This window comes from Pleurodeles waltl, chromosome 2_1, assembly GCF_031143425.1.
Source record: "Pleurodeles waltl isolate 20211129_DDA chromosome 2_1, aPleWal1.hap1.20221129, whole genome shotgun sequence".
Lineage (NCBI taxonomy): Eukaryota > Metazoa > Chordata > Amphibia > Caudata > Salamandridae > Pleurodeles > Pleurodeles waltl.
Genome location: NC_090438.1, coordinates 233,154,039 through 233,226,127, shown reverse-complemented (window position 1 = coordinate 233,226,127; position 72,089 = coordinate 233,154,039).

Here is a 72,089-nt window from a genome sequence, read left to right as displayed (position 1 = left end):
GGACACCATGAAGATGATGGGTGTTGCACTCTCTTACTCTTCCCCATATCATCCTGAGTGTGATTCTGCTGTGAAGAGGAGGAATTGTAACCCAAAGCAGTCCTTAACAACTAGAGTGTAAGGTTTAGGCTGCAGTTGGTGTTATCACTTATATGGGGTCCAGAGAGCACTGAATAATATGCCAAGAGAGTCCTGGGGAGGACGCAATCCTTATGAGGTCCTCTTTGGATACCTATGTATGTCCCAGATCTAGAAGGCCCCTTGTATGGTGGCAGCAGGCACACCTTTCGACATAAATGAATGTCTCACTGTTTTACAGGAACTTCAATAATGTAGGTAGCCTTTCCCGAACCATGTATCGGAAAAAAGACCTACCACCCTGCCCCTGTGATTCTAAGTCAAAGCAGAGCACTTATGCTGCTCCTAGAAAGACTTTAATCTTACCCATTTTATGTTATCTTAGACCTATCCATTATAAGGAAGCTTTATTATATTTTCAGAGACTGTCAGATATTCAAACCTGTTACCATGTACTAAATTTTGTTACAGCTTCTTTAAGTATTAGGAAAAGGTCTATTTCATTTTAATCTTTATATGTTTGTGAGAGATTTGTATTTTGAGACAATATCTGTAAACTTGTGTTTTGCGATCTTTAATCATGCTTTAGTATATTTATTTGTTACATGCCAAGGGGATATAGACCGGATGCTTACACGGTGCTTTTAGAATTTGTTTTACAGTTTTTATTGTGTTTTATAATATTTATAGATTCGTAATATGTGTCTTTTGTATGCACTTTTATGGCAATTGCTCAATAAAGTTCTCTGACTGACTGACTGACAATAATTTAGTGATGATTATTCATCTGCCAGTGCTGCCACCTTATGAATTAGGGATTTATCAACATCTTCTACAAGATGGATTCCTAAAGTGGGGGATCTAGCTTCTGAGAAGATTACTGTGAAGAAGGAATTTCGCCCATCTTACAGAGCACCGGTTCCAGTCCTGGGAACACAAGGCACCAGAACTGTCACTCTTCCTCTGCTGCCGGGTTCTAAAGGGAACAGATTTGTCTCCATCGACAACATCAAATTGCATCATGTGGCTGATCCTGCACAGTAGACCAAGAGGTACCTTGGGTAGTCCTCAGCCCCTTCTCACTACCCAACATGATATACCTCTTCAAAGAAGAAACAACAACACTTCTGACTACACCCTCATGTATAACAATGCTACACATGCCTCTCAAGCACAGGGAGGGCGGAGAATGAGCTTCTGCTGCTTTCTGTTACCACTTCATGGACAAGAACTGTCCAAGATGTGGCTGTTGTCTACTTCATTGCAACATAAAGTGACAATACTGTCTACCATGAACCTCCACATGAAGTGGATCCACCCACCAGTAATGCATTTGCCCCTGTGTATGTGTAGCGGCTGCTTCTTGTTATTTCCTTGACCTTGATTACTTTTCTTCGACTTCATCTGCAACTGGAACTGTTTGAAAAACACATAAGCTGTATATGTGGCTTGAAAATACCTATTTGCTTTATCCGTGGTATTGTCTTTGGATATTTCTGACATTGTGTGCCTTTCTGTTACAGATTGGTTTTGTGTTTGTTTTTTTTCTCTTCATAAATGCTTATTAGTTTCCTGAGCACTCTTCTGTTGAGCCAGTGGATAAAGTTCTAACACTCTATCTATCCTCACATGACGGCCGAAGAGACTTGTTTATTGTAAACATTTCAGCTGTACCAATTCCAGATGGGATTGTTTGGGATAAAGTTTGATTTGATATATATGGGCCTACTGAGGTTAATCAAATTCCATATGTATTCAAAATTTCAATGATCCGCAAACTTGCCATGCTTTCTGAAGTGTACTCTCGTCCCTTTGATTCATTCAGCATTTCAAATACTTTGGAAAGGAAGTTATGTGGTCCTGGGTGATCAGAACTTCTGCAGAATGAGACCAGGAATTGCCTATGCAATTTCAGTCTCTCAGATTGCAACTTGCTGTGGACATGTTCTATTCCCCCACACACACAAGATACGAGTCGCAGAAATGTGTCCTCACATTGATACTGCTAATGTTAACTATAACAAGCTGAGCAGACTAAAGGTGAACTGTCCAAAAAACAAGTGGCTTTGACATTGTCCAGAGAGACACACGCTCTCCAGATATTGAGATCATCAGCAGAAATACAATCCCTATTAAATACCAATTTCCCCAAGAACTTTGGATAGCTGGTCTTCAGAATTTTCAGCGCCTCGAGCACTGATGGGAATTGTATATATATCACGGCTGTTAGGTCTGGATCCATTTCCATCTTCCAGACTGTCTTTGGAGTAATTCCATCATTACCCATTCATTTTTTTCAAGTGTGTCAGGCAGTTTTCTTGTGACTTTGGCACTGATTGGCGGGATACTGCTGTTGCTAAAACACAGTGGTGTGCCTTCTCAGCTAAGAGGAGTGATGGAGCTACTACCACCAGTCCAGCTGTGCTGTGATCACATGGTACAGTTCTTTGGTGCTCCAGTGCTGGAGGAATTGGAACATGATTGGTCGTTGTCATTCTGACCAGTCTTGTGTTGCATGCAACCTGTCTTTCATTGCACCTGGTGCCTCTTCGAATGTCTACGATCCGTGTCTTGCTGTTCGGTCAGTGCCTCCTGTGGACAAGGAAATGATGTTCCCAATGAGGGTTCCTTCATGGTGATGCCCCATGAGACTGAGGTTGAGTCGAAAGGCCACTTATGAGCCACCGCTGTTTAACTGTTTGGCTCTATCGACATCAGGCTTTATGGATGGTGCTGCCTATGTGGGTGATCCTGTGTTTGAGGCCTCTACACACTTCTGTTTGTGGATCTTCTGCCATGCTGTAATTGATCTGACATCTGATGATGTAGAGTCATTCCTGAAAGCTCTTGCATTCAATGACTTCGGAGACATTCTTCAAGGTCACGATTATTGTTAAATTGTTTGACCAATGGCCTTACTATAAATTTTAAAATGTAATGCCAAATTGGCTCATTAATTTGAATGGCATTTCGCCTGCTGTGCTTTTTATGGTCGACATTTATTTGTTTTAACCTACTTAGTTTGCTCTTTTTTAGTCCATTTCTTTTATTATTTCTTTAAGATGTCTGCCGTTGTTTGTATTTTATAAAGATGTTTTGATTTAAATTATCAGTGCCTGTCTGTGAAGGCATCACTATCAGCGTCATAATCAAGTGATGTACGCAGGTATTCACATTATGTCCCTTTCTCACTTACATGTAACAGGAACATAATGAACACTTGTTGGGGATTGGCTACATAATTGCCACCACAAGTCTATCTCCTTATCAATTGTTTGGGAACATATCGTTGTCAGGGGTCCTGCATGATCTGTATGAAATACATTTCACACCGACAAGGTCATCAGAGGGATTCCTTCAAGGTGCCACTTAGACCGCACGTCACCTTGCTGAAGAAATCAGCCTTTGTGTCACCACGGAATGTGACCTAGAGACCTCAATCCACAGTAACGTGGGTTGGGGGGCCCTTCTCAAGGATATTTTACTGTCAGATTAGGTTTATCATATCTAGCTCTCATTAGGTTAGAGATTAGGTTCTCTTTGTTAGGAATTTTACATTTCTTTTTTTATCACAAAATGGTGTAATCATAACTCTCATATTCAAAATTATGCTTCTTTTATTGTTCATTGTCCTAATCATTGAAGCTCATGCATTTTACTGTAGATTGCAATCCTTTCAATAAATATATTGAAAAGTTTCCTGCATCTCTTTCATTGTCTGTGTGTGACTGAGACTTCTTGCTAACAAGACTCCCCTGAGATGTTTTTTAACTCTTCAAACTCAGGGAGCAGGCCACTGCAACAGCAATCAATATGAAATACTGCTTATACTTTTGCAAACTACCTAGCTCATTTGAAAACCCAAACAGCACCAACATCGGGGTTGGAAAAATCTCAATCTGGACACTACACCTGATTGCATTAAACATTTTCTGCCAAAATTGCTGAAGGCTATAGCAATAAATAAAAATTGATCCATCCCCCATGATCTGTGCCCAACCTCACTGAGAAACTCCCATTCCTGACTATTAAATCTGCATTATATTCCCTGAAAGATTTTCTGCAGTAGTTCAGGAAGTAATTTCTGATTAACATGGTGGTGTAGCAGATGGTACCAGTTCTCAACACCTATCAATTTGGTAACATTTTTACGATATGCTATCAGCCTTGCACACTCATTCATTGCTATGTAATTGTTCTTTAGAAAGCTGCTAACTTGATTAAAATTTTAAAAAATTGCCACACAATGTCATGTTATCAAGTTTTCCCCATTACAGAAATCAGCCAGTGTCCTGAATCCAAGTACCTCCCAATCTTTTAAAATACGGTTAGATAATAGCAAGCCCCAAACCTCACCGTCTTGTAATAACATAAAGACATGACAAGACGGAATGCCCCTTGATCTAAAAAAAGCCAATGTACATAATGACAAAGCTGATACTGTCTTATACCTTGTCTTCTTGGGGAGTTTTGCAGAATGTAAAAAGGCTGGTAGCTTAGTTTGGATTCCAGTGATCATTAAATTCAGAGGGAAATCATCGTAAATTGGGTAATGTGATGCCGATCGGAACATATAATCGATGAACGTAGTCTGATAATATGTCATGAGGTGGAGTACCACTAAACCTTCCTGAGCTACATTCTATAGTAACAAAGAAATTTTAACCCTCAGCTGCTTGCTTCACCATATGAAGGTTCTAATGACACTGTCCATTTAATTAAAATATGAACTTTAAATTCTAAGGGGGATATTAGAAAATACAAATAGAGAGAGGATAGGCATCTTTATTAGTGCTACCCTACCAATCAGAGACAGAGGTAGAAGAGTCCACCTCTGCAACAGGTTTTTAACTTTCAACAGCATGGCACATAAGTTAGCTGAAATAATTGCATTTATAGGTACCTCATTGGGCAAATTGGAATCAACTGCAAGAACAAAAGCAGCAGGGACAAGGGACACCCTTTTGAGTGCCATACTTTCTCCTTACCGCAACTGCTACTTTAGTATTGTTGATAATGTTGACCTCTGCTCCATTATAAAGTCCTTTAAGGATGGTGATCATTGGAAGTGGGAATACAAACAGACTTCTTGGTTTATGCCATATATAATTTCCTTTAGCTGAATTACTTCCCTATTATGTTAAATAGAATAGGCAGTGTATTGATCAACTGAGCAATAGAACAGTGTTTATTTATTCGTTCTGTCTGTTTCTGCAACCTAGCAACAAAATATGTAATGTGAAAACAAAATAAAATATAATCATGGCACTAATTACCCACTTCCTCTTTTCGGGTTCATCATATGTATGTGTTCACTGAGAAAGTATTGGCTAGAGCAGTGGTGACCATCATGTGGTCCAGGGACTCCTGGGGCTCCATGAAGCCCTTAGGGGATCTGCGACTGCTTAGAAACTTTAATAATATTAACCAATTAGGTCCCCAGCTTTCACTAATGACTCAGTGGGGGGGTCCCCGGATTCCAAAAATGATTCAGTGGGGGTTCCCAAGTTTCAGTAATGATAAAGTGGGGGTCCACAGAAGTCAAAAGGTTGGAAACCACTAGGCTAGAGACATTTGTGAAAATGATAGATGAGTCCCGATGTCATAGAAGCAGTAATTATCATTGCTTTCAATGAATTATGATTATTATGTTGTTTAATGAGGAACAATTTGAACTTAAACCAACATCAAGATATCTTGAAAATCCACAACCACAGTTTACATCTTTTATATAATAAGGGGCTGAGAGAGGGGATGGAGGTGAAGTAAGGTCCAAGACAAATGTTGCACGGCAGTGTTCAACTATCAAGATTATGGCCCTCATTACAACATTGGCGGTAAATGCCGCTTACCGCCGTGCTGACGGCCGCCAACATATTGTGGCGGTATACCGCAATGGGTATTATGACCTACACAGAGAAATCCGTCGCTAAACAGACACCCACACAAGTCCGCCAGCCCAAAGGTCAGTGATAAACTGGCGGTACGACAACCCACACTGATGGTACCAAAACCCACACCGTTATGCCAAGAGAAATACACCCACAGCATCATGACGCACAAATCACTGTGGCGGACATTCAACATTCAACCATTGGCGGTACATACCGCCGTGCTCAAAATACACACACACATACAAAACTACACCACATGGGACAATTCAAACTACAAACACCTGACACACATACACACACCACACCCACACACCCAATCCAATATAAAACACACACCCACAATACCCACAACCCCTTACAATGAAAAAATATTGCCAAGTGAGAGATAGACAAGCCAGGAGCACCCACTGATTCTGAGTCACATAACACCATCACCCATACACCATCCACGCACCTCACAGCACACACCCTCCCACACACCACTCACACTACACCCATGGCATCACAAAGACACCCCAGGTTCTCAGAGGAGGAGCTAAGGGTCATGGTGGAGGAAATCATCAGGGTAGAGCCACAGCTATTCGGATCACAGGTGCAGCAGACATCTATTGCAAGGAATATGGAGCTATGGCAGAGAGTCGGGGACAGGGTCAACACCGTGGGACAGCACCCAAGAACAAGGGATGACATCAGAAAGAGATAAAATGACCTATGGGGAAGGTATGTTCCGTGGTTGCAAGACACCAGATAGCTGTACAGAGGACTGGCGGTGGACTCCCACCTCCTCCCCCACAACTAACAACATGGGAGAAGCAAGTCTTGGCGATCTTGCATCCTGAGTAGCAGGAGGACAGGAATCTGGTAAGTCAAATCTTTACTGCTTTACCCCCCACCCTACCTGCATTCCATCACAAACAACAACCCCTACCCTTACCCCATCACTCCACCACCTCACATATACCCCACCATCACAACCCCCCGATCCCAATACCAAGCCCTGCATGCAACACAAATGCATGGACCCCCATCACACACCTGCATGGACACCCATCAGCACAGCATGCACACTAGTGACAATCATTTAGCCAAACCAAGCACAACTCACACAAGCCAAAGCTGCCTTGCTAAGAATAACCATAGAGGGAAACATATCCATGCACAAGATGGCACACGCAGATACAATAACACAGCATTTATATCCCCACATGACGCCCACTCAACGTCACCGGAGAGGATGTGCCAGCCAGTCCATGTCCAGTCCCCCCACAGAAGATACCCACAGTGATGACCGCAGCTCTGCACGCCTGGATCACGATGACCAACCAGGCCCATCAGGGACCTCTGGACAGTGGGTGACCCAGCCACAGTTTCAAATCACAACAGAGCCTCCCCCCTCAGGAAACACCAGCACAGCACCCACCCAGCGGGCCCATACCTCTGTCCCCAGGACACGTCAATCAGCAGTGTGTCCACCACTACAGGGACCCCAGGCAACCTCACAAACACAGGACGATCAGGGACCTGGGGTCAATGACAGAGGGCACAAGGTTCAGGGGACATAAGCACAGGACAACAGGGAAGCTGGAAGGACTGCTGTGCGACAGGGGGACAGACTCTCCACGAGCCACTTGCAGAGATCCTGAGAGCATACCACCATTCCCAGGAGACAACGGGCCAGATACTGTACAAGTTGCAGGAGACCCAGCGGCTGCAGGAGAGACAGTTCTTGGTGATCAGGGAGGACCTGAAAGACATCAACACCACCATGGTCACCATTACAGGGGTGCTGGCAGACATGGCCAACACCATGAGGGAGGCAGTGGCACACCAACGGGCCCCTGACACTAGCCACACTGATGAACAGCCCTCCACCTCCGCCGGCGCTAGTGGACAGAAGGTCCTGGCACAGGACCAACAGGCCACCAGCACCCCACCCCCTGCAGAAGGAGAACCACCCCGCAAATTGTCCCTGCGATCCAGGCAGAAGCCAGAGTACATTGCCAAGACCCCCACCAGGAAATAAGACTCTCCTGATTGTCACCCTTCTGTTCCACTCTGTCACCCTGTCCACCTTGAACTGCCATTGCTCCCCTTCCTATGCATCTTTGAACAATGGATCTGTGATACAAAGAGACTGGACTCTACCCTGGACTTTCCTCCATCAGCAACCCATCCCATTGCAACACCTCCCTCCAATTATTAGCACCTAAATAAACACCCTTTGAACACATTCAAGTATGGAGTATGTGGATTATATGACAAATGTACTAGTTTCACAACCTGTAAACATTGCAATTCTAATCTACTGTAATATTAACATAGGTATGACCTGTAGTGGGCAGCAGTAAATACACCAGGAGCCAGAGTGGGGTACAGAGATCTGAAAATAGAGATGCCAAACGGTACAGTAAGTGGCCACAGAAATAGGAAAATCAGGCTGCCATGTTCAATGTCAAACACAATACTGCAATGGAAGGTCAATTTACAGTGTCTTACCTGTGTGTCACTGGAAGTACTGTTAAATGACTGTACTTCTGTTGTCCACATCTTCTTCCTCTGCCTCCTCTTCTTCACTGTCCACAGACTCCACCGCTGCCACACGACCATCTCCAGGCTCATCCTCCTGCAGAAAAGGCACCTGGCGTCTCAAGGCCAGGTTGTGCAACATGCAACGATGATCTGGCACACCTTCTTGGAGGAGTAGTACGGGGATCCACCTGTCAGATGGAGGCACCGGAATCTGGCCTTCAGGAGACCAAAGGTTCTCTTATTGATCCTCCTTGTTTGCCCATGTGTCTCATTGTAACTTTCCTCTGCCCTTGTCCTGGCATTCATCACTGGGATCAGCAGCCATGAGAGGATGGAATAACCAGAGTCACCTGTAAATATCGAGGGATACCTGTTAGCCACACACGCACACCCTTAGGGCAAAACCCACACCAATATACCTACATCAGCTGGGTGGGGACCATGGGCTCTCCTATTAGCCACATCCGGTGCCTCTGGAGTTGAGGCATTACATATGGAATTCTGCTATTCCTCATCATGCACAGAGCTAGGATACTTGGCATTGACATGGGATATGTGCTGGTCCGCCAAACACACCAAATGCACATTGAGAGAGTGAAAGCTTTTTCTATTCCTGAACACTTGTACATTTTTCTGAGGGGAGACAAATGCAATAAGTGTACCATCAATGGCACCAATGGTGTTGGGGATATGTCCCAGGGCATAAAAGTCAGCCTTCACTGTAGCCAAATCATCCACCTGGGGGAAGAAGATGTAGCTGCGCTTGTGTTTCAGCAGGGCAGACAACACTCTGGTCAACACGTTTGAGAACATTGGCTGAGACATCCCTGATGCCATGGCCACTGTCGCTTGGAAGGAACCACTTGCCAGGAAATGGAGCACTGACAGGACCTGCACTGGAAGGGGGGTACCTGTGGGGTGGCGGATAGCTGAAATCAGGTCTGGCTGCAATTGGGCACACAGTTCTTGGATTGTGGCCCTATCAAGTCTGCAGGTCAGGATAATGTGCGTGTCCTCCATTGTCGGCAGGTCCACCATGGGTCTGTACACGGGTGGATGTCTCCATCTCCTATTCATCCTCAGAGGTTGAACTCTAGGGTGAAAAACGGTGAGCAGAGGGTCATATTCACACATATGTGAAAATAAATATACATTTCTTCCTTTACAGAAACAGTATCTGAACTCGAGAGTCAGCTCATGTGCCAATGTCTGCTGTGACGCAGTTAGATGCCATGGCCTGTGCCCCCCTGAAATGGTGGCTGCCTGACCTGTGAGGAGAGACAAATGGAAATGAGGTAATTCTGCTGCCATTTTGCACCGTTGCGGTCGGCGGGCAACTTCACATTTTTTATCATTGGGCCCTATGGGTTCCATGAGACAATGGTGATTTTCTATCTGTTCACTCACTTGCTACCTGACCTTCAACAGGAGAGGACCTACACTGCAAGTGCTAATGTGACCTGTGTCCAGAAGCGACAATGTTTCAAGTGTCTGGGGAAAGGCCCCCGCCTTCACTTCAGAGGAGTTGGAGAAACTGGTGGATGGGGTCCTACCCCAGTACACTTTACTCTATGGTCCTCCAGACAAACAGGTGAGTACACTGTGAGCATAATGCATGGGCCATGAAGGTATGGATTGCTGTGTGTGAAAGCCTGGTGTATGTGGGTGGTTCTGAGGGGTCCTGGTCAGAGTGCTGCATGTCTGGTGGTTAATGTCAGTGCGTAAGGGTACGGGAGGTATATGGTGGGCCATTAGTGTAACAGGCCGGACGGTATGACTCATACCTATTTCTATACATATTTTTCTGCAGGTCAGCGCTTATCAGAAAAAGGGTATTTGGCGTGCCATCGCCAAGGAGGTGTGGACCCTGGGGGTCTTTGACAGGCGGAGCACCCACTGCTGCAAATGGTGGAAGGACCTGCTCCGCTGGCAAGGAAGACGGCAGAGGCCCAGCTGGGGCTGGCCTCCCAACGAGGAAGGGGTACCCATCGTACCCTGAACCCCCTGATGTTCCGCATCCTGGCGGTGGCCTATCCGGAGATGGATGGGCGCTTGGAGGCATCACAACAGCCACAAGAGGGTGAGTACAGATTCAGAATCTTGACATTGCATGTGTTAAGGTGTTACCTGGGTGGGGGATGTGGGTGCCCCTAGGCCAGGGCGAACATGGCAGGTTATGGCCCATATTGGGCAGGCTCTGAAGAACTCCAACCTCAATAGTGTTAGTGGGCATCTACAACTTGGCAGGGTCCTGTGGGTTTCAGGTGTCCATCTAATGGCGTTAAACATTGTAACCCATGGGCTGGTGACTAGCATTGTAACTGGTACTGCATGGCCTAGTGCTTAGTGCTGTTCCCTGTGTGTTTGTACGCCAACAGTAGTGTTGTTGCAGGCATTGCCCAAGTGTATCCTCTGTCTCTCCCCCCACTTTTTGTTTTGTCACCCTGTCCTTGTGTGCATTAGCATCATCTGGCGGAAGAGCAGAGGCACCGGCGATGGAGGGAGCTGCATCCCACATGGGCCTGGAGGCTGAACCCACAGATGGTGAGGGCAACAGTGGGAGGAGGGTAAGGGGAGCACCACGACGGAAACAGGAGGGGACACAGCCGACAGCGAATCCTCCTCCAATGGAAGATCCCTGGCAGTGGCGGACACCTCTGTGTCCACCCCAACAACAAGTACTACTGCCACCCTCGTACCAGCACTGCCCTCCCAGCAGTGCCTCAACATGTTTCCCGTGCCCGCTCACCCAGGAGGGTGGGCATCTCCTTTGCCCAGGAACTGCAGGCCCTGCCCCAGTCAGCCCTGCTGCCCTCAGTGAGGAGGCTATTAACCTCCTGAGATCCCTCTCTTTTGGACAGTCAACCATTCTGAATGCCATCCAGGGTGTAGCAGGGCATTTGCAACAAGCAAATGCATACCTGGATGGCATTCACTCTGGTGTGGCGGCTCAACAGAGAGCATTCCAGGCTCCGGCCTATGCACTGATGGCAGCCATTGTCCCCGTCTCCAGCATCCCCTCTCCAACTTCCTCTACCCAGTCCCAATCCCCTCAACCCCAGCATATCCCAAGCACACCTTTATACCAGCAATCACCCAAATCAACACACAGAAGTGGCTCAGGCAAACATAAGCACCACACTTCATCTCACAAGCACTCACACAAGCACCATCCCCATGCAGACACACCAACATCCACTGCCTCCACTGTGTCACCCTCCTCCTTGTCGTCCACCCCCCTCCCAGTAGTGTCCACTCACACATGCATGCACTACATCCTCATCCACTACCTCCATCACCAGCACGCCTATCACTACACGCCCCTCACTGGCAGTCACCACCCCCACATCCATGCACACGTCCCCTGTATCCTCTCCCACTGTGTCGGTAAACCCTCCTCCCAAAGTACACAAACGCAAGTACACACACACCCAACAGCCATCCACCTCACAACAGCATCCAGCCCATGTACTTGCACCCAAACACAGCAGACTGACACCTCCTACAACCACTCTCTCTTCCTATACTTCCAAACCTTCACCCTCTTCCTGCCCCAGTGTCCCTAAGAAGCTTTTCCTCGTCAACATTGACCTATTCCCTACCCCTCCCCCGTCCTTCACCTCGAGCCAGGGTGGCCAGAACCCAGCCCAGCACCTTAGCCATCCAGCCCACGGCCACTGTGTTTTCTGCAGCTGTGAGAGGCTCCAAGGAGGCACCCATCAGCCCAGCCAGTGTGCCAGCAACACCTGCCAAGGCCAAGATGGGTCCTCCACCTGGCAAGGGCAAGAAGGGGACAGCAGCCAACAAGGGGAAGGAAGTAGAACCAGCCAGCAAGGGCAAGTCAAAGACTCCAGCTGGCAGAAACAGGGAGGCACCACCATCTGCCAAGGGCAGAAAGGGGTACAGAACATCAGTCATGGTACTTCAGCCCTCCGATGCTGCAGGTGAGGCCTGGAGGCTCCCACCACCACTGCCTGCACCGCCACATGCACCGTGGCCAGCACTGCCAACTGCACCACCACAAGCACCGCCTCCTGCACCACTGCCAGCAGCACCACTGTGGCAGCAGCCCCAGTGGGCAGCCGTCCGAAGCTGCAGGTGAAGGCCTGGAGGCTCCCACCACCACTGACTGCACCGCCACCTACACTGTTGCCAGCAGCAACACTGCCAGCAGCAGCTGCCCCAGTGGGCAGCCATCCGAGGCTGCAGGTAAAGGCCTGGAAGGTCCTACCAACACTGCCTGCACTGCCACCTGCAACGCAAATGGCATACACTGACCAGCTGTCACCTCCAGAGAGCAGTGTGTAGTGGTGACCACATGGGCTGCAGTGTGTCCTGGCCCCTGCAACATCTGTTGGTGTGACACCCAGGTGACAGACTGTGACCTTGTCCCATCCAGGATGAAGCACACTGGGCACAAAGCCCCCTCCAGAACCAGTGGAAGAAGGCATCTACTCAGCCATTCCTTGGCAGGGTAAAACACACTGGGCACAAAGCCCCCTCCAGAACCACTGGAAGAAGGCATCCACTCAGCCCCTCCATGGCAGGATGAAGCATACTGGGCACAAAGCCCCCTCCAGAAACACTGGATAAGGCATCCACTCAGCCCCTCCTTGGCAGGATGAAGCACACTGGGCACAAAGCCCCCTCCAGAACCACTGGAAGAAGACATCAACTCAGCCCCTCCTTCGCAGGATGAAGCACACTGGGCACAAAGCCCCCTCCAGAACCACTGGAAGAAGGCATCCACTAGAGAGACTGCGGCTTTGCACTCCCCAGGACCAAGCAGTGGGCAAACCACCCACTAGAGAGTCTGTGGCTTTGCACTCCCCAGTACTAAGCAGTGGATAACCCACCCACTAGAGAGACTGTGACTTTGCACTTCCCAGGACCAAGCGATGGGCAAACCACCCACTAGAGAGACTGTGTCTGTGCACTTCCCAGGACCAAGCAGTGGGCAAACCACCTACTAGAGAGACTGTGGCTTTGTACTCCCAGGACCAAGCAGTGGGCAACCACCTACTAGAGAGACTGTGGCTTTGCACTTCTGAGGACCAAGCATTGGGCATGGTGCCCTCTCCAAGCCAGTGGCGTTATACCATCTTCCGGCTGAGGTGGCCCCCCGTTCCCCTTCCCCCTGAGGTGCCCGGGTATTTTCAACCTGATGCCCCTCCAGTGTTCTCTCCGTATTGAGGCAGGAGTCAAGTGTGGCCTTGGCCTATGTGTTATGAGCCTGTGGGCCACTGGCATTTTGGAGTGGGCATTGTCCCTCCTTCTGTATATATTGTATATATTGTACATACTGTTTATTTCTTTCTGAACGTATTTCTAGTAATTACTTATATTACACTCATTTTACTCCATTTTTTTTGTCCTTGCGTTCTTCCTGAGGGTTACGGGGTGTGTATGAAATGTTGTTGAATGTGTTTGTGTGTATGGTGCTGAGGGTAGGGGTGGGGGTGCTGCGTGTGTGTGTGTCACTCTCTTTTTCCTCCCCTCCTCCCCTGTGTGCTAGGTGCAGTACTCACTGTGGTCGTCTTCTCTGGCGTACATGTTCCTGGTGTATGAGAAAGTACACCAGCATGGGGAAGATCTGCAGTTCGGGCTCCATGGCGTCGTGGTTCCTCCTTGAGTGTCGAGAGGTGAGTCGTTTCCCTTCAGTGTTCTGTTTCTGCCATGCTTTTGATGACGTTGGTACCACCCGGAAAAGCTGCTGGATAGGCGTGTTGAAATGCTGTGGGCGGTACATTGTCTTCCGCCTGGCTGTTGGTGGTTACTGCTGCGGTGCTTGTTGCTACCATCGTGGCGGTTGAAGTGCTAAAGTGGCTGTCTGTGTTGGTGGTTTCTGCTGTGGTCAAAATTCCATTTTTTTTACCGCTGGCCAGTTGGCAGTATTACTGCCACTTTATCACTGAACGCCAGGGTTGTAATGAGGGCCTATATGCCTTATTTGGGTGTAGGTGTAGGTAGGTCGCTACCTCTTAGTGAGAGCTGCCAATACAATTACTAGATGATGTTTGTCAAAGATCTTACTATGCAGGTGAAAGTCAGAGACTTACTTACATGTACTGGTGTAATCTCTGAACTACCACGGATTGAATAAGACACAGTAGAATAAATAAATAAATGAGAATTTGCAGAAAAAACTTGACTAATGGAAGTTGAAGGTACCAACAAGGAACTAGCACGTGAATAGGTACAGCAAATAACTGAAAGAATCCAGCCAAACAGCAATGAGGACTGCCAGACCAAAAGGGAAGAGTCTCCACTATTAACTCCTTCAAGTTAATAGTCGAGCAGTGTTATCCCTGCTGGAAATGGAGATAAACTGAATGCTCAATTAATATTGACAGATCTGTGTTAATTTTGACTGCTGGCAGCATTGAAAAAACAGGTTTTTAAGACTGAGGAGATGTAATTCATGTTCTAGAAATAGAGAACGGTCCAGACACTTGTCATGTCAATGTTCTGTCTCCCCCGACTTCAAGAGCAAATTTCTGGTACCCACCTGTATGAGTTAAATGCTGCTGTGCTACACAGACATGACTGACACCACAAAATCTTCCCTACAAATAGCAAATCTATGGTGACACAAATCATCTAGGAGGAAAACCTCCCATTGCACAGGAGCAAATTATAAGTACAGTGAATCTACTTTTACTTGTAGGGAAAACATTGTACCTCTGCCATACTCGTGGAAGGGATGTCCATCTCCTTTAAAATTGAATGAGGACCTAAGCATCATTCACATCTGTGACAGAAGTTCTAGATTTTTATGGCATTGTGGAGGTATTTATTAGGTCAGATTTCAATAGAGTGTTGACATTAAAGAAATAGGTGCTGTAAAATAAATACTGCTAATTCATTTAATGCCCTCTGAAATTGAAAAAGGCCCCATTAGCCTCATTATGGGAGACAATACATGATAAGGCCACTTGTGCAAAAAGCTTTGCCAAACCTACATATCCACTTGATGATGAAATGAGTTGGATCATGGGCAAATTAAATGGAATGTTAAGAAGAGATCATTAGAGGTACAATGAATACTGCTCAGTTAGCGTGAATGGACCATAGGTTTGACCCAATGATTTATGTCTGATCCATTCAAGAATTTGCAATGTGTTGTCAAACCAGGTGGAATTGGAGGCCGTTGATGAAGTGATCGAGATTTACCAGACACTGATTTAAAACATGTGATGTTATTTTGATGTAATAATGATCGTGCGGTCTGACTATACTACTTTTTTTATTTTCATTTACCAATTTGTATGCCTCTTCATCAGACAATTGGAACACCACCAGCATATGGGAGCCCCAGTGGAATGTAATAGAAGAATGGCATTTTGAATTTGTGTTGCTGGAGGTTATCTAGATCCTTTTAAAGAACATACTGGGGTTCATGGTTGAGAGATAACATGAACATTATCAATGGTGGTACCATTATCTACTCCCAGTTTAATTAGTGTCTGGGTCAAAAATGTAACTGGACGTCTGTACAAACAGAGCAAGAGTGCATCTATATGATCTAAAAAGGGTAAGATCAACAAGATCTAGAGAACATTACATCTGAGGGATGTGTTTTTTTTAATTGGGAATAGAAAACAACTGTCCCTGTCTACTTAAAACTCTAGTGGCTGATAGTTAATATTGTTGAATAATCCCTGCAATATCTCAAGGACATTGAGCTCCCCTACCATCTGTCAACCATGAAACATCAATAAAAGCTTATGTCACTATAGATTCTGGGACTTATTTACAAGGATCCTGCGCTGCCTTTGTGTCATTTGTTTCAATACATCGGTTGCACATTCTCTGCTCCATATTGCCCCATATTTACTAAAAGATGCATCAGGCCCAATGCGTCAGTTTCTGAAGATCTGCATCAAAAATTATCTGCACTGGAACCGGCTGTGCCACACAGTTTATAATGTATGTGGGGTAGGCATTCTCTTGTATAAACCCAACGAAGACTGACACAGTGATATTTACAAGTTTTCAAAGTTTGACGCATCTTTGAGATACGTCTTCCTACGCCTGGAAAGCGTCCAAATTCCTATATATCTTCAACCCAGGCGTAGGAAATGACACAGTGGCTTTCTAAAAGGAATCTGCCCAGCTGAAGTCATTTAACACACTGTAATAAGTAAATAAATCATGTTCCCTCGATGTGTATTAAGCCTACACATGTAACAATGATGTTATAGGATCCCTTGACCTGCCTGGACCATGGCACGTGAGATATTAACATCCCTGCAGCAATCTAATAGGATGCTATACTCCATGGAAGGACATGCCAAGATTGTCACATCTCCATATGGGAATTCGTCCCCAAACCCAGCCACACATACTCCACAAAAACACCTGGTAAGTACACATATAAGGGAGTAACACATGATTTCCCACTATAAATTACAACATATAATTGTGGTCACTCACATTACACTGTAACTCACTATGCCACACATACTCAGGTCTCTACATACACACATGTAGACTATGGCCACTGTAATGTGACATATAGCCATACTGCATACATTACATCAAGGACCAATGAAAGAGTGTACATGGTGCTATTCCACCACTTTACAGTTTTATTAATTGGTCCCCACACCAAAGGCTTCTTGCATCAGTCAGAACTGATGCATCACCTCTGATTTCTGATACATTGCTGAAGTTGCATTGGTTGTAGGCCAAATTCAGCAATGTGCCTTTTTTGAGGCTGATGCGTGGTGTCAAGAGTTCCCACTCCTGCATCAGAATTTCTGATGCATTCTTGGGTTCTTATGCCATGGTGCCTCATAAACTGTATTGATGCAGCACAAGACATTTTGACGCATCACTGCCGCAACACAGCGATACATCAATCCTTGTAAAAGATGCCCTCTGTCCCAGAGTCAATTCAAAGGCCAGACTCTTATCAGTGTGATCTTTACTCATTCCTGGGAAATGCCTGAACCTGCAACTATAGCTACTTTAGGGGTGTACAGAAGCCGAAAGATGGTCGATTAATTACTTGGCATACAAGGATAGCTTATTAAACAGATCTAACTACAGACTTCTTAAACAATGTTTAGAGAAATATCAGACCTCTGGTGCTCATTCAGGGCATTCAAACATTGGGCCAAATTTATGGGGAATTGGTGCAGAGCAGCTCTGCATGTCTTCTTGCAGCGCTGCCCTACAGCGTTGCCCCATGCATTGACTCACAATTGGCTGCCTAATGCCAATACAGGCACCCTTGTTCCATGGTGCAAGGGTACCTGCATTGCATGCAGGATTGTTTTTTTTGCAGGGCCACCTTCCTGTACAAAAACATTCCAGAGCAGCATTGCACACATTGAAAGAGAAAAAAAACCAAGGAGAAATGAAAATATTTCTCCTCATTACGCCTGCACTGTGAAGTTATAGGATTTGGTTCTCAACCTAGGTTTTTGTGCTTAAGTAAATCTAGGGCGGAGTCACAATCCATGGGTGTTGCAGGGAAAAACCCACAGCAACTCCCATTAAATGCCTTCTTGGCACAGAGCGAGGCAACACAGTGACTTGTGCTGCTTTGTCTCACTCTGTATCTATGAGGCTATGCAAATCCATGCATAGTGGATTTGCATTGCCTCATAGATACGGTTAAGAGGTTTGTGCCGCTGGAGCATAAAAAAAGTGATGCTCCGGTGGTGCAAGCCTCTCATAAATATGCTCCTTAGGAACTAAATGCTGGGCAAACAGTACTCTATGAGAAAGAGGGTGGACTCTTTTTGACTAATTTGTCTAACTCTTTTCATCTGCAGATGCAATGACGGGACAGTACAAATAGTGATGATAATTTGAAAATTTCTGGTGGAACAATGCTGCTTTTTTCAGAAGGGGTATAAGACAGCAGGCCACAGTACTTGTCTATGTAGAAGATGGGGCAGACTTTATGTACTTTGGAGATATGATTTATGGATGCTATAGTATAGGGATGTCAGTTATTTCTGTAACAGTACATTTTTATTGTCAACTACTAGAGCATTAATTGAGGTGAATGTGTCAATGTGTTAGAATTTTGTTAGGGCATTTTTATTTTATTAAGTGCCCTGTTACCTTTTCTAAATGAGAAATCAACAGTATCACATATTTTATTTGTGCACCTTCTTGCACAAAAGCAATCCTGAGAGACATTTTCCTCTTTCTATGTATGCAGCACTCATAGAAAGAGGAAAAATGAGGAGAAAAAAATATGTTTCTCCTCATTATCTTTTTGCTGCATTTGGCACACACGCTCTTGTAAATCTTGGAATATGGCAACAACCATGGGAGTTGTGGTGGAACACCCATGCAATGCCCATGGAATCCATTCCTTTGCAAAGACTAATGCAACATAGTGATTCATTAGCACTGCCTTGCATTACTCCATATTTTTGGAGTCATTCAAAGCCACTCAAAGTGGCTTTGTGTGGCTTCAAAAATATGACTTAGAGGTTTGCATCTTGCATGTACCATGTTGCATGATGCAAGCATAGTGCAACGCTCTTGTAAATATGCCCCTAGGCATAAAGATACATAGGTGGTCATTACAACCTTGGCGGTCTGTGTTAAAGCGGCGGTAAGACCGCCAACAGGCCGGGCGGTAAAAATATTGCAATTACGACCGTGGCGGAAACCGCCAACATAGACAGCCACTTTAATACTCCGACCGCCACGGCGGTACAGGCCAATCCGCCACCTTTTCCGGGGCGGATTCACCGCGGATAAAGACACGGCGGAAACAGGATTCTGAAGGGAAAACGCTCACCTCTACACACCCCACGAGGAACTATGACACCATGGAGCCGGAACCCCAAATTCTCCCTGCGATAGTCTTCCTGCTCCTCTACCAGGAGCACGAACGCCGGCGGCGAAGACCACGGTGAGTACTGCACCTACGGCACAGTGGAGGGGGAAGGGAAAAAACAGGGAAACACACAGGCAAAACACCCCCACCCACCACAACACACACACTAATCCATATTGATACATCACAGTTACACCCCCAACCCCCCCTGGAAGAATGCAAAGACAAAAGAAAATGAGTGTAACCATTGTAATCAATTAAAATCAAGTAGGCAAAAATATATATATAAACACCATTAACAAAATATACACCAAGCATAGTAGTCCAGGTAGTGCTCAAATTAAGTCAGTGGAACACTGGGCCTACACGGTATGGGCGAGGCCCACACAAGATCCCCGACCATGACGGAGAGAACACTGCAGGGGCATCAGATAGCAAGAAAACAGGCACCTCAGGGGGAGGGAAAGGGGGGGCACCTCAGCCGGTTGAGTGCACAACACCAAATCCACGAAGGGGCCACATGCCCTCTGTTCAATCATGGGGAGTGCAAAGCCACAGTCTCTCAAGTCTCTACAGTGGGTGGGTTGCCCACTGTTCAATCCTGGGGAGTGAAAAGCCACAGTCTCTCAATTCTCTACAGTGGGTGGGTTGCCCACTGTTCCATCCTGGGGAGTGCAAAGCCACAGTCTCTCAAGTCTCTACAGTGGGTGAGTTGCCCACTGTTCAATCCTGGGGAGTGAAAAGCCACAGTCTCTCAAGTCTCTACAGTGGGTGGGTTGCCCACTGTTCCATCCTGGGGAGTGCAAAGCCACAGTCTCTCAAGTCTCTACAGTGGGTGGGTTGCCCACTGTTCCATCCTGGGGAGTGCAAAGCCACAGTCTCTCAAGTCTCTACAGTGGGTGGGTTGCCCACTGTTCAATCCTGGGGAGTGCAAAGCCACAGTCTCTCAAGTCTATACAGTGGGTGGGTTGCCCACTGTTCCATCCTGGGGACTGCAAAGCCACAGTCTCTCAAGTCTATACAGTGGGTGGTTTGCCCACTGTTCAATCCTGGGAAGTGCAAAGCCACAGTCTCTCAAGTCTCTACAGTGGGTGGTTTGCCCACTGCTATATCCTGGGGAGTGCAAAGCCACAGTCTCTCAAGTGGATGACAGTCTCCACTGGTTCTGGAGGGGGCATGGTGCCCAGTGTGCTTCATCCTGCTAAGGACAGAGGTAGTGGATGACAGTCTCCACTGCTTCTGGAGGTGGCATGGTGCCCAAAGTGCTTCATCCTGCTAAGGGCAGAGGTAGTGGATGACAGTCTCCACTGGTTCTGGAGGTGGCATGGTGCCCAGAGTGCTTCATCCTGCCAAGGACAGAGGTAGTGGATGACAGTCTCCACTGGCTCTGGAGGGGGCATGGTGCCCAGAGTGCTTCATCCTGCTAAGGACAGAGGTAGTGGATGGATCTCTCCACTGGTTCTGGAGGGGGTATGGTGCCCAGAGTGCTTCATCCTGCTAGGGGCATGGTGCCCAGAGTGCTTCATCCTGCTAAGGACAGAGGTAGTGGATTGATCTCTCCACTGGTTCTGGAGGGGGCATGGTGCCCAGAGTGCTTCATCCTGCTAAGGACAGAGGTGGTGGATGACAGTCTCCACTGGTTCTGGAGGGGGCATGGTGCCCAGAGTGCTTCATCCTGCTAAGGACAGAGGTAGTGGAAGGTTCTCTCCACTGGTTCTGAGGGGGCATGGCGCCCAGAGTGCTTCATCCTGCTAAGGACAGAGGTAGTGGATGGATCTCTCCACTGGTTCTGGAGGGGGCATGGTGCCCAGAGTGCTTCATTCTGCCTGTGACGGACTCAGTAGCGTCAGTGCCCTTGGCGCTCATGGCCCAGCGTTGCTTGAGATGGCGTTGCCCTGATTAGCGGTGCTTGAGATGGCGGTGCCCTGTTCAGCGGTGCTTGAGACGGCGATGCCCTGTTCAGCTGTGCTTGAGACGGCGGTGCCCTGTTCAGCGGTGCTTGAGATGGCGGTGCCCTGTTCAGCAGTGCTTGAGACGGCGGTCTCCTTTGCAGTGACTCAGCGGTCCATCATAGCCCAGCGGGGCTTGTGCTGGTGGTCCTCTCTAGCCCAGCGGGGCTTGTGCTGGCGGTCCTTCATGGCCCAGCAGGCCTTGTGCTGGCGGTCCTCTCTAGCCCAGCGGGGTTTGTGCTGGCGGTCCTCTCTGTCCCAGCGGGGATGACAGCTGTGGCATCCTGGGCAGCAGGGCTGGTGCTGGCCTCCTGGGCAGCTGGGCTGGTGCTGGCGGTGGCCTCCTGGGCAATTGGGCTGGTGCAGGCGGTGGCCTCCTGGGCAGCTGGGGTGCTGATGGTGGCCTCCTGGGCAGCAGGGCTGGTGGCGGTGGCCTCCTGGGCAGTGGGGATGATGGCGGTCTTCTCCGCCGTGCTGCTCTTCCCAGACTTGCTGAGTTTCTTGTGCCCCTTCCCCACCTTGGAAGGTGTTGCAGCTGACTCGACACGCCCTCCGGGACCCCTGGGAGCGGCTTTGGTGGCTGGAGTCTTCCCCCTCTCCCGCCGGGGACTGGCCAACTTCTGATGCTTCACAGGTGGGGGACTGTCTGTGCTGTGGCTCCGTGCCACACTGGCTTCCCTGGTGGCCGGTGCACTCCAGATTCCGGTGACTACAGGCACCGCTGGTCCCGGAGGTGTTGTGACTGAGGTGCTAGTTCGGGACCTAGGAGACGGACGGGGTGGGGGAGGTGTGGGAAAGAGGTCAAGGTTGGACAGGAAAAGTTTCTTGGAGACACTGGGACGGGTAGCTGGAGGGGGTTTGGGAGTAGAGGAAGAGGTGGTGGTTCTAGGAGGTGTTCGTTTGCTGACTTTGGGTGAAGGTGCATGCGCTGGAGGCTGTTGTGAGGCGGATGGCTGTTGGGTGGGTGTGTGCCTGCGTTTGTGTATCTTGGGAGGAGGCGTCACAGACACACTGGGAGAGGACACAGGGGACATGAGAATGGTAGTGGGGGTGGTGACTGCACGTGAGTGGGGTGTGGTGGTGGGTATGCTGGTGATGGTAGTAGTGGCTGTAGAGGTAGTGCATGCTGGTGTGAGTGTAGACAAGACTAGGAGGGAGGAGGGAGACGAGGAGGAGGGGGACACAGTGGAGGCAGTGGATGTTGGTGTGTCTGCATGTGTGTGACGCTTGCGTGAGTGCCTGTTGGATGTATGGTGCTTATGTTTGCCTGAGCTTCCCTTGTGTGTTGACGTGTGTGCATGCTGGTCTTGAGGTGTGCTTGGGATAGGCTGGGGTACAGGGGATTGGGTCTGGGTGGAGGAAGTTGAAGGGGGGAGGATAGAGACAGGGACAATGGCTGCCATCAGTGCTGAGGCCAGAGTCTGAAAAGCTTGCTGAAGGGACGCCTGACCAGAATGAATGCCCTCCAGGAATGCATTTGTTTGTTGCAACTGCCTTTCTACACCCTGGATGGCATTCAAAATGGTAGACTGCCTAACAGTGAGGGACCTGAGGAGGTCAATGGCCTCCTCACTGAGGGCAGCAGGGGTGACTGGGGCAGGGCCTGAGGTGCCTGGGGCGAAGGTGATGCCCCCCCTCCCAGGTGAGCGGGCACGGGGCAAAGGCTGAAGGGCTGCTGGGAGGGCGGTGCTGGAAGTGGGTGTGACGGCTGTACCTGTAGAAGGGGGGGCACAGATGTTGCCACAAGGGAGCTTCCATCAGAGGACGAGTCCGTGTCACTGGTCTCAGCCCCTCTCCCCGCCGTGGAGCTCTCCTCGCCCTCCGTCCCACTGGTGAAGTCCGATTCCGTAGTGTGGCCCTCCATGGCCATGTGGGATGCAGCCCCCTCGTGCTCCGGTGCCACTGCTCCTCCGCCTGATGATGCTAATGCACACAAGAACAGGGAGACCACAAAAAGGGGGGGACGACAGACGAAAGACATGTTGAGTGCATGCATTACCGCTACCGTTGGTGGACACGACAGACACAGAAGCCCCCTGCACTATGCCGTGCTCTTGTGCTCCACTGTTCAATTCCTGGGAAATGGCCTACTAAGCTATGGACGACATCTGCACACATGGATGACACAGAGGCATGACTAGGTGTAGTTGGCACTGTACAGAGGTGCAGTGGGGTGCCACGTGGCCTGCCTTACGGAGGGACCTTGCCTACAGAACTCGCCCTGGCCTAGGGAAACCCACAGCCCACCTCCCCCACCCAGACCCCTCCACTGCATGCAAAATCAGCAGAATGAGAGTGTACTTACCCCTTTGTGGCTGCTGTGATGCCCTCAAGCGCCCATCCAACTCCAGGTATGCCACCGCCAGGATCCTGAACATCAGGGGGGTCATGGTGCGACGGGCACCCCTCCCACGTTGGGAGGCCATCCCCAGCTGAGCCTCCTCCGTCTTCTTGCTCCAGCGGCGAATGTCCTCCCATCTTTTCTGGCAGTGGGTGCTCTGTCTGTGGTAGACCCCCAGGGTCCGGATGTCCTTGGGGATGGCATGCCAAATATATTTTTTCCGGTGGGGGCTGACCTACATGATTTGTACAGGGGGAAGAGAAACTTATTACCAACTGCACCGTCAAAGTCATTGGCCCCCATCCCTACCCTTGGCATGTGGCACATGCACTCACCGTCGTTTCATGCATGCCGCAGTCTCCCCCCGTCCTTCTTACATCCAGCCCTCTCCACACAGGCATAGCCCATACAGCATGCTCCCAGTGTACTTACCTGTTTGTCTGGAGGACCGTAGAGTAGCGTGTACTGTGGGAGGACCCCATCCACGAGTTTCTCCAACTCCTCCGATGTGAAGGCAGGGTCCCTTTCCCCAGACACTCAAGCCATTGTCTCTTCCAGACCGAGGTCACAGCAGCACTTGCAGTGTAGGTCCTCTCCTGTCGAAGATCACGTATCGAGTGATTGAACAGATAGAAAAGGGCGGTCACGTCCGTGGCGGTACGTACCGTCACCGCCGACGTACATCATCATTGGCTCCTAGGACCCAAAGGGTCCAATGTTAATCAATGCAGCATTGCGCCGCGGTCTTCGACCGCCTACCACGACGGTATACAATGCCAGCGCAGTTACCTCACATCCCATTGTCCCACTTTACAGGTCAGGCAGCCGCCATTTCAGGGGCCTACATGGCTTCATTTTCAACTGCGTCACACATACCTAGGCCTAGACTCAACACACATACAGGCCACTTTTTAGATTTTGATTGGTGTTATGTGTAAGCTGGGGGCACGTACCTCTGAGTAGTTTGACTCTGTGCTTGCTGTTGTCCTTCATAGGCACCGTCCGCTGGGACATATGAGGAGATGGCATTTTCCTCCGGTGTACCGACCATTGGTGGACCTGTCGACAATGGAGGAAAGACATGTTATCATCACATACAGGCTTGACCGTGCCACAATCCAGGAACTGTGTACCCAGTTGGAGCCAGACCTGATGTCAGCTATCCGCCATCCCACAGGAATCCCCCCTCAAGTGCAGGTGCTGTCAGTGCTCCATTTCCTTGCAAGTGGGTCATTTCAAACAACAGTGGCCATAGCATCAGGGATGTCCCAGCCTATGTTTTCCAACGTGTTGTCCAGAGTGTTGTCTGCCCTGCTGAAACACATGCGGAGCTACATCGTTTTCCCTCAGGTGGAGGATTTGTCTACAGTGAAAGGTGATTTCTATGCCCTGGGATATATCCCCAACATCATAGGTGCCATTGATGGGACACATGTGGCTTTGGTCCCCCCCCCCACAGGAGTGAACAGGTGTACAGAAACCGGAAGAGTTATCATTCGATGAATGTACAGATGGTATGTTTTGCCGACCAGTACATCTCCCATGTGAATGCCAAGTTCCCTGGCTCAGTGCATGATGCCTACATCCTGCGGAATAGCAGCATCCCTTATGTGATGGGTCAACTCCAGAGGCACTGTGTGTGGCTATTAGGTGAGCACCTCGAAGCTAGTCAGTGGGAAGGGTTGTCTGGGTCTGGGAATATCCCTCCAGGTTAGAGTGTGTTTAACAGTTGTCCCTCGCCATTTGCAGGTGATTCTGGTTACCTCAACCTGTCATGGCTACTGACCCCAGTGAGGAATCCCAGGACAAGGGCAGAGGAACTCCACAATGAGGACATGGGTGAACAAGGAGGGTGCTCAAGCGGATCTTCGGCCTCCTGAAGGCCAGGTTCAGGTGCCTCCATATGACAGGTGGATCCGTATTCTACTCAGCAAAGAAGGTGTGCCAGATCATCGTGGCCTTCTGTATGCTGCACAACTTGGCTTTGCGATGACAGGTGCCTTTTCTGCAGAGGATGGTCCAGATGGCGGTGTTGTTGCAGCTGTGGAGTCTGTGGACACTGAAGACGAGGAAGCAGAAGAAGAAAACATGGACAACAGGGACTCAGTGATCCAGCAATATTTCTAGTGAAACACAGGTAAGAATACTAACCGGCCTACTACAAGTACTTAAACACAACTACCTCTCTACTGTCTGTCGTTTTCACCCAGTGTATGGTCACTGAGTTGTCACTTTCCCTTACGATTTCACATATGCGGGTCCCACTGTGTGACATCTGCTTTGATTTCTCATGGACTAGACCTGTGTGACATAGGTATGTTGACATTACAAATGAAAGAGATTTTTGCCACAGTAATTGCTAATACAGTATTCCAAAATCACAGACTGACTCCAGATTGTTTTGTGCTTTAAGGGTGTTTATTTTAGTGCTCAAAATTGGAGGGGGTAGCAAAATGGTGAGGGGTGATGGTGGAGGAATGTCCATGGCAGAGTCCAATCTCACAGGTGCATTGCCCAAATGGGCATAGGAAGTGGAGCTGGGGCAGTTTAAGGATGGACAGGGTGACAAAGTGGGACAGTAGGATCACGATCAGGGTGGTCTCATTTCTTGGCGGGGGTCTTGGCATAGTTCTCTGTCTTTGTCATGGATCTCAGGGACCGCTTGCGGGGTGGTTCTCACTCTGCAGGGGGTGGGGTGCTGGTGTGGTGGTCCTGTGGCAGTGCCTCCTGTCCACTAGCGCCGGCGGAGGTGGTGGGCAGTTCATCGTCCAGGCTAGTGTCAGGGGCCCCTTGTAGTGCCACAGTGTCCCTCCTGGTGTTGAGTACTTCCTTCAGTACCCCTGAATCTTGGCCAGTACTGTTGCCATCGTCTCCTGGGAGTGGTGGTATGCTCCCATGATGATGAAGAGGGCCTCGTGGAGAGTGGGTTCCCTGGACCTGTCCGCCCCCTGTCGCACAGCAGTCCTCCCAGTTCCCCTGTGTTCCTGGCCCTCCGTCCCCTGGACCTTGTGCCCACTACCACTGCCCCCAGGTCCCTGTTGTTGTTGAGGTGGTGGGTTCGCCTGGGTTCCCTGCAGTGGTGGACACACAGCTGATTGATGTGTCCTGGGGACGGAGGTATGTGCCCACTGGGTGGGTGCTGTGCTGGTGTTTCCAGAGGGGGGAAGTTCTGTGGTGGCCTATGACTGGGTGAGGGGAACCGACTGCCCCAAGGTCCCCGATGGGCTGGGCTGGTCATCTAGATCCAGTTGGACAGAGGTGCTGTCATCACTGTGGGCCTCTTCTGTTGGTGGTGTGGAGATGTGTGGACCCTCCTGTCAGGTGACGTTGGGTAGGGGTCCTGCAGGGGTATAAAAGGATGTTTATTACATCTGTGTGTGGCATGGTGTGCAATGGGTGGGTAACCGTTTATCCTAGTGCTTGCATTCCTGTGTGGCACATTGTGTGATGATGGTTTAGGGGGGTGTATGGGTATGTGCAGTGGCCATGCTTTAGTGATGGGTGTCCATGCTTTGTTGTTGCATGCAGGGCTTGGGGTTAGGATATGTGGTTTGTGATATTGGGACATTTGTGAGGAGTTAGAGTGATGGGGTGGGGGTATGTGCTGACATGCAGGTAGGGTGGGGGATGTGATAGTTAAGATTTGACTCACCAGAGTCCATTCCTCCACCTACTTCTGCGAGGCCCTCAGGATGCAGAATCGCCAAGAGCTGCTCCTCCCATGTTGTTAGTTGTGGGGGAGGAGGTGGGGGTCCGCCGCCAGTCCTCTGAACCGCAAGGTAGTGTGTTGAGACCACGGAATGCACCTTCCTCCTTAGGTTGTTCCACCTCTTCCTGATGTCATCCCAATTTTTTGGGTGCTGTCCCACTGCGTTGACCCTGTCCACTATCCTTCGCCATAGCTCCATCTTCCTTGCAATTGAGGTGTGCTGCACCTGTGATCCAAATAGCTGTGGCTCTACTCAGAAGATTTCCTCCACCATGACCCTGAGCTCCTCCCCCGAGAACCTGGGGTGTCTTTGCCGTGCCATGGGGTGGTGTAGGTGATGTGTGGGGTGGTGTGTGGGGTGATAAGTGTGCTGATATGTAGTGGTGTGTAGTGTGAGGTGCGTGGAAGTTATGTGGGTGATGGTGTTGTGTGCCTGTGGATGCTGGTATTGTTGATGGGGGTGTCTCTCTCTGTTCTTCGTTCGTGATTTTGGGTCGTAGGGGTTTGTGGGTGATGTGGGTCTGTGTTTTATATTGTATTGGGTGTGTTGGAGTGGTGTGTGTATGTGTATCAGGTGTGTGTATTTCGAATTGTCCAATGTGGTAGTGTTTTGTATATGTGTGTGTATTTTGAGCGCAGCGGTGTGTACCGCCAAAGGAATACCGCGGTTGAAAGACCGTCGCTTGGATTCGTGTTTCGCGATAGTGTGGGCATATTTCTGTTGGTGTGACGGTGGAGGCTTTGTTTTCGCCAGTTTATCACTGACCTTTGGTGTGGCGGACTTGTGTGGGTGTCTGAATTTTGTCAGATTCCGTGCTGTGGGTCATAATAGCTGTGGCGGTTTTCCGCTGCGGTGTGTTGGCGGTCTTCTGCACGGCGGTATGCGCCTTTTACCACCAATGTTGTAATGACCGCCATAATATTGAAACTGGGTGTGGGATAGATAAAATTAGGCGTGGACAAAATTGAAGCTGATTTGTATAATATCAACACATTTCTTAGACTCAATTATACGTATTATACAAAAGGTGTTTGGCTCAAATCTTACTTGAACATTTGAACATAGGGGCATGCTTAACACTCAGACGTGGAACAAGATGCAGAGCTGTAACTGTTCAGCTGTCACCTCACTGAAAATTAGGCAAACTTGCACTAGCCTGAACAGTGGAATGAACAATGTCAAATTCATATCATGCACATTTTCCTCACAAAATAAAAAATGCTCAAAACTAAATTAAAATAGGAAATACCTCGCAACAATCAGTTCTGCTCCCAGCAGTAATAGGTATTACATAATGGCAGTCAAAAAGAGAAAACAACAACAAAAAGCCAAATGCTTTTCTCACCAAGATAAATCTAGAGGCAGGTCTGTGTGAATTCCAAGATGAACTGAAAACGGAATTCATGTCACAACTGGATGGATTGAATATTAAGCTGTAAGAAGTAATTCCTTTCCTGAGAAAGGGCGTTGGACATTGGACTTGAACAGAGTTAGACCTGTCATCCATGGCGTAGTCTACCCTGTCTTTTTGCTTCTGCTTCCATTGTTTTGACTGTGTGCTGGACCATGATTGGCACATTTGATTTACTAGTAAGTCCCTACTAAAGTGTGTTAGAGGTGCCCAGGGCCCGTAGTGAAATGCTACTATTGGGACTGCAGCACTGATTGTGCCACCCACATGAGTAGCCCTGTTGACATGGCTCAGATCGGCCTCTGCAGTGTATGTGTGTGCAGTTTTAAACTGCCAAATTGACCTGGCAAGTCTACTTACTTGCTAGGCTCAAACCTTCCCTTTTTATACATATACAGCACCCCTAAGGAAGGCCCTAGGTAGCCCCATAGGCAGGGTGGAGTGTATTTAAAAGATATGACCTGTACTGAGGTGTTGTACATGTCCTAACAGTAAAACACTGCCAAATTTGTTTTTCAATGTTGCAAGGCCTATCTCTCTTATTGGTTAAAATGGGAGTTCCCTGTGGGAGTAGATGGAGATATGGAGTTTGGAGTCTCTGAACTCATAATATAAAAATACATCTTTTGGTAAAGTTGTTTTTTAACTTGTTTGTTTGAAAATGCCACTTTTAGGAGGTGGGCATTTTCTTGCCTAAACCATTCAGTGACTCTGCCTACTTGTGTATTTCCTGTCCGGGTCCGACTGACAGTTGGGCTGTTTGTGAATCCTTCTAGACAGTAACACAAAGGGAGCTGAGTTGTAGCCTGCATATCCTGATGAGACATCTGGGCTAGACTGGATGGGGGAGTGGTCACTTACACCTGAATGGGCTGTGCCTGCCCTCACACAATGCAATCTCCAAATCCCTGGTGTATTTCTGGGGCCAGGTCTGGGCAAGGCAGGATCTTGCGAACAACAGAGACTTTCCTTTGAATTTTGCCTACTTCAAAGGCAGAAGGGGCTATAAGAAGGGGGCCCAAGAGCCCAGATTTTTAGATTTACTTCTGGAACCAAGAGGAACCTCTGCCAAGGAGAATAGCTGAGCAGAAGTGCTGCCCCTGCCTGTGACTGTGATTTGTTGGGCTATCTTGCAGTTGTTGCTTGTGCCTGAGGAAGGGGAAGAATCTTGAAGGGCTTGGACTGAGCTTGCCTCCTGTTTCAAAGTCTCAGGTCCACAAACGAGTTCCTCTGCCAGCACCTGGGCTCTCTGCTGAGACTCCTACCCTGCCAAGTGGTGCCCTATCCAGTCAATGGGCCCTTGAATGGTGAAGCTGGTAAAACAAGGACTGAAATTCATGAACAGGAAGCTGTGTAGGAAATATTTTGATGCACCACCTGCCACATAGCTGTAAAAGCAACGTTCCACCCCCTTTGCAGCTTGGAAATTGATGCATCACCTGCATCACGGCTGGAGAAACGATGCAACACCCACGTTCGGCTGTGGAAAATGAGACAAACCCCACGCAGCAAAGTTTTCCATCATCGTGTGGCCGGATTTTTCACGCAACATCGCTGGATGTCAAAATCTATGTGAACCTGCACTGATCCGAAGTGCCCCATCTGGAAATTGATGCATTGATCTCTTACGGGAGAGAAAAACAAAGCATTGTCTACCCGACTGGAGAAGAAAGGATGCACGGCCTCACTTTGAGTAAGGAATCAATGCATTGCTGGCTTTTCCATCACACGCTCTCCCGTGCAGCTTTATTTTTGACTCAAACTAGGTACTTTGTGTAAAAACCAAGTTTACATTGTTTTCTTTGGAGTAAGCCTTTTTTTATTTTAAAAATGAATATCTTGACTTGTGTATGTTGGATTTTTGCTGTTTCGGTCTTGTGTGATTTAGACAAATATTACCTATTTTTCTAAATTGGTGTGGTGTCCCTTTTGTAGTGTTTTCACTGTACTACTTTGTGTGCTGGTACAAATACTTTACACATTGCCTTTGAGATAAGCCTGACTGCTTGTGCCAAGCTACCAAGGGGTGAGCAGGGGTTATCTAGGTGCTGTCTCCAATGCCCTGGCTAGAGTGATGGTCCCTACTTGGACAGAGTGCAAACTGACTGTCAATTGTGCAAGCTTCCAAGGGGGTGAACAGAGGTTATCCAAGTGTGTATCTCAAATGGCCTGGCTAGAGTGAGGACCCCTGCTTGGACAGAGTGCAAACTGACTGCCAGCCAGAGACTGCATTTCTAACAAACACACAAAAAAAAACAATACTATCTTATTGGAAGTTGACTAATCAATGTAACACAGACTCATCTCGGAAAAAGCTCAGATTCTGTACCTGTAAGTGGAATTTATGTTTTTATTAACTTGTGGATCTACTGAGCAAGAACAAGAAAATATGTATAGCAGTGGGCTTCAAAAGAGATCAGCATTACATTATGCAATGATTAACAATGGGCACATATGCAAAACAGGCCATGAGCGTTTGACTTAGCGGAGTTTCTAATAGTGTGAGCATGAAACAGAACCACCACATATACTTCGGTCCATGTATTTATATGTTTTCACGAGGCTAAGGACCAAAATGTACACATAGACCCCTCCAAACCCTGTCCCAAAAGGTAGACTGAAGCAGCTGTTGAAGTGACGCTTGAATAGTACCCATTCCAGTTCTCTTTAAATTGACTCATGGCAGGGGATAGTTTTGATGATAGGGAGGAGAGAATGAAGCTCTAGCATTTTGGGGCACTTTCAGGAAAATAGAGATAGAGAGTTATTTTCTTTATGAAGGATGCGTTTTGAAGTAAGAATCAGTCTGCTCTTCAGAGTGCTCAGAGTTAGCTGGGAAGTAACATAAGGTAGAAGTTTGTGAACAATGGTAGCTAGTTTGAATATTCTTCAAACAAGATCTGATTCTGGTGATATAATATGAGGAAAAGATGGTTCTTTCATCTACCTCTAAGACAAGTTTAGCTGCTGCATGTCGTACAGTCTTCAGTGATGTAAGATGTTTTTTGGCAGACCCGAGAGCAACAAGTTGAAAGAGATTGATCAAATATATTAATGTCCTGTCAGTGATTTTTTATTTAACTCCTCTTACCTATCTGCTTGTATGCTGGCACCTTTCATCAATACATTGGGTTTGTAAGTTTACATTTTTGGAATTTGCAAAACCTAATAATTTGATGCAGTCAGTTATACATACTTGCAGTCAAGTATGCGACCAAAGTTGAGTCTGGCTTGGGTAGGGTGGCTGTGCCATTATGGAAAAATAAGAAAGGGCTATGTTAATAGATGTTTGAGCTTCAAATGGTGGACAGAAATCTAGAACTGATTGTGTTTTAAGGAGGGTCTCTGCCAAAATCATAAGTATTGCCATTTCCATCCTGCCATCCCTACTTAGGAATGATTTGGAGGTCATCAAGGCGAATATCACAAAACAACTGTGTAGGTTGAGTGGAAATTCACAGTTCCAGATTTTTTAATTCATCATACAGTACATTGGTTCTCAGTTAACCTTTTAAAAAGCTGGTCCTAAACGTTAATGTTGAGGAATAAAAACTGTATGGTATTTTGATGGTGTTGGAAACCTTGGTTTGTGTCACACGGCTGAATTGGGACCTGGTCTTGAAATGCTCAGATCCATCCAGCTAGGATGGTTCTACTGTTTATCTCATAATCTGAAATAAGGCTTGACCGGAGACTAATCCTCACACTCCAGTAGACTAGTTGGACCTCCTCCTGTCCTTTTCCATTCCTGACCTTCAAAACTATTTTCAACTGTCAATGAAGAAGACCTAAATTATGAATAATGTAGTCCCAAAAATTTGTATAAAGGACTACAAAATATTGACTTGAGAATAAAGCCACCAGATGCCTTCATATTTCCGAAAAGTGCTTCAGAGGTGAAATCACTCACTAACTAATATATTTTCTCTGTGAAGGCAATCATAATTGAATTATTTTCCTCAAAAATAAAAAGGATGGAAACAAATCCGCAAAAGAGTAAGGCAATTGTTCCTTACTATAGAATGTTCATTCCTGTGTAAATATCTCAAAACCTCAGGAGCCTGATTCAGATCTTGTGGATGTGGAGTGTTGTCAAAAACTGTTTACCTTCCCATATCACTTGGCAGTTCATTTGTGCTATCTAGAGAGTGGCAATTTGACACATTAAAGTCCTTCATCATTTTGCCATCTCTGCTTCTTTGCTCCTACTTCATCAATGGTAGTCAATCATAAACATGTTGGAGTGTGTGAATGAAAATCAAGACTCCATTTACCCTATTCTACAGTATATTTTCTATCAACAGAAACTTTACAGTTCATCCTGCACACCTGTGTTGGAGGAAGAAGAGTATAAAAACACAACTCATGTCCACACAGCAAAAAAACTGGGGACGCACTTTAAAATATCGAGAAATAATGCTGGAATAAGGTGCAAAATTAATGTTTTTTAAAATGTGTTTCAAATGCGAAATTATAGTAGTCAACCATATTTAGATATGCTAGGCCTGAAACACTGAGAAAATGCCATGTTATGGTTAATTGAGCTAAGAATTTGTATGCTGGAAAGTGGATTGCAAGGTACCCACCACAAGTAGTAAGGCCACAATCACAGTATGAGGTCCAGTCAGGATCTCAGTGAATGAATCCCTTACTCAATGCTTGGTAACTGGCAATAAGTAGGCAGGCTTAACTTAGGAGACAGGTGTGTAAAGCACTTAAAAACACCAATACATTAAGGGGGTCATTATGACCCCGACGGTGAGTATTAATGTGGCGGTACGACTGCCACATTATGAGCCACTTCTCCACTCATACCTCCATAGCAGTATGAGCTGCCAGGCCGGAGATATGAGCCTGCCTACCACCATGGTTTTTGTGGCATTAGCAATGTCATGAAAACCATGGCGGTAAGCCCTCCTTCTCTGTCACCGTCAGGCAGCTCCCCCACCCACCAACACGCAACTGACACCCCTCACCCCCTCCATCCAAACACCCCAGCCCCCTCCAATCTTCACCCCCCAACTCACACCAATCTTCACACACACACACCCAACCCCTATGATCCTCACACCCCTCCACCCCCTCCAATCCTCCCAACCCCCATCCCTCCAGTCTTCACACACACCCCCTCCGATCCTCACATACACACCCTCACCCCCATACAAGCACACTGGCATACACACATTCATACATGCATACATCCAGACATGTTCACACACATTCTTACCACTATCACACTGACATGCAGACATGCACTCACTTCACCATTCTTATACTCATACACTCACATGTATACAACCATGCAAACAACATAACACACAGATGTATTCGCACACGCCTCACATATTCATGTACACACTCAGACACACACACACAGCTCCCGCATCCACCCACCCATCCTCCTTGTCGGAAGCCTGAATTACCTTAAGCAAGGAGGTCTACCGGCAGGGAACGGGACAGGATGCTGATACCGCCAGCAGTGCTCCAGCAGCAGAACATCGCCAGGCCGTATGCATTGTCATATTACGGCTGGCGGTGTTCTACTGGCGTGGTGATACTGGTGATAGCAGTGCCAGTTTACCACCATCCACCACCATGAACACTGCCGGATTTCGGCCCTTATTGTAGTGGAAGTCAGGCAGTCATAATAGGGTGGACGGAAGGTAGCTGCGGTGGCAGTAATTTGGCAGCTGTCATCGCAGTGGTAGGTGGTTTTTACTGCCAATGTCATAATGAGCACCTAAATAAGACACAACAAACATTAAAAATCCAACACCAAATTATAAAAATAGGAACTACTTTTATCTTTAAATGACACCAAAATTATAAAAATCCAATATTGGGAATGGGAGATATGAATTTTTAAAGAATAAATCAAAAAATTTGCTTTCTAGTGTTCAAAAAAACGTAGTGCCAACCATGGCTATCTGGTCGCGTTTGACCAGGACAAATTCACAATTTGAGGCTGACAGCAACAGATCCCTGCTCGGATACACTGAGTGGGAGGTCTCAGTCAAGTTTTGACCTTTGGACGTAGTAATTTTCTGGAGCTTTTTCTCTCGTCATCGGGCGAGACTCCTCGGCAGGCAGGGATCTGAAGCAACATCTTTGGCTTTGTTCAGCACAAGTTCCAGGTCAACTCCTGGAGGTCCTATCAACGGGTAAAAGCTACAGAGCATGAGCAGAATGAACCTGAAATTCAGGCCAGATCGCAGTTCAACATCGGTGGCTTGACTGTCGTCAACGGGTCAGTCACCTTATGGAGCTTGTTTCCAAAAGTTCTCCAATCTTCTCCAAACTTCTGGATCTCCTTCCAGAAGTCCTCATTTGAGTCTCCAATGGTCCACAACACCATTCCAAGGGTGTAGAAGGTTTGAGATGGTCCTTGAAATTTTGGGACTATGTTTCCCAGAATGTACCTGGCAAATCCTCAAACGTCCAGTAGAAGGTGGTCAACTGGGTCCTTCTTGGAGTGTGGCTATCAAAAGTCATAATCCAAAATTGGCCTCAGTGGGAAACAAATATCCCATTATAGTACTTGAGTCTTAAATGATAGTGAAGCAGAGCAGTCCAAGGCCTACTCAAGAGAGGCGTGTACTCATTAATAACACTCAATAAATGATTGTCCATTCAGCAGGCACATAATTTACAAATGCATACATTGCCAGATGGAAAATACCATAGATGAAGATTTGTAATCACTGGAGACCCCTCCAGAGGGGTCACCCAAACATATTGAGTGAGTTTCAAAAATTATTTTGAAATAAAACACATTTTGCAATAATGATGAACCAATAAAACATGTGCAATAATTATGATAACCTAATAAAACATTTCTCAGAAACATTTGTGTATTTGTTTCATATATTAACCATCAAACTGCAATGTTAGAAATAGCCCCTAGAATGAATCACAGTGGAAAGGTATTGCATTGCAATCATACAGGTAGCCCCTAGAGGGGAAAACACATGAATGGTGCATTTATACATTTTTTGATCTTTCAGGCCTTCTGGGATGTTACCATATACGATACTTCTAAAGAGCAATTTACTCCCAGCTGCAGAACAAAAGCTCCAGCCATCTGGAGAGCTTGAAATAATACTGAAATCCAAAGGAAGCGGCAATTTGGAGGTTCCTTCAACTTAGGTTGGGTACCCAGAAAGTACCCATGGGAAAAAGACTGTGTTGTGTTGAGTAATTTGGTGGTGGTATAGCCATCCTAGGAATACCACAAGCAGAAATATGGGTGAACGTATAATGAAATAAAAGACCCCGCAAAGCTTATGGGGTGAGTCCCTGAAAAGCAGTGAATATTTGAGACTCTCTCGCTGTGCCAGAATGCAGGTACCTCTAGACAATAATTTGGGTGTCACATCACCACTCCACCCCCGTCCCAACCCTCCTGCACAGCATTCTGGGACAATCCAAAATTATGTCATCCAGGAGCCACTGCTTGCATCCGCTCCTGGGGTCTCAGCTCCAGCCCTCGCTGGCATAACTGTCAGGGACTTGCACACTGGAATTTCAAAGTGAGCAGTGCAGTTATCACTTTGTAAGTTTGGGTTTTCTTGCACAGGTTACATTCCAAGTCAAGATGTCTGAGGTCTCCGTAGGCCAAGGTGAAGTAAAGCTACATTCTAAGGCAAGTCTCTTCCTATTTGCACAATGGATCATCACTATAGTTAAAACAGTAAAGCACACTGACTTTCTCCTGTAGTCTACACTACCCTCATGAGACCCACCCCAAGTGAATACCTAACCCAAGAGAGTCCCCATTGCACCAGGCTACTTGTGCGTTGTTACTGGGTTGTGGACAACAGTAGTCTCTCACGTGCAGCTCACACACGTGCACACTTATGTGCTCACATGTTCACATGTAACCAGCCAAGTGCACATTACCCGTGCTGCATTGCAGCAGCTTTATCTTAAAAGGCAGGCACTTGTGATAAACATGTGCAGTCCATTTGCCAGTCGTTCAGAAAAGCTAAAATAAATCCGGGCTTACTTCAGGGGCAGAACCCAGTGCAACACCAACTCTCATATGAAGTGTTTAAAACAAATCATGCAATTATTCAGGAGATACCCTTGATCCCAGTTCACCCACTTTCCACAAACTCTAAATTAATGTGATGCAACCATATGCCAAAAGTTATTTCCATAACACAATCACCACTTTGTTACATCTTTTTTACATGCTATCAAAGGCAGGACACACATTCACATGACAGACATTATATTCATATTCAACTTAGGAGTAAGCATATATAATTTAGGGCATATACATTATATGAACCCCAATATCTTATCATATACATGTATTTTAATAAAAATATTGAAGTAAAATGTAGTCAAACACAATTCCACTCTGAATGCCACACACATGAGCCCCTCACAAATCCACCCCCATTTCTATTAAAACATACGGGAAAGGAAATAGACCACCACAATGAAACACATAGGGAGTCACAAGACCAGTGAATGTCAATACATCATTAATATATGCACCATATTGAAATACATAATCCTATATTACACAAATTAAAATATGTTTGGAAACACACTATATCTACAAGCAAACAACACACACAGTAGGTTCAATTTTAACTCATTTATGAATATAAAATGAAACTGGGAAACAAAAAACATCATCTATTTGGACATTACGGGCCTACTTTAGATCTTGGTGGATCTGGTCCCTCTGCTGTTTTCCCAACAGATAATTTTTCCGCCACTAGGAGGTCCGCACACTTTATTTACATGCTGGTGTGCTTATAGACAAAAGTCCGTTGGTTAACTACCTTCTCTGCCAGAATTGTACATCCATGTCAATGGCACCATAGGCAAAAGCCACTGAAAGCGGGACCACAGCCAGTTTTGCCTCTGGGTCAATCAAACTGTGCCTTCCAGCAGACATAATTGTGGCAGATAAACATCCCCGTCTGGGTTTGGCAGAATTAAAGGAATATAAGGTTGATTGTACCTCTTTTCTACTTTCCAATTCCCTGCCACCATGAACCCAATCGTACAATTCCTACCTTTACTGCTGCTACTAAACCACAATGAAAATCAACCCTGTTGTCACTGGAACCAAAGGTAAATAACTGTTTTAACAGTTATCATCAGAATTGTCTGTGTGCATTAGCTGTGAATCGTACTTTAAAAAAATTATACTTGCAATTAATAGAACAACAATGTCAAATAAATATGTGTGTAATTTAGTAGTGTTAGAAATGTGAAGACGCACACTCATATATTTTATTTGCATTTACCAATTTGGTCCAAGCTGCCTTCATGGTAATGCACACCTGCACAAAAAGTCTCATCAATCCCACAATCAAAATGTGACCATACAGATGTGTTTAATCATTTTCTCTCAACTACCAAATCAGATACATATGCATTATACATTGTTTGAACTACATAAATCTATAAAATGTAATAATTGTACTACACAGTGCAAAAAGTGGGCTTACAAGAAATGTACATTCAATGTCACTGCTAAACCTTTAACATTTCATATATGTATTAATGTCACATTTCTCCTTGTTTAGTACATTTTCTGTTAATCATTAAATTTCATTTAACTCAGAAGTGTTTTGATGTGTAATGCTGTTAATACGCCTAAAACAATGTCAATGTATGCCATGATATATGCCAGCATAATCAACAAACTTGCATCACTGTTCTGGAATCCACCTGAAATACGTGGCCAGGCAGGCCTTGTGACCTAGGCTGGGAGCTATTGATTGACAAATCACTGGGAAGGGAGTGAAACATAACCCATAAACTAATGCTCAGACAGGAAAACCCTAGATTGATTGCTCAGATAAGTATCAACACCACAATAATCATAGGAGATTGACACCCAAAAAACACATTTGGCCAGAGGGGTGCATGTTCCCAAAACACTATAAATGTTGTACACCACATTACAGGCCCATTTTACAAAGGTAAACCTACACTTCTGGTCTTAGTTTAGCCCAAAATTGTAAACCTTTGACTTCTTGGTATTCACAAAGGTAAGTTACAAGTAGCATCTTTACGTCCGCACTCGGGCGGGTCATGTGCACTTGGGGTGGATCATCTGCACTCGGGCTGGATCATCCACAATCGGGCTATATCAGGCAGAAATGCATGATGACACACCCGTGTGGGTGCCTACCATACCCCACTGAGCTCCAGCTGAAATCCCTCAGCCCCCACCTAATGCTTTGCTGCATACATAAAATCAAAGCTGACACAAACAAACACTTTCAGACCTTGTAACATGTCAGTTAACCTCTTCTGTGCCTTGGACGAGATGATCTCGTCCAAGGCTACAGTTCCCCTGTGCCTTGGACGAGATCATCTCGTCCATGGCACAGGGGAACTTGGGGGCGCGCTAGCGCGCCCCCCGTGCACCCCCCCTCCCCCCCAAGGCGGGGATGGAAGGGGAAGACCTTCCCCTTCCACCCCCGCCCCCCGCCCCCCCTTGTGACGTCAGCGCGCGCGCGCTGATGTGTCACAGGGGCCTCCCTCGTGACACACTCAAAAGCATTTCTCTTTCAATCACCGGGGAGGCCCGGAGGGGCTTCAAAGGGAAGGAAAAGTATTTCCTTCCCTTTGAAGTCTCTCCGAGGGTTTCAAAAGCCGGATTGCTTGCAATCCGGCTTTTGAAACCCCACTAGACACCAGGGATTTTTTTTTTTTTTATGATATTGACAAAAGGGAGCGACCCCTTGGGCAAGGGTCGCTCCCATGGAGGCATTTTTTCTGGAAGGCCTTTTCTGCCCCCCCTGGGGGCAGATCAGCCTACTATTAGGCCGATCTGCCCCCAGGGGGGGCAGAAACCTCTAGGGCACCAGGGACCATTTTTTTTTTTTTTTTTTTTTTATGTGTTATTTTATTTTTTTGGGTGGGGAGCGACCCCTTAGGCAAGGGTCGCTCCCCTTGGGGTAAAATTATATTTTGGCCATTTCTGCCCCCCTTGGGGGCAGATTGGCCTATTTTAATGAGGCCAATCTGCCCCCAAGGGGGGTAGAAACCACTAGACACCAGGGAGTTTTTTCTTTGCGTGAATTTCACGCAAAGGGAGCGACCCCTTAGGCAAGGGTCGCATCCTGGGGGGGAGGGCAATTTATTTTAGGCCATTTCTGCCCCCCCTGGGGGCAGATTGGCCGATTTTAGGTCAATCTGCCCCCAAGGGGGCAGAAACCACTAGGCACCGGGGATTTGTTTTTTGGCGCCAATGTCACGCAGGGGGAGCGACCCCGTAGGCAAGGGTCGCTCCCGGGGGGGGGGGGGTGGGGGTTGAGGGGGTCAAATTTATTTTAGGCCATTTCTGCCCCCCCTAGGGGCAGATCGGCCTATTATCAGGCCGAACTGCCCCCAGAGGGGGGCAGAACCCTCAGGGCACCAGGGCAATTTTTTTTTTGTGTGTTTTTTTTTTTTTTTTTTTTTCGAGATGGGGAGCGACCCATCAGGCAAGGGTCGCTCCCCTGGGGGGCAACTTGTATTTAGGCCATTTCTGCCCCCCTTGGGGGCAGATTGGCCGATTTTAGGTCAATCTGCCCCCAAGGGGGCAGAAACCACTAGGCACCTGGGATTTGTTTTTTGTCGCCAATGTCACGCAGGGGGAGCGACCCCGTAGGCAAGGGTCGCTCCCGGGGGGGGTGGGGGTTGGGGGTTCAAATTTATTTTAGGCCATTTCTGCCCCCCCTGGGGGCAGATCGGCCTATTATTAGGCCAAACTGCCCCCAGGGGGGGGCAGAACCCTCTAGGCACCAGGGCACATTTTTTTTGTGTGTTTTTTTTTTGTTTGTTTGTTTTTTTTCGAGATGGGGAGCGACCCATCAGGAAAGGGTCGCTCCCCTGGGGGGGCAAATTGTATTTAGGCCATTTCTGCCCCCCTTGGGGGCAGATTGGCCGATTTTCGGTCAATTTGCCCCCAAGGGGGTAGAAACCACTAGGCACCTGGGATTTGTTTTTTGGCGCCAATGTCACGCAGGGGGAGCGACCCCGTAGGCAAGGGTCGCTCCCGGGGGGGGGTGGGGGTTGGGGGTTCAAATTTATATTAGGCCATTTCTGCCCTCCCTAGGGGCAGATCGGCCTATTATCAGGCCGAACTGCCCCCAGAGGGGGGCAGAACCCTCAGGGCACCAGGGCAATTTTTTTTTGTGTGTTTTTTTTTTGTTTGTTTGTTTTTTTCGAGATGGTGAGCGACCTATCAGGCAAGGGTCGCTCCCCTGGAGGGCAACTTGTATTTAGGCCATTTCTGCCCCCCTTGGGGGCAGATTGGCCGATTTTAGGTCAATCTGCCCCCAAGGGGGCAGAAACCACTAGGCACCTGGGATTTGTTTTTTGGCGCCAATGTCACGCAGGGGGAGCGACCCCGTAGGCAAGGGTCGCTCCCGGGGGGGGGGTGGGGGTTGGGGGTTCAAATTTATTTTAGGCCATTTCTGCCCCCCCCCTGGGGCCGGCTGAGCTACAGGCCAAACTCCACAGGTAGGCACCTTGCAAAAAACACCTCTGTTTTCTGTGAAAAAATATGTTGTGTCCATGTTGTGTTTTGGGCCATTTCCTTTCGTGGGCGCTAGGCCTACCCACAGAAGTGAGGCACCATTTTTATCGAGAGACTTAGGGGAACGCTGGGTGGAAGGAAATTTGTGGCTCCTCTCAGATTCCAGAACTTTCTGTCACCGAAATGAGAGGAAAAGGTGTTTTTTGGGCCACATTTTGATGTTTGCAAAGGATTCTGGGTAACATAATCTGGTCAGAGCCCCGCAAGTCACCCCATCTTGGATTCCCCTGGGTTTCTAGTTTTCAAAAATGCGCTGGTTTGCTAGGTTTCCCCAGGTGCGGGCTGAGCTACAGGCCAAAATCACAGGTAGGCACTGCTTTTTATAAAAAAATGTGATGTGTCGACGTTGTGTTTTGGGCCCTTTCCTTTCGTGGGCGCTAGTCCTACCCACGCAAGTGAGGTATCATTTTTATCGGGAGACTTGGGGGAACGCTGGGTGGAAGGAAATTTGTGGCTCCTCTCAGATTCCAGAACTTTCTGCCACAGAAATGTGAGGAACATGTGTTTTTTTAGCCACATTTTGAGGTTTGCAAAGGATTCTGGGTAACAGAACCTGGTCCGAGCCCCGCAAGTCACCCCTCCTTGGATTCCCCTAGGTCTCTAGTTTTCAGAAATGTACAGGTTTGGTAGGTTTCCCCAGGTGGCGGCTGAGCTAGAGGCCAAAATCTACAGGTAGTCACTTTGCTAAAAACAACTCTGTTTTCTGTGATGTGTCCACGTTGTGTTTTGGGGCATATCCTGTCGCGGGCGCTAGGCCTACCCACACAAGTGAGGTATCATTTTTATCGGGAGACGTGGGGGAACGCTGGGTGGAAGGAAATTTGTGGCTCCTCTCAGATTCCAGAACTTTCTGCCACAGAAATGTGAGGAACATGTGTTTTTTTAGCCAAATTTTGAGGTTTGCAAAGGATTCTGGGTAACAGAACCTGGTCCGAGCCACACAAGTCACCCCTCCTTGGATTCCCCTAGGTCTCTAGTTTTCAGAAATGCACAGGTTTGGTAGGTTTCCCTAGGTGCCGGCTGAGCTAGAGGCCAAAATCTACAGGTAGTCACTTTGCTAAAAACAGCTCTGTTTTCTGTGATATGTCCACGTTGTGTTTTGGGGCATATCCTGTCGCGGGCGCTAGGCCTACCCACACAAGTGAGGTATCATTTTTATCGGGAGACGTGGGGGAACGCTGGGTGGAAGGAAATTTGTGGCTCCTCTCAGATTCCAGAACTTTCTGCCACAGAAATGTGAGGAACATGTGTTTTTTTAGCCAAATTTTGAGGTTTGCAAAGGATTCTGGGTAACAGAACCTGGTCCGAGCCACACAAGTCACCCCTCCTTGGATTCCCCTAGGTCTCTAGTTTTCAAAAATGCACAGGTTTGGTAGGTTTCCCTAGGTGCCGGCTGAGCTAGAGGCCAAAATCTACAGGTAGTCACTTTGCTAAAAACAGCTCTGTTTTCTGTGATATGTCCACGTTGTGTTTTGGGGCATATCCTGTCGCGGGCGCTAGGCCTACCCACACAAGTGAGGTATCATTTTTATCGGGAGATGTGGGGGAACGCTGGGTGGAAGGAAATTTGTGGCTCCTCTCAGATTCCAGAACTTTCTGCCACAGAAATGTGAGGAACATGTGTTTTTTTAGCCAAATTTTGAGGTTTGCAAAGGATTCTGGGTAACAGAACCTGGTCCGAGCCACACAAGTCACCCCTCCTTGGATTCCCCTAGGTCTCTAGTTTTCAGAAATGCACAGGTTTGGTAGGTTTCCCTAGGTGGCGGCTGAGCTAGAGGCCAAAATCTACAGGTAGTCACTTTGCTAAAAACAGCTCTGTTTTCTGTGATATGTCCACGTTGTGTTTTGGGGCATATCCTGTCGCGGGCGCTAGGCCTACCCACACAAGTGAGGTATCATTTTTATCTGGAGACGTGGGGGAACGCTGGGTGGAAGGAAATTTGTGGCTCCTCTCAGATTCCAGAACTTTCTGCCACAGAAATGTGAGGAACATGTGTTTTTTTAGCCAAATTTTGAGGTTTGCAAAGGATTCTGGGTAACAGAACCTGGTCCGAGCCACACAAGTCACCCCTCCTTGGATTCCCCTAGGTCTCTAGTTTTCAGAAATGCACAGGTTTGGTAGGTTTCCCTAGGTGGCGGCTGAGCTAGAGGCCAAAATCTACAGGTAGTCACTTTGCTAAAAACAGCTCTGTTTTCTGTGATGTGTCCACGTTGTGTTTTGGGGCATATCCTGTCGCGGGTGCTAGGCCTACCCACACAAGTGAGGTATCATTTTTATCGGGAGACGTGGGGGAACGCTGGGTGGAAGGAAATTTGTGGCTCCTCTCAGATTCCAGAACTTTCTGCCACAGAAATGTGAGGAACATGTGTTTTTTTAGCCAAATTTTGAGGTTTGCAAAGGATTCTGGGTAACAGAACCTGGTCCGAGCCACACAAGTCACCCCTCCTTGGATTCCCCTACGTCTCTAGTTTTCGGAAATGCACAGGTTTGGTAGGTTTCCCTAGGTGGCGGCTGAGCTAGAGTCCAAAATCTACAGGTAGTCACTTTGCTAAAAACAGCTCTGTTTTCTGTGATGTGTCCACGTTGTGTTTTGGGGCATATCCTGTCGCGGGCGCTAGGCCTACCCACACAAGTGAGGTACCATTTTTATCGGGAGACTTGGGGGAACATAGATTAGCAAAACAAGTACTATTGCCCCTTGTCTTTCTCTACATTTTTTCCTTCCAAATATAGGAGTGTGTGTTAAAAAGACATCTATTTGAGAAATTCCCTGTAATTCACGTGCTACTATGGTCACCCCGGAATTCAGAGATGTGCAAATAACCACTGCTCCTCAACACCATATCTTGTGCCCTTTTTGGAAATGCAAAGGTTTTCTTGATAGCAATTTTTTACTCCTTATATTTCAGCAAATGAATTGCTGTATACCCGGTATAGAATGAAAACGCACTGCAGGGTGCAGCTCATTTATTGGCTCTGGGTTCCTCGGGTTCTTGATGAACCTACAAACCCTATATATCCCCGCAACCAGAGGAGTCCAGCAGACGTAACGGTATATTGCTTTCGATAATCTGACATTGCAGGGAAAAGTTACAGAGTAAAACGTAGAGAAAAATTGATGGTTTTTTCACCTCAATTTCAATATTTTTCTTTTTCAGCTGTTATTTTCTGTAGGAAACCCTTGTAAGATCTACACAAATGACCCCTTGCTGAATTCAGAATTTTGTCTACTTTTCAGAAATGTTTAGGTTTCTGGGATCCAGCATTGGTTTCATGACCATTCCTGTCACTGACTGGAAGGAGGCTGAAAGCACAAAAAATTGCACAAATGGGGTATGCCCCAGTAAAATGCCAAAATTGTGTTGAAAAATTGGGTTTTCTGATTCAAGTCTGCCTGTTCCTGAAAGCTGGGAAGCTGCTGAGTTTAGCACCGCAAACCCTTTGTTGATGCCATTTTCAGGGGAAAAACCACAAGCCTTCTTCTGCAGCCACTTTTTCAATTTTTTTTGAAAAAAACTAAATTTTCACTGTATTTTGGCCAATTTCTTGGCCTCCTTCAGGGGAACCCACAAAGTCTGGGTACCTCTAGAATCCCTAGGATGTTGGAAAAAAAGGACGCAAATTTGGCTTGGTTAGCTTATGTGGACAAAAAGTTATGAGGGCCTAAGCGCGAACTGCCCCAAATAGGCAATAAAAGGCCTGGCACAGGAGGGGGAAAAGGCCTAGCAGCGAAGGGGTTAATGTGTTTGTCAGTTTGCGCCATGCTATGCAACAGGATCAATTGAGGAGAGGGAGGAGGAGGAGGGTGGAGAGGATCTTTGGACAAATGATGAACTTCCTTGGGATGTCCAGCCAAGATGTCGTGGCCAGATACCGTTTTCCTCCTGATATCATCTTGGAGATGGTTTGTGAGTGGGAGCAGGATCTTGACTCTCCATTTCTTTGCTAAAGGGTCATTCCAAAGGGTCACAGGTTACCTTGTGGGCATCTCCCAGGTAACCCAGTCCCAATGCCTGAATCAGATACTGAGCTGTATCAATAGGAGAGCCCATCGCCACATGTGGCCAGCAGACAAACGTTAGATAGGGATTTCTTCCTTATTTCCAACTTCCACTGTGTGCTGGGTCCAATTGATTGCTCTCATGAGGCTCTACAGCCACCTCACAACAATGGACACATCTTCTGCAGCAGGCACCGCAGGCACTCCATCAACATCCAAGGTGTCTATAATACCAGTGGTAGCTTCAGTGATGTGCATGTAGTATTCCGAGGCAGTACCCATGACAGCTATGTATTCTGCAGGTCACCTCTTTGCAACATGTGGCTAGTGGACAGGCACCAAGCACCACACAAGTATGAGATGTATAATTGTTCATGTACATGTGTACAAACATCAGACAGTGCTGATCCTCATCCCACATTCATGCCCCGAACAGACACACTATGTACCAATTCATAAAGCATGAACTATTTAGATGCATGAGGGACGTTTTTCAAATGTCACTCTTTTTACTTCCTCAGGGGTATGTACCTTCCTCATATGTACTCTCCCCTCATCTCCTCACAACATACAGATGTACAAACACTGTACTTCAGCAGATATACAATAGGGGCACTCAGACATACATGAGTCATCATTAAATGCAGTTTTGGCTCCTGAAGTCAATATTCAGATGTCTTGACCATACAGGGGGAGGGAATGTTGCTGTACTTCCCTCAGGTTGTGTACAAGATTATAGTAGTCTGTTGTTTATTGCAAATCATGACTTAGACACCTCTGGACCCTCAGCTAGGTCTGAATCCGGGCAATCGCGCCATTGTACAAAACAGAGGGCAGGGTGTGCAGGTGCGCGACCAGCTAGTTGACACTTTTTTCACCTGAGCAACATGCTGTGTCATGGCCTTGTGTGGTTTGTAGTCTGTTGTCAATGATGATTGTGGACAATTAACACTGTGTCCGCTTTTGCAACCCTGACACTACTTTGTGTCTCATACATGATGTCTGTATATCACAGCTGTCCCCAGGACTCAAAAGATTGTCTATGCATGTTTTCATGTGCACATGTCATAGACTAATGTGTCAAACATCACTTAAGGCCTCATTGCTCTAGGGATCAAAGCTTATCATGTGTGAGACCTCCCTAGATTGTGTCACAAGAGGACTGTGCTTCACAAAGGGCATTGCCCATTGGGGTGCAGGTGCAACATCTGAGGGTCTGTCCCTGTAACCAAGGTGGATTTTCCTGCCATGAGATATTGCAGTGTAGTGATTGTAATTCATGTGCAATGATTGAGGGGCCATTGCCAGTAACTCGCAGGCCATGGGCATGTCCTGACTGGCCAGAGATTTGATGGGCCTTTGTCATGGGCACTGAAGGCGAGGCTGCAGGTCTCATTATAGTGTGCTGTTCAGAACTGGCATATCAATATGTGCAACCTGTTAAAATCAGCAATCCTGCATGATCCACACACTTGAACGTACAGTTTCTGTATTGAGTCTGGTGTGAGAAACTAGTAAGTGCTGCAATGGCTTCCCAGTCTTACACTGTACCTGTGACCCTTGGTGTACTTGGTGCTATGTGTCCAGTGATTGACATCATGACCTGAGCCTGGATTGATGATAGAACACAGTTTCCCAAAATGTGAGTAAGATATGTTGACCACATGTAACATGAAGCAATGCAAAGTGCAAAACTATGCTGGGAAGTCCTGTATTGTAACTACAAAACATTCCATTCCTCCCTTAGTATACATGCCATTCCTACACACTTGCATATGTCACATTTGATTTCCATTTTTCTCCTTTAATTTTTTTTTGGGATGATTTATGTTCTGATAACAGTGCCAAGCCATGGAGGGGGATCCTACGCTCCACATTTGGAGCGTACGCTCCGGGTGATCGGCACTCAGGCTTATAATATGGCGATGTGCCAGAACGCAATGATAATCAACAGGAAGTGACACATAGGAAATGCAAGGCAGGAAGTCCCTGACAGGTAGTTGTAGGCAGTTATTTGCTTGTCATTCTGAGTCATCCTCTGTACAGACAGGATCCTTTGCCATCCTGCTGCTCAGTTCACCCTCACTGCCCTTAACATGGCTGAGGAAGTTGAGGAGAGGGCACCCCCCTTTATTGGAGGGAATTAGATATCTTATCTGGGGGATACTGGACCACTACCCTCAGCTTTATGGGGGGCCGAGGACCAGTTGTGCAATCCAGTGTACACCAGGATCTGGGAGAAGACTGTGCAGCTCTGCAGTGCAGTGGGTGTATACCACCAGTGGGCCAAGACATGCCGCAAGCACATTGAGGACCTCAAACATTGGGCCCGTATGCAGGCCCTAGAACTATAAGGGCAGATTCCTCAGCCCCATATGCACCAGCCCCGTCTCACTGTACAGGAGGGCCCTGAATACAGCCTGACCGACCCTCCACGCTCAGCTGGAGGAGTTGGAGGAGAAGAGATCTGATGAGGGCACCGCCTGCCTGCAGTGTCTGGTAGCATGGTGGGAGTGTAACGGAGCTGTACAAACATGTATCACATGTCATCATGTACAGAATCTGGGCAATTGCATCAGCAGTCATAAGGTCAATGCCCCAAGGGATGCTTTTATGTAAAAAAATGGAATGCCTCCACCATGACTTTGGAAGAAAGGGCCTTATCTCTGCTGGGTATGATAACCAATGGATGGTCCAGGCACTGTCAAGTGTGAGGTCAAGTGCTCACATTTCTTGTCTCAGATGCTGTGACATGCATGCTGTTTCTGTGCATCACATGTCTCTTTGCACAAAATCACAGCAATTGCAGCAGCAGTCATGTAGCTGATGCCCCATGGGATCACTTTGGAAGCACTGACCAAAGTGCATTCTGGGGCTTGCAGTGTGCTGGACAAGTGGTCACATTTCTTGTGTCTGATGCTATGACATGCATGCCTTGGTTGTATGGGGGTCATTACAACCCTGGCGGTCTTTGACCGCCAGGGTTGTTTTGGTGGATTTCACCACCAGCAGGCTGGCGGTGAAATCCTTGGTATTACGACTGAGGCGAAAGCACCGCGGTCGCACCGCCGGGACCGGCGGTTTCCCACCACTTTAGTCCTCTGCGGGAGTAATCCTCCAGGGCAGTGCTGCTTGCAGCGCTGCCCAGAGGATTACGAGTCCCCCTCCCGCCAGCCTTTTCATGGCGGTTTGCACCGCCATGAAAAGGCTGGCGGAAAGGGGAGTCGTGGGGCCCCTGGGGGCCCCTGCAATGCCCATGCCACTGGCATGGGCAGTGCAGGGGCCCCCTGCCATGGCCCGTGCAGCTTTTCACTGTCTGCTATACAGACAGTGAAAAGCGCGACAGGTGCAGCTGCACATGTCGCACGGCCGCAACACCGCTGGCTCCATTTGGAGCCGGCTCCTGTGTTGCGGCCGAGATACCGCCGGCCCAGCGGGGATCTCATAATGGCCGTGGTGCGAGTGCGGCCACATTGGCGGCTGCCTAGTCGGTCAGAAGCCGCCCGCCAAGGTTGTAATGACCTCCTATGTATCGTCAGTGTAAAATACCATTTCTTATCTCTTGGAGTAATGGCTGACTTTGGAATACCTGTCTCACACAAAATGGTTCTGGAATTCCCAAGGTTGAACAAATGCACCTGTTCCTTCAACAGTGGCTCATCTGTCTCATTTAACAGCTAACTAGCTCAGCCAACTTTGCACACATCCCAACTGGTGTGCAGCACCACTGAGCATTCTTTAACTGCCAAATGTTGCACATGTCATGTAGATTGGCAGATTGTTTCAGGCATCCGCCAATGCATGTAATCACAGCTTAGCAAAGTGCAGAGCAAAGGGCTGGTTTTCACTTATATACCCATTCATGTCTTTATGTGGAATTAGATCATGCTACACATCAGATGATATGCAATATTTTAAGGCTAGCAAGTCTGCACTTGGCAGGGTGATCATCGGCACATGGGGCCCTATTCACAAAGGTTAAATTAGAACAAAAGTCTATTTTTAGACCACAAGTTGAAATTTAGACTTTACGCCTAACTTTACTCATTGTAAGCTTAGACTTTTAGTCTAAGTTGAGACTTTTGGTATAAGTTTACCTTTGTGAATCAGGCCCATTGCTTCGGCGTGGACAGCTCCATCCAGAACATGTCTCATCTCTACTTGTAGACTGACTTGTGAAGAAGACTAGGTAGTAAGGACAAGAAACCCTTGTTTCAATATCTCTGGGTAAGTTGAACTTCAGTCTAATAATTTACAAGTACAGCTTTTATGGCTGTTGAGAATCTGGGCAAGATTTTTAGGTTGTGCGTAAGGTTTGGCTTTGTCATTACAGTAGGGTATGCCACTCACAATTATGACAGATGTCAATGTGTGAGTTATGTCTCAAAATATCAGTCCCCTAGTCCCACTGGAAGCTCCATTGTCCCTGACAACACACATCCATCTTATGCTACCCAAACCCCTCCCTGTGTTGTGACCCCTGTAGGGATGGTGGCATCAGGGGGGAACCGGTCAACCTTGCTCAGCTCCTACAGCAGTTAATAAAAGAACATAATAGGACCCAAGAGGACTTTACCCGTTCCCCGAATTTCCTCAATGCTACCCTCATTTCCTTGGGTGCAGCCATGATTTCTGTCCTGTCTAAGCGTCCGTCCCACACCACCATCCATGTGTCCCCCTGTTGTTTCTCCCAATCCATTTCTTCCACCTCTTGTACCATGTGTGTGTTTCAGTCCCATTGGGTGTCAGGTCCTCCTATGATCAGCCAGGAAGAGGCCACAGCAGACGTCATTGAGAAAAAGGATGACCGGAATGACAGTTGACTAGACATTTGATTTGGACTGGACTTTTCTTTTTCCCCATGTGAATAAACTGTTTTCCATGACATTTCCTCATGGGTTTTATTTATTTTGCCCAACCCCCCTCCACGTCCCCTGCCCCTACTCTGTGAAGAGCAATATTTATTTTCATTTCTCCCTTCCCAAAAGACGGTTGTTGTTTTTTGTATTACATTTATCTGTAAAAAGAAAAAAAGGAGAAAGTGTGCGGAGTAGTTAGTTCTCTGTCTGTGCTGAAGCCATAATATGGAATTACATGTCTGTAGTTGGTAAGCTGTGCCTTCCACATGGCACACCTGTACAGAGATGCACCTTATTGATGAACATGTCTTACCCACATTGTTGACACATGCATGGCCTACAGCCACATTAAGCTTTTAAACATAATCAACTAATGACCAAATGTATTTAAATATGCAAAGTATAATTTATTTACATAGTGCTGCGCATGCATATGTCACAGTGCCAATGTAGGATCTCAGCTGCTCCCTGCTCCTCTACTTCCTCCTTCTCCTCTGTCCTGTGCTGTTCTGGAAGCTGACAAAGCAACTTGGAAGAAAAGTGCATCATCCGGACTCATATCTTTATAGTAAACACCTGTGAGACACAGTTTGCAACAGGCTAAGTATGTAGCTTACAACATGATATGGTGCAACACAGGTATTGATCAAAATATATATTCACTTTGATGGATGATCCACATTTGACCTGTTTTGTGTGCCCCTACATGTGATAGCTCACACTATGGCATTGAGATGTTCAATGCAGATGTGAAATGCCTACGCAAACTTATCAGTTCCAAACACAGGTCTGTCTGGTACTGATCTCAGCCTAGATGCCAGTTGCTGGACCATGCCCCTTGAGTGTGTAGTTGAAGAACTAGTCTGTGATCCCGCAGCTTTGGAGAGAGGTGACACCTTGTTACTAATCTCCATGTATTAAATGTGATTATGCACACCTGACATAAGCACCACAAATCAGAGTACATATTGCACATAAACTACAAGAGAGATCCAAAAATGGCAATATCTGCTTATCAACGTCCACAAGGAATTGGTTCTTGTTCAAGAGTGGGGTATTAATAGGTTACAGCACCATATGCCACACTTATCTGATTGGTGGATGGCAGTGGATTTGACTGATGAAGTCAGGATGTCAGCTAAACCCTGGGTGGTGTCCTCCGTATCACTGATGTTGTTCTGGCAGCAGCTGTAATGTACCATACATATCCATAACTGATAACAAAGGATGACAGTGATGATTCCACATGTACATGTTAGAGATATGGACCAGTGATCTACAAGTTACACCAAGTCCCAGATCAACCATGCTTCACACTTATAAGCAAACATGCAAATGGATTTCACTGAAAGTTATAGGACGGATATGACTTGGGTGGTCAGCACTGGCTACCTCTGGACACACCTACATCTTCATTGGCAACATGCATCCTAAGTATGATGTGGTTTGCGCTAATTCGTAAAGTAGTTTTCCAAAACAGACAGAGTTGGGCAAATTGTGCACATCAGATTGTGTCAGTACATTGACAGGTACATGTTTGATATACACAGTTATCAACCAAGGTATGGGTGACATTTATGTAACTCCCCCAACAGGACAACATTGCTAATTATGGACTGTGAGGGCAGCCATCTCTGCTGTGCACTTACCCTTTGACTTGTGTTTCAAATGTACATGTACAACTTCATGTTCTATGTTACCTGACACTGTATACAGTCATGTTCAGCACATATCCTTTGGTACTCTATTCAGAGGTTCAATCATTTGTGATATTGTTGGCAAAGGCAGATTGATAGTAATAAAGGAGTCCACAACTTGCTCAAGTAGAAAAGCTGGGCTGTTCCCCAGTTCTACTGTTTTCATGATGTGGTGTTTAACCACTAGATGTCTAGTCTTCCCCTCCTCTACACCCATCTGGCCACCCACTACCACACTCCTAAAATACAATCCTGCTGGTATCAGTACACCCGTCACCAACAACATGACTTTAGCAGTTATTTCCTGGCATCTTGTAAGCAAGTATCTATGTCAGGAAATTAGGCACAGGCTGTGACTCTACCTCTTTATCATGGACTTAGGGACAACTCAATGAGCCCCTCAAGGCCTCGGAAGATCACTCTTTCTGCAACTGCAGCTGCATACACCAGTAAATCATGTGTATGAGGCCACAGTAGGCCACTTTGCATGCTTTGAAGTGGCCTGCATGGAGTGTGTCAGGGGTGGACCAATAACTGTGTTGCATCACTCTCTACTTGAATGACAAGCCATGAACAATGGAACACTTGTGACAGTTCCCCAGAGTGACAGCCCCATGTATAGCTGTGAAGCACAAACACTTCATACCCGTGAAGTTAGTTATTGTGTCTTGTCACATGTAGACCTCCATCACTGACCCACACAACAATTTACCTACGTGAGGGCCCATACGAACCCTTAGGTAGGTAATGTGCACATACATATTTGGTAGACATATCTTTGGCCAACATGTCAGGTTGGTATGTGGCATACTGTTAAGAGCCATATATGAGCGTATGGGGATGATGACAACAGTGACATTAGAAAGACACCACATACTGCTGACATTTACAACACAGTTTAGGAGCAAAAGGTTTTTGTGAAGCCATTTTCATGTATCCTTACCAGTGTCTGACATCCGCTCAGTGTGAGGTGCCTAACCAGAAGTCACATCCATACATGTTGCAGAGGTCACTCCAGGCTATGCCTTTAGGGACAATAGCACAGGGCCAACAATAATATGTGTGTGTTCAGTTAACATAGTTGTTGACATGAGATACACAAACATACATAGTTCACATCACAGATTTGACACAGTTCATGCATTCCATGGACATTAATTATGAATTGACTGGTAATAGTGTATGGGAGAATGCCCTCCCCGAGCCATATTTACGTACCAGTTTGTGCTGATAATTTGGGTTGCTGTGCTCCATGACGTTGCCTCACTGATGGTGCTTGGACCTGTGCTCCAGTATGTGACTGGTCTCCGGCTGTACGTGGCTACAGAACAGAAAGGTCATCAGACATGTCCAAGATATTTGGTCATTTGCAGCCTGTGACATGACTACACATTTGCATCTACATGCCAAGAGCAGTGGTAAATATATGAGGGACCTTCTCTTTTGCCAAACACCAGTGTGAAGTGTACGAGACAGCAGTGATGGCTCACTGTTTAGGACTGAGGTATTGCTAATTTCTATTGCCATCACAAAGGATTCTGGTACTTGTAGTGAAATAGACGAGCTGAGACACATGAGGTGCATAGCCACCATGCAGATAGCACTTATTTGGGACACCATTCATGAGTCATTTGGTGTCATTGCTACTTACATCACAAAATACCTGGCACCAAATTGCTGTCATCAGTCACAGGCAACCCATGGAGTAGATGGGTGTCTATGGTGGAGTACACATCCCTCTCAAGTGGGGTGAGTTACAGGCAGACTCCAGTTTGTACAACTAGGAGAACCCTGGTTACCTCTATTTTGGTGTACTTCTCCTTCACCTTCCTCTTCTTATCGGCCCACTCTTCTTGATGTCATGCATGGTCAAAATATCCTCCCCTAATGCAGTGACTGCCGTGTGTAGGAAAGTATCATCTTGCCTGGCATGTCAAACCCCATTTTTACTTGTATGTATGTTTGTTTTTGCCTGTGTCACTGGGATCCTGATAGCCAGGACCCCAGTATTCATAAAGTATGCCCTGTATGTGTTCCCTGTGTGGTGCCTAACTGTATCACTGAGGCTCTGATAACCAGAACATCAGTGTTTATGCTCTCTCTGCTTTTAAAATTGTCACTGCAGGCTAGTGACTAATTTGACCAATTCTTATTGGCACACTGGAACACCCTTAGAATTCCTTAGTATATGGTACCTAGGTACCCAGGGTATTGAGGTTCCAAGAGATCCCTATGGGCTGCAGCATTTCTTTTGCCACCCATAGGGAGCTCAGACAATTCTTACACAGGCCTGCCACTGCAGCCTGAGTGAAATAACGTCCACATTATTTCACAGCCATTTTACATTGCACTTAAGTAACTTATAAGTCACCTATGTGTCTAACCCTCATTTAGTGAAGGTTAGGTGTAAAGTTACTTAGTGTGTGGGCACCGTGGGACCAGCCAAGGTGCCCCCACATTGTTCAGGGAAAATTCCCTGGACATTGTGAGTGCGGGGACACCATTACACGAGAGCACTACATACAGGTCAATACCCATTTGTAGCGTCACCATGGTAACTCTGAACATGGCCATGTAACATGTCTAGGATCATGGAATTGTCACCCCAATACCATTCTGGTATTTGGGGACAATTCCATGCATCCCCGGGGCTCCTGCATAGAGCCCGGGTACTGCCAAACTAACTTTCTTGGGTTTTCTCTGCAGCTACCGCTGCTGCCAACCCTCAGACAGGTTTCTGCCCCCTGGGGCCTGGGCAGCCCAGTCCCAGGAAGGCAGAACAAAGGATGTCCTCTAAGAGAGGGTGTTACACCCTCTCCCTTTGGAAATAGGTGTGAAGGGCCTGGGAGGAGTAGCCTCTCCTGGCCTCTGGAAATGCTTTGAAGGGCACAGATGGTTCCCTCCTTGCATAAGCCAGTCTACACCGGTTCAGGGATCCCCCCAGCCCAGCTCTGGCGTGAAACTGGACAAAGGAAAGTGGAGTGACCATTCCCCTGCCCAGCACCTCCAAGGGGAGGTGCCCAGAGCTCCTCCAGTGTGTCCCAGACCTCTGCCATCTTGGATGCAGAGGTGTGAGAGCTCAATGGACAGCTCTGAGTGGCCAGTACCAGCAGGTGACGTCAGAGACCCCTCCTAATAGGTGTTCACCTTTCTCTGTAGCCAATCCTCCTCTGAGGGCTATTTAGGGTCTCTCCTGTGGGTATCTCACTAGATCACGAATGCAAGAGCTCACCAGAGTTCCTCTGCACTTCCCTCTTCGACTTCTGCCAAGGATCGACCGCTGACTGCTCCAGGACGCCTGCAAAACTGCAACAAAGTAGCAAGAAGACTACCAGCAATATTGTAGCACCTCATCCTGCTGGTTTCCTCGACTGTTTCCTGGTGGTGCATGCTCTGAGGGCTGTCTGCCTTCATCCTGCACTGGAAGCCAAGAATAAATCTCCTGTGGGTCGATGGAATCTTCCCCCTGCCAATGCAGGCACCAAACTTCTGCATCACTACTCCTCTGGGTCCCCTCTCATCCTGATGAGCGTGGTCCCTGGAACATAGGAGCTGGATCCAAGTATCCTCGACAGTCCAGTGGCGCTTCTGTCCAAATTTGGTGGAGGTAAGTCCTTGCCTCCCCACGCCAGATAGTAATCATGTGTACTGCGTGAACTGCAGCTGCTCGGGCTTCTGTGCACTTCTGCAAGACTTCCTTCATGCACTGCCTAGCCCAGGTCTCCAGCACTCTGTCCTGCATTACCCAACTCACTGAGTTGGACGCTAACTTCGTGGGACCCTCATTTGTTGTGCTGAGTCGACTGTTGTGCTCATCTCTTCTGAACGCCTGTTCAGGTGCTTCTGTGGGTGCTGCCTGCTTCTGTGTGGGCTCTCTGTGTTGCAGATTGCCCTCTCTGTCTTCTCCTCCAAGGGGCGACGTCCTGGTCCTTCCTGGACCCTGGCAGGACCCAAAACCTCCAACTGGGGCTCTTGCAGCTAGCAAGGCTTGTTTGCGGTCTTTCTGAGTAGAAACAACTCTGCGTCCTTCAGCACGCTGTGGGACATCTTCTGGCCAAAGGAGAAGTTCCTTGCACCTTCCATCGTTGCAGAATCTTCAGCTTCTTCAACCCAGAGTCAGCCCTTTTCCAACTTCATCCGGGGTTTAGTGGGCTCCTGCCCCCCCTGGACACTTGCGTGACTCTTGGACTTGGTCCCCTTCTTTTACAGGTCCTCAGGTCCAGGAATTCGTCTTCAGTGCTTTGCAGCTAGTTCTTGTCCTTGCAGAATCCCCTATCTCAACATTACTGTCTTTCTGGGGTAGTAGGGTAACTTTACTCCTACTTTTCAGGGTCTTGGGGTGGGGTATCTTGGACACCCTTAGGCCCATATTTACACTTTTTGACGCACAACTGCGCCAACGCAGTTGTGCGTCAAAAATTTTACCGCCGGCCAACGCCATTCCAAAGCGCCATGCGGGCGCCTTATTTATTGAATGACGTTAGCCGGCGCTGCGGACTGGTGTGCGTCAAAAAAAATTACTCACACCAGGCAGCGCCGGCGTAGGGGAAAATGGAGGTTGGGCGTTAAAAAATGGGGCAAGTCAGGTCTGAGGCAAAATTCAGCCCTCAACCCGATTTGCGCCATTTTCTTTTACGCCCAACCCCCATTGAAATGACTCCTGTCTTAGCAAAGACAGGAGTCATGCCCCCTTGCCCAATGGCCATGCCCAGGGGACTTATGTCCCCTGGGCATGGTCATTGGGCATAGTGGCATGTAGGGGGGCCCAAATCAGGCCCCCCTATGCCACAAAAAAAATACGAAAAAAATACTTACCCCAACTTACCTCTACTTCCCTGGGATGGGTCCCTCCATCCTTGGGTGTCCTCCTGGGGTGGGCAAGGGTGTCAGGGGGTGTCCCTGGGGGCAGGGGAGGGCACCTCTGGGCTCCTTCTGAGCCCACAGGTCCCTTAACGCCTGCCCTGACCCAGGCGTTAAAAGACGGCGCCCATCAGGCTGGGCGCCGTTTTTTAAGGCCTGCCCCCTCATGTGCGTCAAAATGACGTCACAGATAAATATGGGGCACAGGCCTTAAAGTAATTTTTTGGAAGGGAACGCCTACCTTGCATATCATTAACGCAAGGCTGGTTCCCCCTTCCAAAAAATGACACACATGGTGGAACTTTGACGCCCGCGGGGTCGGATGTCAAAGTATAAATATGGGGCAGGGTTTGCGCCGATTGTGCGTCAAAAATGTTGACGCACATTCGGCGCAAACAGAGTATAATTATGCCCCTTAGTGTTTTCTTACATTCCCAGTGACCCTCTACACACTACACTAGGCTTGGGGTCCATTTGTGGTTCGCATTCCACTTTTGGAGTATATGGTTTGTGTTGCCCCAGGCCTATTTTTCCCTATTGCATTCTATTGTGCTCTACAGTATATGCACTACTTTTCTAACTGTTTACGTACCTGATTTGGTTTGTGTGTGTATATTTTATGTATTGTACTTACCTCCTAAGGGAGTATATCCTCTGAGATACTTCTGGCATATTGTCACTAAAATAAAGTACCTTTATTTTTAGTAACTCTGAGTAGTGTGTTTTCTCATGATATTGTGCTAAGTGATATAAATAGTATAGTAGGAGCTTTGCATATCTCCTAGTTCAGCCTAAGCTGCTCTGCTATAGCTACCTCTATCAGCCTAGGCTGCTAGAACACCTCTAATCTACTAATAAGGGATAACTGGACCTGGCACAAGGTGTAAGAACCACAAGGTACCCACTATAAGCCAGGCCAACCTCCTACACCGCAGCCAACTCCTGGCATAATGCTGCCTTCTGTGAGGAACTGCTGCTGTAGGGTTGGAGACCATGAAGTCTCTTGTAGTTCCTAATAATACATTTCAGGATCATGGTGGTCTCCTCCTCCGTGTAGATTTTTGTCCTCCTAGTGGGCAGCATGGCTTCAGGATATTCAATAAGGGAGGCATAGTATGGTTTTTGGGAAACTAGAGTCTTGCTTGTGTGCTGCTTTTATCTGTTTTTTTGATCTGGGTTGCAGGTGGGTTAGTTTATGAGCAGGTACACTGATTATGGCTGCTGTCCGGATGGAGTGCAGATGATCAGGCCCGAGTGCGGATGATCTGCCCGAGTGCAGATGATCCACCCCGAGTGCAGACGTGAAGATACTACTCACAACTTACCTTTGTGAATACGAAGAAGTCGTGAACTTAAACTTTTGGTCTAAACTTAGACCACAATTGTAACCTTTGTGAATGGGGCCCGAAGTTAGGAACACTCAGCCGGTCAGCACACACACAACATTCAGTGATCACACGCTCCTCACACTAGACAACTAGACATGTTACCTACAGGTCCGCATTTTGTCCATACAAGGTTGAGACCCAACTGAGCACTTTATCAGATGGTCAGATTTACTACTTCATGACTAGGCCCAAATTTCTTTCTGCAAAGAATGTATAGAATTGTTTTATAACCCTTCAAGAATTATATAACAGGGTGCTCAAAACTCTGTAACTTTGAGAGACAGTCATCAGACCCCTACTCTGTACTGCGTTCTCCTGGTTACTGCATTCAGTTAAACCAACTGTTCCTGTTCTGTCAAACACCTCTTGCCTGTCATTTCTTTAGGGTAAATCTGCAGTCGAGCAACATTTTGGTGAGTTCAATAAGAGAGATTGGTCCAGGAGCTTAGATTGGAGCTGAAAGGAGGGAGCCTCACTCACACAGATTTACATATGCACTAATAAAGAGAGGTGAAGAGATGCCGCAGTTGAATGGACGTTCTGCTGAATTTCCGGGACAGAGATCCATCCTGAAGCTGCCCTCATTTGGTAAGAGACTACATCTGATTCTTAGTCCCAGCATTTGGCGTATGGCAAACTAGGGCTCCACTTGGACTGTTGGGTGAGACACAGATGGTACGCACGATCCTGGGTCTATTATAGGGCCCTGCTTGGACCACTGGGTGAGATACATATAGTACGCTTGACCTCTGAGTATCACATAGGGATGAGGCCTCAACACTTGGACCTCTTGGTTTGACACAGATGGTAGGCATAGGCTCTTGGAATGATATAGAGCCAACAGCTCAATCTTATTTTTTAGTCAATCTCAGAACTACCGGTCTCTTAAACACTGGTGGTGCCCGAAAGAAGTGAGAGGTGTTATTCGCTTGAACTGGGTGTGAAATAGGGTGCAATTCGGACATTAGGGAAAGATTTGGACCTTGGAGATAAGGTATAGCTTGTGCTTGGCGGAGGGGAGCTTGAAGTTTTCAAGTTGTTCCTTCTTCTCTGGGTAAATTGTTGCTACCTTTGTGCTGATATTGAAAGACTACCAGGCTCTCGTAGTCCCATGCACTTCACAGAGAGTCTGCTCTGTTCAGCCAGCATGCTCTAGGAGCAGGCTAAGGATTTTTTATTTTTTATTTTTATAAAGTCCTCATTTTGTCTCTGTCATTTTTCCACTCTTTTCTCTTTATTTCCATTGTGGCTTTCAATTGATGGATTGTTGATGTTGTGGTAATGATAACCTATTGCAACTATATTTCATGTTGAAATGTTATGTCTGATTAAGTGATTTAATGTGCGTCTGAAGGAATTGCTAACTTTCTCTCACAGACTGTCTATATCTGCTAGTCCAGTGCTAAAAAATGGTTCATGGTGAAATGTTATGTTGCATGATATTTTGAAAACAACTTTCACAGAGAGTCCGCTCTGAATCAGCCAGCATGCTCTAGGAGCAGGCTAAGGATTTTATTTTTTTTATTTTTACAAAGTCCTCATTTTGTCTCTGTAATTTTTCCATTCTTTTCTCTTTATTTCCATTGTGGCTTTCAATTGATGGATTGTTGATGTTGTGGTAATTATAACCTATTGCAACTATATTTCATGTTGAAATGTTATGTCTGATTAAGTGATTTAATGTGCGTCTGAAGGAATTACTATCTTTCTCTCACAGACTGTCCAGATCTGCTAGTCCAGTGCTAAAAAATGGTTCATGGTGAAATGTTATGTTGCATGATATTTTGAAAACAACTTACACTTTCTTTCAGGTTGTGATTTTTTCATTTGAGTTGTTTTATGTATTGTGAAAAATCTGTTTGATGCATCTCTGTCTAAAGTTGAACTCCGGGCCAGTAGTTATTGCCAGCATAATCCTGTGTACATATTTTCCTACAATCAGAGTAAAATTTAAGATTTTTTAAAACTTAAAGAAAATTAGAACTGTACCAGTCCCCTAAAAAAGGTTCCCAACTCATCCTGTAGTCTCTGTTAAGCCATATGCAAACTAGATTCCCAACACAGGCTAAAGAGCTGGATGAATACTGTTATGAATGGCACACACATTCTAAGGCACACATGTTCCCCTGGTCCAGGTGGGAACCTTTAACATCAACACAATAGAGCACAGAAGGACACACGTTCAAATCAGATTTGTAGGATGAAAGCAGGCTAACAGAGAGAGACTGTTGGAACTATGGGTCATCTTTAAGGTGGCCCCAATCTGCAACCACCCAGAACCTACAAGACAGATTTCCGCACCTTCCCCACCATACACATGTACCGAAGTGCTCTCTCTGATGCCTGCCATCCCAGCTATTTCTACACTAGGTAACACCAATCTACTGGTTGTGGCATCTGGGTGACCCTCTGCCAGGCAACAAGCCGCTAGATCTAGGATCTGGGAGAGGCTGACCCCAGCCCAGATTGGCGCTGGGGTTTCTCCATGCTCGACCCCCATCCACCTTGCTCCATAGATCAAACCCCAGCAGAGCAGAGCCCATACATTCCAACCCATCGGAGATCTAATGGCAAGGTTGGTCGCTGCCAGACCCAAGCACCTGATGACCATCAGATCAGCTTATCCGATAGACATAATAGCAGGAGACGACAGGAAAAGCTTTGCCCATCTATTCTGCAACCTGCTATCAGATTGGATTATGAAGGGGAACCAGTTCAGACAGTTCTGGCCTGGAGAGGGCGTCCTTTCTGTCAGAGGATGTAGCGATGGTGGAGGATTGCATTAGATATGGGAAAGGGAATCCCATTAGGGATTTCCCCTACATGCACCAATGCCTCATAAGGTGGAAGACAAGATAAGTCGAGGGAAGAAGGGAAGAAAGAGTAAGTAAGAGGAAACCGGAAAGCGACTTGGACACCACTGCAGAATCCCTGAATAGGGGAACAAGTGACACTGGTCAGAACAGCTGTAGCACCATTGACACAGAGGGCGGCACCAATGAGGGTGTCGCCACAGAGGTTCAGGAGTGATTTAGCATGTAGAGACAAGAGTGATGAAGTTGTATAAAGTGCCCTCTGGGCTGGGTCCGTGTCACATTCCCCTCTTCATCCACAGAACCAGATACGACTTCACGATTAGGCCCAGATTCCTTTCCACAAAGAATGCAGAGAATATTTTCATAACTCTTCAACAATTGTACAAAAGAGGGCTCAGAGTTCTGTAACATATAGGGACAGTCATCAGACCCCGACTCTGTATTTGACTCTTATGGCCGCTGAGGTTCAATTAAACCAACTGTCCCTATTTTTCTAAATGCCTCTTGTTTTTCATTTATTTTAGGTAAATCTGCATTTGAGCAACAATGCATATGTGTTTATTATTAACGCTTATAATTTTTAAATGAACTCACTTGCTTAAACAAGTTACAAAAATATAAACATGTTCAACCTTGCTCAGCTCCTACAGCAGTTAATAAAAGAACATAATAGGACCCAAGAGGACTTTACCCGTTCCCCGAATTTCCTCAATGCTACCCTCATTTCCTTGGGTGCAGCCAGGATTTCTGTCCTGTCTAAGCGTCCGTCCCACACCACCATCCATGTGTCCCCCTGTTGTTCCTCCCAATCCATTTCTTCCACCTCTTGTACCATGTGTGTGTTTCAGTCCCATTGGGTGTCAGGTCCTCCTATGATCAGCCAGGAAGAGGCCACAGCAGACGTCATTGAGAAAAAGGATGACCGGAATGACAGTTGACTAGACATTTGATTTGGACTGGACTTTTCTTTTTCCCCATGTGAATAAACTGTTTTCCATGACATTTCCTCATGGGTTTTATTTATTTTGCCAAACCCCCCTCCACGTCCCCTGCCCCTACTCTGTGAAGAGCAATATTTATTTTCATTTCTCCCTTCCCAAAAGAATTGTTGTTTTTTGTATTACATTTATCTGTAAAAAGAAAAAAAGGAGAAAGTGTGCGGAGTAGTTAGTTCTCTGTCTGTGCTGAAGCCATAATATGGAATTACATGTCTGTAGTTGGTAAGCTGTGCCTTCCACATGGCACACCTGTACAGAGATGCACCTTATTGATGAACATGTCTTACCCACATTGTTGACACATGCATGGCCTACAGCCACATTAAGCTTTTAAACATAATCAACTAATGACCAAATGTATTTAAATATGCAAAGTATAATTTATTTACATAGTGCTGCGCATGCATATGTCACAGTGCCCATGTAGGATCTCAGCTGCTCCCTGCTCCTCTACTTCCTCCTTCTCCTCTGTCCTGTGCTGTTCTGGAAGCTGACAAAGCAACTTGGAAGAAAAGTGCATCATCCGGACTCATATCTTTATAGTAAACACCTGTGAGACACAGTTTGCAACAGGCTAAGTATGTGGCTTACAACATGATGTGGTGCAACACAGGTATTGATCAAAATATATATTCACTTTGATGGATGATCCACATTTGACCTGTTTTGTGTGCCCCTACATGTGATAGCTCACACTATGGCATTGAGATGTTCAATGCAGATGTGAAATGCCTACGCAAACTTATCAGTTCCAAACACAGGTCTGTCTGGTACTGATCTCAGCCTAGATGCCAGTTGCTGGACCATGCCCCTTGAGTGTGTAGTTGAAGAACTAGTCTGTGATCCCGCAGCTTTGGAGAGAGGTGACACCTTGTTACTAATCTCCATGTATTAAATGTGATTATGCACACCTGACATAAGCACCACAAATCAGAGTACATATTGCACATAAACTACAAGAGAGATCCAAAAATGGCAATATCTGCTTATCAACGTCCACAAGGAATTGGTTCTTGTTCAAGAGTGGGGTATTAATAGGTTACGGCACCATATGCCACACTTATCTGATTGGTGGATGGCAGTGGATTTGACTGATGAAGTCAGGATGTCAGCTAAACCCTGGGTGGTGTCCTCCGTATCACTGATGTTGTTCTGGCAGCAGCTGTAATGTACCATACATATCCATAACTGATAACAAAGGATGACAGTGATGATTCCACATGTACATGTTAGAGATATGGACCAGTGATCTACAAGTTACACCAAGTCCCAGATCAACCATGCTTCACACTTATAAGCAAACATGCAAATGGATTTCACTGAAAGTTATAGGACGGATATGACTTGGGTGGTCAGCACTGGCTACCTCTAGACACACCTACATCTTCATTGGCAACATGCATCCTAAGTATGATGTGGTTTGCGCTAATTCGTAAAGTAGTTTTCCAAAACAGACAGAGTTGGGCAAATTGTGCACATCAGATTGTGTCAGTACATTGACAGGTACATGTTTGATATACACAGTTATCAACCAAGGTATGGGTGACATTTATGTAACTCCCCCAACAGGACAACATTGCTAATTATGGACTGTGAGGGCAGCCATCTCTGCTGTGCACTTACCCTTTGACTTGTGTTTCAAATGTACATGTACAACTTCATGTTCTATGTTACCTGTCACTGTATACAGTCATGTTCAGCACATATCCTATGGTACTCTATTCAGAGGTTCAATCATTTGTGATATTGTTGGCAAAGGCAGATTGATAGTAATAAAGGAGTCCACAACTTGCTCAAGTAGAAAAGCTGGGCTGTTCCCCAGTTCTACTGTTTTCATGATGTGGTGTTTAACCACTAGATGTCTAGTCTTCCCCTCCTCTACACCCATCTGGCCACCCACTACCACACTCCTAAAATACAATCCTGCTGGTATCAGTACACCCGTCACCAACAAAATGACTTTAGCAGTTATTTCCTGGCATCTTGTAAGCAAGTATCTATGTCAGGAAATTAGGCACAGGCTGTGACTCTACCTCTTTATCATGGACTTAGGGACAACTCAATGAGCCCCTCAAGGCCTCGGAAGATCACTCTTTCTGCAACTGCAGCTGCATACACCAGTAAATCATGTGTATGAGGCCACAGTAGGCCACTTTGCATGCTTTGAAGTGGCCTGCATGGAGTGTGTCAAGGGTGGACCAATAACTGTGTTGCATCACTCTCTACTTGAATGACAAGCCATGAACAATGGAACACTTGTGACAGTTCCCCAGAGTGGCAGCACCATGTATAGCTGTGAAGCACAAACACTTTATACCCGTGAAGTTAGTTATTGTGTCTTGTCACATGTAGACCTCCATCACTGACCCACACAACAATTTACCTACGTGAGGGCCCATACGAACCCTTAGGTAGGTAATGTGCACATACATATTTGGTAGACATATCTTTGGCCAACATGTCAGGTTGGTATGTGGCATACTGTTAAGAGCCATATATGAGCGTATGGGGATGATGACAACAGTGACATTAGAAAGACACCACATACTGCTGACATTTACAACACAGTTTAGGAGCAAAAGGTTTTTGTGAAGCCATTTTCATGTATCCTTACCAGTGTCTGACATCCGCTCAGTGTGAGGTGCCTAACCAGAAGTCACATCCATACATGTTGCAGAGGTCACTCCAGGCTATGCCTTTAGGGACAATAGCACAGGGCCAACAATAATATGTGTGTGTTCAGTTAACATAGTTGTTGACATGAGATACACAAACATACATAGTTCACATCACAGATTTGACACAGTTCATGCATTCCATGGACATTAATTATGAATTGACTGGTAATAGTGTATGGGAGAATGCCCTCCCCGAGCCATATTTACGTACCAGTTTGTGCTGATAATTTGGGTTGCTGTGCTCCATGACGTTGCCTCACTGATGGTGCTTGGACCTGTGCTCCAGTATGTGACTGGTCTCCGGCTGTACGTGGCTACAGAACAGAAAGGTCATCAGACATGTCCAAGATATTTGGTCATTTGCAGCCTGTGACATGACTACACATTTGCATCTACATGCCAAGAGCAGTGGTAAATATATGAGGGACCTTCTCTTTTGCCAAACACCAGTGTGAAGTGTACGAGACAGCAGTGATGGCTCACTGTTTAGGACTGAGGTATTGCTAATTTCTATTGCCATCACAAAGGATTCTGGTACTTGTAGTGAAATAGACGAGCTGAGACACATGAGGTGCATAGCCACCATGCAGATAGCACTTATTTGGGACACCATTCATGAGTCATTTGGTGTCATTGCTACTTACATCACAATATACCTGGCACCAAATTGCTGTCATCAGTCACAGGCAACCCATGGAGTAGATGGGTGTCTATGGTGGAGTACACATCCCTCTCAAGTGGGGTGAGTTACAGGCAGACTCCAGTTTGTACAACTAGGAGAACCCTGGTTACCTCTATTTTGGTGTACTTCTCCTTCACCTTCCTCTTCTCATCGGCCCACTCTTCTTGATGTCATGCATGGTCAAAATATCCTCCCCTAATGCAGTGACTGCCGTGTGTAGGAAAGTATCATCTTGCCTGGCATGTCAAACCCCATTTTTACTTGTATGTATGTTTGTTTTTGCCTGTGTCACTGGTATCCTGATAGCCAGGACCCCAGTATTCATAAAGTATGCCCTGTATGTGTTCCCTGTGTGGTGCCTAACTGTATCACTGAGGCTTTGATAACCAGAACATCAGTGTTTATGCTCTCTCTGCTTTTAAAATTGTCACTGCAGGCTAGTGACTAATTTGACCAATTCTTATTGGCACACTGGAACACCCTTAGAATTCCTTAGTATATGGTACCTAGGTACCCAGGGTATTGAGGTTCCAAGAGATCCCTATGGGCTGCAGCATTTCTTTTGCCACCCATAGGGAGCTCAGACAATTCTTATACAGGCCTGCCACTGCAGCCTGAGTGAAATAACGTCCACATTATTTCACAGCCATTTTACATTGCACTTAAGTAACTTATAAGTCACCTATGTGTCTAACCCTCATTTAGTGAAGGTTAGGTGTAAAGTTACTTAGTGTGTGGGCACGTGGGACCAGCCAAGGTGCCCCCATATTGTTCAGGGAAAATTCCCTGGACAATGTGAGTGCGGGGACACCATTACACGAGAGCACTACATACAGGTCAATACCCATTTGTAGCGTCACCATGGTAACTCTGAACATGGCCATGTAACATGTCTAGGATCATGGAATTGTCACCCCAATACCATTCTGGTATTTGGGGACAATTCCATGCATCCCCGGGGCTCCTGCATAGAGCCCGGGTACTGCCAAACTAACTTTCTTGGGTTTTCTCTGCAGCTACCTCTGCTGCCAACCCTCAGACAGGTTTCTGCCCCCTGGGGCCTGGGCAGCCCAGTCCCAGGAAGGCAGAACAAAGGATGTCCTCTAAGAGAGGGTGTTACACCCTCTCCCTTTGGAAATAGGTGTGAAGGGCCTGGGAGGAGTAGCCTCTCCTGGCCTCTGGAAATGCTTTGAAGGGCACAGATGGTTCCCTCCTTGCATAAGCCAGTCTACACCGGTTCAGGGATCCCCCCAGCCCAGCTCTGGCGTGAAACTGGACAAAGGAAAGTGGAGTGACCATTCCCCTGCCCAGCACCTCCAAGGGGAGGTGCCCAGAGCTCCTCCAGTGTGTCCCAGACCTCTGCCATCTTGGATGCAGAGGTGTGAGAGCTCAATGGACAGCTCTGAGTGGCCAGTACCAGCAGGTGACGTCAGAGACCCCTCCTAATAGGTGTTCACCTTTCTCTGTAGCCAATCCTCCTCTGAGGGCTATTTAGGGTCTCTCCTTTTGGTATCTCACTAGATCACGAATGCAAGAGCTCAACAGAGTTCCTCTGCACTTCCCTCTTCGACTTCTGCCAAGGATCGACCGCTGACTGCTCCAGGACGCCTGCAAAACCACAACAAAGTAGCAAGAAGACTACCAGCAATATTGTAGCACCTCATCCTGCTGGTTTCCTCGACTGTTTCCTGGTGGTGCATGCTCTGAGGGCTGTCTGCCTTCATCCTGCACTGGAAGCCAAGAATAAATCTCCTGTGGGTCGATGGAATCTTCCCCCTGCCAATGCAGGCACCAAACTTCTGCATCACTACTCCTCTGGGTCCCCTCTCATCCTGATGAGCGTGGTCCCTGGAACATAGGAGCTGGATCCAAGTATCCTCGACAGTCCAGTGGCGCTTCTGTCCAAATTTGGTGGAGGTAAGTCCTTGCCTCCCCACGCCAGATAGTAATCATGTGTACTGCGTGAACTGCAGCTGCTCGGGCTTCTGTGCACTTCTGCAAGACTTCCTTCATGCACTGCCTAGCCCAGGTCTCCAGCACTCTGTCCTGCATTACCCAACTCACTGAGTTGGACGCCAACTTCGTGGGACCCTCATTTGTTGTGCTGAGTCGACCGTTGTGCTCATCTCTTCTGAACGCCTGTTCAGGTGCTTCTGTGGGTGCTGCCTGCTTCTGTGTGGGCTCTCTGTGTTGCAGATTGCCCTCTCTGTCTTCTCCTCCAAGGGGCAACGTCCTGGTCCTTCCTGGACCCTGGCAGGACCCAAAACCTCCAACTGGGGCTCTTGCAGCTAGCAAGGCTTGTTTGCGGTCTTTCTGAGTAGAAACAACTCTGTGTCCTTCAGCACGCTGTGGGACATCTTCTGGCCAAAGGAGAAGTTCCTTGCACCTTCCATCGTTGCAGAATCTTCAGCTTCTTCAACCAAGAGTCAGCCCTTTTCCAACTTCATCCGGGGTTTAGTGGGCTCCTGCCCCCCCTGGACACTTGCGTGACTCTTGGACTTGGTCCCCTTCTTTTACAGGTCCTCAGGTCCAGGAATTCGTCTTCAGTGCTTTGCAGCTAGTTCTTGTCCTTGCAGAATCCCCTATCTCAACATTACTGTCTTTCTGGGGTAGTAGGGTAACTTTACTCCTACTTTTCAGGGTCTTGGGGTGGGGTATCTTGGACACCCTTAGGCCCATATTTACACTTTTTGACGCACAACTGCGCCAACGCAGTTGTGCGTCAAAAATGTTACCGCCGGCCAACGCCATTCCAAAGCGCCATGCGGGCGCCTTATTTATTGAATGACGTTAGCCGGTGCTGCGGACTGGTGTGCATCAAAAAAAATTACTCACACCAGGCAGCGCCGGCGTAGGGGAAAATGGAGGTTGGGCGTTAAAAAATGGGGCAAGTCAGGTCTGAGGCAAAATTCAGCCCTCAACCCGATTTGCGCCATTTTCTTTTACGCCCAACCCCCATTGAAATGACTCCTGTCTTAGCAAAGACAGGAGTCATGCCCCCTTGCCCAATGGCCATGCCCAGGGGACTTATGTCCCCTGGGCATGGTCATTGGGCATAGTGGCATGTAGGGGGGCCCAAATCAGGCCCCCCTATGCCACAAAAAAAATACGAAAAAAATACTTACCCCAACTTACCTCTACTTCCCTGGGATGGGTCCCTCCATCCTTGGGTGTCCTCCTGGGGTGGGCAAGGGTGTCAGGGGGTGTCCCTGGGGGCAGGGGAGGGCACCTCTGGGCTCCTTCTGAGCCCACAGGTCCCTTAACGCCTGCCCTGACCCAGGCGTTAAAAGACGGCGCCCATCAGGCTGGGCGCCGTTTTTTAAGGCCTGCCCCCTCATGTGCGTCAAAATGACGTCACAGATAAATATGGGGCACAGGCCTTAAAGTAATTTTTTGGAAGGGAACGCCTACCTTGCATATCATTAACGCAAGGCTGGTTCCCCCTTCCAAAAAATGACACACATGGTGGAACTTTGACGCCCGCGGGGTCGGATGTCAAAGTATAAATATGGGGCAGGGTTTGCGCCGATTGTGCGTCAAAAATGTTGACGCACATTCGGCGCAAACAGAGTATAATTATGCCCCTTAGTGTTTTCTTACATTCCCAGTGACCCTCTACACACTACACTAGGCTTGGGTCCATTTGTGGTTCGCATTCCACTTTTGGAGTATATGGTTTGTGTTGCCCCAGGCCTATTTTTCCCTATTGCATTCTATTGTGCTCTACAGTATATGCACTACTTTTCTAACTGTTTACGTACCTGATTTGGTTTGTGTGTGTATATTTTATGTATTGTACTTACCTCCTAAGGGAGTATATCCTCTGAGATACTTCTGGCATATTGTCACTAAAATAAAGTACCTTTATTTTTAGTAACTCTGAGTAGTGTGTTTTCTCATGATATTGTGCTAAGTGATATAAATAGTATAGTAGGAGCTTTGCATATCTCCTAGTTCAGCCTAAGCTGCTCTGCTATAGCTACCTCTATCAGCCTAGGCTGCTAGAACACCTCTAATCTACTAATAAGGGATAACTGGACCTGGCACAAGGTGTAAGAACCACAAGGTACCCACTATAAGCCAGGCCAACCTCCTACACCGCAGCCAACTCCTGGCATAATGCTGCCTTCTGTGAGGAACTGCTGCTGTAGGGTTGGAGACCATGAAGTCTCTTGTTGTTCCTAATAATACATTTCAGGATCATGGTGGTCTCCTCCTCCGTGTAGAGTTTTGTCCTCCTAGTGGGCAGCATGGCTTCAGGATATTCAATAAGGGAGGCATAGTATAGTTTTTGGGAAACTAGAGTCTTGCTTGTGTGCTGCTTTTATCTGTTTTTTTGATCTGGGTTGCAGGTGGGTTAGTTTATGAGCAGGTACACTGATTATGGCTGCTGTCCGGATGGAGTGCAGATGATCAGGCCCGAGTGCGGATGATCTGCCCGAGTGCAGATGATCCACCCCGAGTGCAGACGTGAAGATACTACTCACAACTTACCTTTGTGAATACGAAGAAGTCGTGAACTTAAACTTTTGGTCTAAACTTAGACCACAATTGTAACCTTTGTGAATGGGGCCCGAAGTTAGGAACACTCAGCCGGTCAGCACACACACAACATTCAGTGATCACACGCTCCTCACACTAGACAACTAGACATGTTACCTACAGGTCCGCATTTTGTCCATACAAGGTTGAGACCCAACTGAGCACTTTATCAGATGGTCAGATTTACTACTTCATGACTAGGCCCAAATTTCTTTCTGCAAAGAATGTATAGAATTGTTTTATAACCCTTCAAGAATTATATAACAGGGTGCTCAAAACTCTGTAACTTTGAGAGACAGTCATCAGACCCCTACTCTGTACTGCGTTCTCCTGGTTACTGCATTCAGTTAAACCAACTGTTCCTGTTCTGTCAAACACCTCTTGCCTGTCATTTCTTTAGGGTAAATCTGCAGTCGAGCAACATTTTGGTGAGTTCAATAAGAGAGATTGGTCCAGGAGCTTAGATTGGAGCTGAAAGGAGGGAGCCTCACTCACACAGATTTACATATGCACTAATAAAGAGAGGTGAACAGATGCTGCAGTTGAATGGACGTTCTGCTGAATTTCCGGGACAGAGATCCATCCTGAAGCTGCCCTCATTTGGTAAGAGACTACATCTGATTCTTAGTCCCAGCATTTGGCGTATGGCAAACTAGGGCTCCACTTGGACTGTTGGGTGAGACACAGATGGTACGCACGATCCTGGGTCTATTATAGGGCCCTGCTTGGACCACTGGGTGAGATACATATAGTACGCTTGACCTCTGAGTATCACATAGGGATGAGGCCTCAACACTTGGACCTCTTGGTTTGACACAGATGGTAGGCATAGGCTCTTGGAATGATATAGAGCCAACAGCTCAATCTTATTTTTTAGTCAATCTCAGCACTACCGGTCTCTTAAACACTGGTGGTGCCCGAAAGAAGTGAGAGGTGTTATTCGCTTGGACTGGGTGTGAAATAGGGTGCAATTCGGACATTAGGGAAAGATTTGGACCTTGGAGATAAGGTATAGCTTGTGCTTGGCGGAGGGGAGCTTGAAGTTGTCAAGTTGTTCCTTCTTCTCTGGGTAAATTGTTGCTACCTTTGTGCTGATATTGAAAGACTACCAGGCTCTCGTAGTCCCATGCACTTCACAGAGAGTCTGCTCTGTTCAGCCAGCATGCTCTAGGAGCAGGCTAAGGATTTTTTATTTTTTATTTTTATAAAGTCCTCATTTTGTCTCTGTCATTTTTCCACTCTTTTCTCTTTATTTCCATTGTGGCTTTCAATTGATGGATTGTTGATGTTGTGGTAATGATAACCTATTGCAACTATATTTCATGTTGAAATGTTATGTCTGATTAAGTGATTTAATGTGCGTCTGAAGGAATTGCTAACTTTCTCTCACAGACTGTCTATATCTGCTAGTCCAGTGCTAAAAAATGGTTCATGGTGAAATGTTATGTTGCATGATATTTTGAAAACAACTTTCACAGAGAGTCCGCTCTTCATCAGCCAGCATGCTCTAGGAGCAGGCTAAGGATTTTATTTTTTTTATTTTTACAAAGTCCTCATTTTGTCTCTGTAATTTTTCCACTCTTTTCTCTTTATTTCCATTGTGGCTTTCAATTGATGGATTGTTGATGTTGTGGTAATTATAACCTATTGCAACTATATTTCATGTTGAAATGTTATGTCTGATTAAGTGATTTAATGTGCGTCTGAAGGAATTACTATCTTTCTCTCACAGACTGTCCAGATCTGCTAGTCCAGTGCTAAAAAATGGTTCATGGTGAAATGTTATGTTGCATGATATTTTGAAAACAACTTACACTTTCTTTCAGGTTGTGATTTTTTCATTTGAGTTGTTTTATGTATTGTGAAAAATCTGTTTGATGCATCTCTGTCTAAAGTTGAACTCCGGGCCAGTAGTTATTGCCAGCATAATCCTGTGTACATATTTTCCTACAATCAGAGTAAAATTTAAGATTTTTTAAAACTTAAAGAAAATTAGAACTGTACCAGTCCCCTAAAAAAGGTTCCCAACTCATCCTGTAGTCTCTGTTAAGCCATATGCAAACTAGATTCCCAACACAGGCTAAAGAGATGGATGAATACTGTTATGAATGGCACACACATTCTAAGGCACACATGTTCCCCTGGTCCAGGTGGGAACCTTTAACATCAACACAATAGAGCACAGAAGGACACACGTTCAAATCAGATTTGTAGGATGAAAGCAGGCTAACAGAGAGAGACTGTTGGAACTATGGGTCATCTTTAAGGTGGCCCCAATCTGCAACCA